Genomic DNA, 72089 nt, shown 5'->3' with positions numbered 1-72089 from the left:
ATCTGGATGAAGTTTGAAAGCCTTTCGAGTGAAATGAGTTCGACAAGAACCATTATATTCTGAGGAATGACTTCTCTATGAAAGTTCGAATGTAAAATCTCAGCGTGTGTGGGGCCGGCACCAGCAGCTCACCGCCCTCCTCACGGTGTCTCCAGTAGCGGTGCACCAAGAGGGAAATTCTGGTGCAGAAAACGAAAATTTAGGATGCACTTGGCTGAAGACCGAAACTGAAATGGACAGTTTTTTCATTTTAATTAATGTAGCTGGCGTTTTGGGATGCGTTTTTGCATTGAAGTCAATGGAACTTGATTTTGCATTGAAGTCAATTGGGACGTGTTTTTGCATTGAAGTCAATAGAGGGCACCTTTGCATTGAAGTCAATTGGGGGCATTTTTGCATTGAAGTCAATGGGACGCAATTTTGCAGTGAAGTCAATTGGGACGTGTTTTTGCATTGAGGTCACTAGGGGGTGTTTTTGCATTGAGGTCACTAGGGGGCGTTTTTGCATTGAGGTCACTAGGGGGCGTTTTTGCATTGAGGTCACTAGGGGGTATTTTTGCATTGAAGTCACTAGGGGGTGTTTTTGCATTGAAGTCACTAGGGGGTGTTTTTGCATTGAAGTCAATGGGACCCATTTTTACATTGAAGTCAATGGGACGCGATTTTGCATTGAAGCAGCGGCGGCCCGTCCATTAGGGGCCCCCCGGGCGCCACCCCCTCTATCTACGCCACCCAATATATGAATAAATAGAGCTCATGCTATGAATGAATCTATCCACGGCCACCACCTATTCATGCGTCCGGTCCCTTTCAGGATGCCGGGTGCGTGAATTACAGCGGCAGGGGTGGTTTTGGAAGCACCCGATTAGGGCCATAGGCTCTAATAGGCTTCAAAATAGGGTGGGCTTGTGGCGCAGAGCAGTGCGCCATGAGCCCACCCACGTGTTACAACAGCGAATGAATATTCGCTATTGAAACACTGATCTTCAATCCGGCCAATCAGAAGCAGGTCTGAGACCCGTTTTCCGATTTGCCAAAAAGAGAAGAGTCCCAATTGGCCGCCGAGGAGGAGGGAGGAAACAGAAGCCACCGCGATGCCCGTGGGGAGCAGGGGATGGGAAACTCGCCGAGCAAGGGGAGCCGCCGGTGAAGCCCAGGGGGGAGTACTGATTGCCGCCCCCCAAAAAACTACCACCGGCCGCCACTGCATTGAAGTCAATGGGCTGCGATTTTGCATTGAAGTCAATAGGATGTGATTTTGCATTGAAGTCAATGGGATGCAGCATGCCGTTATCTGCACTTTTTTTTTTCTATCGGCAAAATGCTGATAACCCTATCTTTGGCCTATAATTTACGGAGCCCGATGTGCAGCCCTAGTCTCCGGCGTGTTCAGTCCGCAGTCTTCTGGCAACTCAGATACAGAACATCATCGAATTCATTCCTGCGAGTTATGAGACGATTGTCTTTTCTGTCGGAGCTCCTCGTCTCTTCAGGTTTGTAGATATTCCGGTCATTTCTGGAGCAAACCACTTCCTCTTCTCTTCTCTGTCAGATGAGGAAGTCTCAGACGTCCGTTTTCTGTAGAAAGGAAACGAAAGCCAACCAGAAACCGTTCCCTGGATGGAAGTTTCCAGAGACGTCTATTTCTGTGTAGAAGGGAAGCTGTGCAGTGAGGCAGGACAGAGGGACTCGGGGTCCAACCCCACACTCTCCACATGAAGCACACCACTGCTTTATAAACATGCTTTGTACAATGGTCCTGGCTTCACAGGGAAGTCCCAGCACAGCTGGACAGCGGCTTCTCTCAGGACCAGAGCCAGGTGTCACCGGATTGGAGGGCCCCCGACACTTTACATTAACCACCTAACACCGACAAGGGTGCTTACAATGATCAGCTTTTATTTTTTTCATGCAAAACCTTTATCCCAAAAGGGAAAAAAACTGTAAATGATTCTAAAGTGTGAGGTGGAGTTTGGCTTCAATTTGTTAGTGTATGTAAATCGGCTAATACATCTAACACTCCCCTCCCCCCAGACTGGCAATGCTGCTGTCTGTACTCCTTCATCCAGAGTGGGGGGGGGGGGTGCTATAATACAAGAGGTGTGTTACTGGTCAAATCACCAGGTGAAAACAGAGGGGAAAAAGCCTAAAAAAAAGAAAACTAGAGCAGCCGCCACATCTAATGATTGGGAAGCTGCGATATGATACGTGTTTGGTTTTGATACCACTTTAACTTTGCAATTAACCCTTTATACACGCAGGGTACCCCCCCCCCCCACCATGAGCTTTAACAGGAACACGCACCATTGTCAGCATCCGATGAAGCAAATCTGACCTTTGAGAGATTTCTGTGGCTGCCGCTCCCAGACAGGAATGTAACTGAGATCGCACAAAACCCCCCCCCACCTAATTTCTGTGGCCCCACTTGGCGATTTTCCTTTATGTCTCCCGGGGGTGAGTTTGTTAGGGGAATGGACAGAATAAGCCATGATATGTGAATATAAATTTTTTTTTTTTGTATTTGTATGAATAATTATTGATTTGGCATATGATCTTATCTTCATTAGAGCCTTATGAAAATTCATGGTTCTTAGAAAACCCCTGAAGAAGCCAATGTTGGCGAAACATGTTGGGATATAACATCCAATATTGATCATCTTCTATATATGGACACCAGTGACTACTAATGTGATATACATTATACTCTGATTTTTATTGAACCCAATGTTGTAATTTTTTATGAATAAAAACCTTTTTTTATACAAAATGTGTTCCTTCTGATTATGGGCACCGCTATAATCCCAATCATCCTGTTACTGCTATTTTCTATTCAATAGGGATGAGGTGCCGGATATCAAATTGTCACCCAATTTGCTATTCAAGCTGAGTTTACAACATGGTAGAGACCAGGGGCGTTGCTAGGGGGTGGCTTTTGGGGCTATAGCCCCGAATCTGGGGCCAATAGCCCCGAGTCTCTGCAGGGGTCCCCAAAGAGGAGGGGAGGCTCTCTGGGGACCCTTATGTAAGTGAGGGGCTCTCTGGGGACCCTGATGCAAGGGAGAGGCTCTCTGGGGACCCTGATTTTAGGGCAGAGGCTCTCTAAGGACCCAGATTTAAGGGGGAGGCTCTCAGGGGACCCTAATGTAAGGGGGGCTCTCTGGGAAACCTGATGTAAATGGGGGGGCCCTCTGGGTACCCTGATGAAAGGGGGAGGCTCTCTGAGGACTCCGATGTAAGGAGGAGGCTCTCTGGAGACCCTGATGTAAGGGGGGACTCTCTGGGGACCCTGATGTAAGGGGGGACTCTCTGGGGACCCTGATGTAAGGGGGCTCTCTGGGGACCCTGATGTAAGTGGGGGGCTCTCTAGGGATATATATACACACACACACACGTATATTACTGTATATGCATGTGTATGCCCACCCAAGCGTATGACTTTCTTTACTATGCTGCTATGGGCTCTAGCCCCAGATCTTTTGTAGACCTAGCAATGCCCCTGGTAGAGACAATGGGGTTGATCGACTAAAGGCAATATGAGTAAGCCCCCGACCTTGGTGTGAAACGTGTCAGCTGATACCTGTAGTTCACCTTTGTATCCGGCACTTGAATAAAGAAATTGCACAGGAGTGCGGCCGCCCAGCCTCCTTTTCTTCTAATGCCGCGTACACACGACCGGACTTTACGGCAGACTTTGTCCGGCGGACTTTTCGACTGAACGGACTTGCCTACACAGATCAACCAAAGTCCGTCAAATTCGTACGTGATGACGTACACCGGACTAAAACAAGGAAGTTGACAGCCAGTAGCCAATAGCTGCCCTAGCGTCGGTTTTTGTCCGTCGGACTAGCAGACGAGCAGACTCGAGTCCGTCGGACAGATTTGAAACATCATTCAAATCTAAGTCCGTCAAACTTTTGAGAAAAAAAAGTCCGCTGGAGCCCGCACACGATCGAATTGTCCGACGGACTCCGGTACGCCGGACCAAGTATGCCGGAAAGTCCGCTCGTGTGCACGCGGCATAAGTATCTGTTTGCATACAGGGCTTGTACCCTCCATGTGGGATAGAGGCCTTTTTTTTTTTTGAGCAGCAGGGTAAGAGAAACTGCCTTAGAGCGATGTACATACTAAAGGCAATATGCTATTTATTTTTTTTTGGTTAGAGCATTTTGAAATTCAGCTTAACTTTTTGTTTTTAAATATAGCAATGGCCCCCGACCCATAGAGGCCTAATGATGGCCTCCAGGGTCATAGAGAGCTGACATCCTTCCTTGTAGAGTGGGTTACCAGGCATGGTTGGTGAGGTGCAAGAAGAATGCTGGGCGCCAGTCACTTTTTGAATCCAAACAGAACTGTGGGAGAGAGGGTTAGGGCCAGGACACCCTTGAGTAGATGCAATGCTAATTGGCAGACTCCGAGACTTCTATAGGTAGACAGCTATACAGTGGAAGGCCTCCAGCCGGATAACACTTCTGTATCGGTAGGACCGCTGTCTCCTATGGCAACTAATCTTGTAACAGTCAATGAAAGGTAGTTGTAAGTAACTCTTGGTAACACAGAACTGTCCAGTACTTATCTCACAGTGTCCCACTGTAGATCTTCAATCACTGAGCTCCCGGTCTCTCACTAAACTTTCAGATCCTAGTCGTCCCCGGATCTCCTGAGCTCTTCCACAGCTATCCCGCTGTATACTCTTCAAGCGTCAACCCCGCTATCCTGCTGGGTCCCTGGCTTGGCACTCGCTGAAGCTTTCCCACTTCTTCACCGTCCCTGGCTGGTGAGAAGACTGCTCAGGTACTCGCTCAAGCTTACTCACAGTAGTCTCCCGTAATAAGGTGGATGGTCCCTTAGTGGCGACAGCTTCCCTTCTACCTCCGACCACAACTGGTTCCTCGTCCGGCTGAACCTTCTCAACTCGGTTGGACTCCAATCCTGCAGCCCCAACCCTGCGCTGCTTCTCCTGCTCCTGGATAGGCCTCAGGCTTCCGGCCTAGCAGCCAGGTGTTCCCAGGATAGGCCTCAGGCTTCCGGCCTAGCAGCCAGGTTATCCCAGGATAGGCCTCAGGCTTCCGGCCTAGCAGCCAGGTGTTCCCAGGATAGGCCTCAGGCTTCCGGCCTAGCAGCCAGGTGTTCCCAGGATAGGCCTCAGGCTTCCGGCCTAGTAGCCAGGTGTTCCCAGGATAGGCCTCAGGCTTCCGGCCTAGCAGCCGGGGGCGACATAAAACACGTCCACCCAGACAGCCAGCCAGGTGGCACAGAACCCTGATCACCTGACTCCACCCAAATAAATAGGCTCTCCCAGCAGGACAAGGGGCTTAAAGAAACCCCTGTCCATTGGCTGAGACACCCCATCTATTCATAATCTGACCTTGCGAAGCCCCCTGTCATTCTAATGTCACCAGCCACAGTGCCACCTAATGACAGAAGAGAAAAGGTTCAGCGATTCCAGAATTAGAGGGAAATCAAATGATCTTCTAACAATTAGCCAGGAAATGTACCACCTGGCAAACAAAATTTATTAGCAACCCTGCCTAAACACCAGGGTGCTACATAAATATCATTAAAAAAAATGGTGAAAGAAAATGTAGCGCGCCCCCTAAGGTGCCACAAGTAGAAAGGGATTCCTCATCCTGCACAGCCAGGCACACCGCATCTTCACAGCACACTTGAGTCAGAAGAACGGTCCAGTGCTTTGTTGTTATGTTTTTTTTATTGAGGGGGAATAATCTTGGATAGGGATAGAGATATTATGGGATGCCCACTTGATCAAGGTAGTATAACTCTTCAGTGACAGAACTATATACAGTACACTATATACAGAACTATATACAATACACTTCTCGTTCTACCTCCAGGACAAATCTTGCTTGTAGAACTACAACTCTCATGACCAGCTGGCACTGTATGGATAGTCTGACAAGAGCGCAATCAGACCATAGTAAATGCCCCTTGCAGGCAGGTACCGTGGGCCCCTTTGGTAGTGTAGCGAAAAGTCCCCGTGTTCAGCTGTGTGGCTACTGATCCCAGTACCACCTCTTCAGGCACTGCCAGCCCACCTGACTGCAGTTGCCCCTTTCACTAGCCCTCCTGGCTAAGACTCCACAGTCCTCCCAGACTGACTCTGCCTCCATCCCAGACTGCTCTCTCCCAGTCCTCTTGACTGCAACACTCACCAGCCCACCTGGCTGTCTTCCTCCGAGCAGATTTGCCTGGCAGTGTTCTCCTACTGTCCTCTCACTTTTCTCCTGTGCCTCTGATCAGGACAGCTCTGTGAGTCGTGAAAAAGGTCCATTCCGCACCTGAGCCCAGGCCCGAGCTCACGCCCCCCCCCCCCCCCAGACTAAGGGGTCTACCCTCAAGGGCCACCGACACAGCCTAACACTCCATCTCCATCTTCCACCTGAACTCCACTGCCCCAGCTGAGCTGACTCTGAGTATTTGAGGGGCCTGCCCCCTGCCAACCCATCTGATGGAGATTGGTCGGAGCCCTCAGAATTCTCCAGGCAGCTCCTCCTAACCTCTCTCCCATTCTTCTAGAATCTTCTGAAAGTTTCTAGAAGCAGAAGGAGGTCTGCCTGTGAGTCACCCAGCCCTCCCTGAGTCTCTCACCCGACCCAGATTAACAAAACACAGGCTTGGCTGCCAACCAAGCATGGCAATTTTTCTACACTAACAAAACATATTCTAGCACACTATAAGGTGCTACAAAAATATTTACAGAAAAGATAAAAAAAACAAAACAAAAAACAGACAATTAGTATCACTAAAATAGAACAGGATTCAAAGTAAAGAAGTAGAGAAGTTCGTCTGGTCTTTGGCTCACTGTCCCTCATGAGTAACCCTTAGGCATTCCTCCGTAGCTGCAATGGTGAGACCTCAGAGCTGCACAATCAGCCATCTTTTTCTGGCCCCTTCTTTTACAATCCAGGGGTCCGAAGTCTCAAATGACACTCTACAGACAGATCCTTATTGCCATTTTTCTATACAGTGCCTTAAAAAAGTATTCACACCCCTTGAAACATTCCACATGTTGTCATGTTACAACCAAAAACATAAATGTATTTTTATTGGGATTTTATGTGATAGACCAACACAAAGTGGCTCATAATTGTGAAGTGGAAGGAAAATGATAAATGATTTTCAAAATTTTCTACAAATAAACATCTGAAAAGTGTGTGTGTGTGTGTGTGTGGGGGGGGGGGGGGGCATTTGTATTTAGCCCCCTTTACTCTGATACCCCTAACTAAAATCTAATGGAACCACTTGCTTTCAGAAGTCACCTACTTAGGAAAGGCTGGCTAGCTCCGGAGCGGCGGCCATCTTGGTAACCCAGCGGCCGGTTACCACGTGATCACTCCGTCAAGTGACGGAGCGATCACTTGTAAACAAACCGGCGTCATGTTCCTCTCTCCCCTCTGTGTACTGATCTGTACAGTGGAGGGGAGAGATCGGATGGCAGCAGTGCCAATACTCTGCCATACCCTGCCAATACTCCGCAATACCCTGCCAATACTCTGCAATTATCTGCCAATACTCTGCCAATACCCTGAAATACCCTGCAATACTCTGCCAATACTCTGCCAATACTCGCCAATACTCTGCCAATACTCTGCCAATACCCTGCCAATACCCTGCAATACTCTGCACTACTCTGCAATACCTGCCAATACTCTGCAATACTCTGCAATACCCTGCCAATACTCTGCCAATACCCTGCAGTACTCTGCCAATACTCCGCAATACCCTGCCAATACTCTGCAATTCTCTGCCAATACTCTGCAATACCCTGCAATACTCTGCCAATACTCTGCCAATACCCTGCAATACTCTGCAATACTCTGCACTACTCTGCACTACTCTGCAATACTCTGCCAATACTCTGCCAATACTCTGCAATACTCTGCCAATACTCTGCCAATACTCTGCAATACTCTGCCAATACTCTGCCAATACTCTGCAATACTCTGCCAATACTCTGCCAATACTCTGCAATACTCTGCCAATACTCTGCCAATACCCTGCAATACTCTGCAATACTCTGCACTACTCTGCACTACTCTGCAATACTCTGCAATACTCTGCCAATACTCTGCCAATACTCTGCAATACTCTGCCAATACTCTGCCAATACTCTGCAATACTCTGCCAATACTCTGCCAATACTCTGCAATACTCTGCCAATACTCTGCCAATACTCTGCAATACCTGCCAATACTCTGCAATACTCTGCCAATACTCTGCCAATACTCTGCAATACCCCCCAATACCCTGCCATACCCTGCCAATACTCTGCAATACCCCCCAATACCCTGCCATACCCTGCCAATACTCTGCAATACCCCCCAATACCCTGCCATACCCTGCCAATACTCTGCCATACCCTGCCATTACTCTGCAATACTCTGCCATACCCTGCCAATACTCTGCAATACTCTGCCATACCCTGCCAATACTCTGCCATACCCTGCCAATACTCTGCCAATACCCTGCAATACTCTGCCAAACCCTGCTAATATATTATTACAGTGGGGGAGATGACGTGGATATTACAGTGGGGGAGATTTTTTTTTTTTATCCGAAAATGATCCGAACCGTGACTCCTGATCCGGGGAACGATCCGAACCATGAGCTTTTTGATCCGTTGCACCCCTAGTGAGAAGCCATGTGGGGGACACAGCAAACATGTGGAAGAAGGTGCTCTGGTCAGATGAGACCAAAATTGTACTTTTTGGCCTAAAAGCAAAACACTATGTGTGTCAGAAAACTAACACTGCACACACCATCCCCACAGTGAAATATGGTGGTGGCAGCATCATGTGGTGGGGATCAGGGCCGATCTTAGGGTCACCGATGCCTGGGTGCAGAAATATTTCTGGCGCCCCCACATGGGCGTGGTCATCTTACTAACTCCTCCCCATTACAAATGTTTCTATGTCAACGACTCAAACCCAGAGATGCTCCCCTAAGGAGTCCTTGTTACCCTGGGATCCTCCCATGATCTCTTCACAATAAACAAATTACAGGAAGAGAGTACACTAATGGGAACTAGAGGGGGGGGGGGTCTCTCTGATGGACACAGAGAGGGCTTCTGTTAGAGAATCTGGTAGAAAGAGCCCAGAGACATATTACAGACATAGTACAGGAGACGGTCAGAGACTGCAGACATACTACATGAGATGACCAGAGACTGCAAACATACTAAAGGAGATGGTCAGAGACTGCAGACATGATACAAGAGATGGTCAGAGACTGCAGACATGGTACAAGAGATGATCAGATACTGCAGACATGGTACAAGAGATGGTCAGAGACTGCGGACATAGTACAAGAGATGGTCAGAGACTGCAGACATGATACAAGAGATGGTCAGAGACTGCAGACATGATACAAGAAATGTTCAGAGACTGCAGACATGGTACAAGAGATGGTCAGATACTGCAGACATGGTACAAGAGATGGTCAGAAACTGCAGACATGGTACAAGAGATGGTCAGAAACTGCAGACATGATACAAGAGATGGTCAGAGACTGCAGACATGGTACAAGAGATGGTCAGATACTGCAGACATGGTACAAGAGATGGTCACAGACTGCGGACATGATACAAGAGATGGTCAGAGACTGCAGACATGATACAAGAGATGGTCAGAGACTGCAGACATGATACAAGAGATGGTCAGAGACTGCAAACATACTATAGGAGATGGCCAGAGACTGCAAACATACTAAAGGAGATGGTCAGAGACTGCAGACATGATACAAGAGATGGTCAGAGACTGCAGACATGGTACAAGAGATGATCAGATACTGCAGACATGGTACAAGAGATGGTCAGAGACTGCGGACATAGTACAAGAGATGGTCAGAGACTGCAGACGTGATACAAGAGATGGTCAGAGACTGCAGACATGATACAAGAAATGTTCAGAGACTGCAGACATGGTACAAGAGATGGTCAGATACTGCAGACATGGTACAAGAGATGGTCAGAAACTGCAGACATGGTACAAGAGATGGTCAGAAACTGCAGACATGATACAAGAGATGGTCAGAGACTGCAGACATGGTACAAGAGATGGTCAGATACTGCAGACATGGTACAAGAGATGGTCACAGACTGCGGACATGATACAAGAGATGGTCAGAGACTGCAGACATGATACAAGAGATGGTCAGAGACTGCAGACATGATACAAGAGATGGTCAGAGACTGCAAACATACTATAGGAGATGGCCAGAGACTGCAAACATACTACAGGAGATGATCAGATACTGCAGACATGGTACAAGAGATGGTCAGAGACTGAAGACATGGTACAAGAGATGGTCAGAGACTGCGGACATGATACAGGAGATGGTCAGAGATGGCAGACATGAAACAAGAGATGGTCAGAGACTGCAGACATGATACAAGAGATGATTAGAGACTTCAAACATACTACAGGAGATGACCAGAGACTGCAAACATACTACAGGAGATGATCAGATACTGCAGACATGGTACAAGAGATGGTCAGAGACTGCGGACATGATACAAGAGATGGTCAGAGACTGCAGACATGATACAAGAGATGGTCAGAGACTGCAGACATGATACAAGAGATGGTCAGAGACTGCAGACATGATACAAGAGATGATTAGAGACTTCAAACATACTACAGGAGATGACCAGAGACTGCAAACATACTATAGGAGATGACCAGAGACTGCAAACATACTACAGGAGATGATCAGATACTGCAGACATGGTACAAGAGATGGTCAGAGACTGCAGACATGATACAAGAGATGGTCAGAGACTGCAGACATGATACAAGAGATGGTCAGAGACTGCAGACATGATACAAGAGATGATTAGAGACTTCAAACATACTACAGGAGATGACCAGAGACTGCAAACATACTATAGGAGATGACCAGAGACTGCAAACATACTACAGGAGATGACCAGAGACTGCAGACATGGTACAGGAGATGGTCAGAGACTGCGGACATGATACAAGAGATGGTCAGAGACTGCAGACATGATACAAGAGATGGTCAGAGACTGCAGACATGATACAAGAGATGGTCAGAGACTGCACATATGAGACAGGAGATGGTCTGTGTGAAGAGATGGTATAGTATGCTGTGTGTGACTTACTTCTTACACCCCACTGTCTGTAAGGGGGGAGAGTCAGGTGGACAAGCCGAGTGACTTGCTTATGTGTCAGCCTACTGCTCACCCCTTACTGCCTTCTGCATTAATGGTAAGGGTGGCCAAGTCAGGGGGAAGTCAGTGAGGAGCTCAGGTAGGTTCACTCTCCCCCTCCCCCCTTCATTCCCGGGCTGTTCTGAGCAGCCTGCAGTGTACACAGACATTCTGTCCTGCTGCTGGCTGCTGATAACTGATAAAGTAACAGGCTCACTCACCTGCCCCTCCCCCTGCACATACCTGCAATCGCTGGGCACAGCAGTGGAAGCCTTCCTTTACACTTTACAGACTTCTTTGCAGTTCTTCCAGGACTTCATGTCCCATGATGCACTGCTAGCGTCTTCTGATTGGCCCTTCACTGTGGCCAATGGGGACGGAAGCAAATCGGGCACCAAGCTAAGCAGCCAACAAGATGAGAGCCTCACTCTGCTAACAGGAGAAGAGGGGGGGTTAGCGGGGGAGATACGCTGAAATCCCGCAGCTCGCCTCTCCCTTGTCACAGCATGGTCACTTGTGTTCACTGGCGAGGAGGAGGGCAGGGAGCACTCTGACACTTCAGTGCCCCCCTTCTGCAGCGCCCGGGTGCAGATCACCCCGTGCACCCGCCCAGGATCGGCCCTGGTGGGGATGGTTTTCTTCAGCAGGGACAGGGAAGCTGGTCAGAGTTGATGGGAAGATGGATGGAGACAAATACAGGACAATCTTAGAAGAAACCCTGTCTGCAAAAGACCTGAGACTGGGGCGGAGGTTCACCTTCCAGCAGGACAACGACCCGAAACATCCAGCCAGAGCTACAATGGAATGGTTTAGATCAAAGCATATTCATGTATTAGAATGGCCCAGTCACAGTCCAGACCTAAATCACATTGAGAATCTGTGACAAGACTTGAAAATTGCTGTTCACAGACGCTCTCCATCCAATCTGACAGAGCTTGAGATATTTTACAAAGAAGAATGGGCAGAAATGTCCTCTCTAGATGTGCAAAGCTGGTAGAGACATCCCCAAAAAGACTTGTAGAGAAAGGGGGTTCTACAAAGTACTGACTCCGGGGGGCGCCATACAAATGCCCCTCCCCCCACACTTTTCACATATTTATTTGTATCATTTTCCTTTCACTTCACAATTATGTGCCACTTTGTGTTGGTCTATCAAATAAAATCCCAATAAAATACATTTATGTTTTTAGTTGTAACATGACAAAATGTGGAAAATTTCAAGGGGTGTGAATACTTTTTCAAGGCACTGTATATACCTACAGTATATTTCCACATGACACGTTTCTATGATCTGATAACCAATCTATTAATGTTTCACGTCTGTTCCTAATACATAGTGCAACCACTTGTTATGAATATACAGTTAGGTCCATATATAATTGGACACAGGCACAATTTCCATACTTATGGCTCTGTATGCCACCAGCATAAAATTAAAATTAAACAACCCAAATGAATTTGAAGTTCAGACTTTCAGCTTTAATTCAAGGGGTTGAACATAAATATTAAGTACAAATTTTAGGAACTGCAACCATTTTTATACACAGTCCCCTCATTTTCAGGGGCTCAAATGTAATTGGACAAATGAATACAATGATAAATAAAATGTTAATTTTTAATAATTTGTTGAGAATCCTTTACTGACAATGACGGCCTGAAGTCTGAAGCCCATGGACATCACCAAAGACTGGCTTTCCTCCTTTCTAATGCTTTGTCAGGCTCTAAGTGCAGCTGTATTCAATTGTTCTTTGTATGTGGCTCTTTCTGCCTTTAGTTTTGCCTTCAGCAAGTGAAATGCTCAATTGGGTTGAGATCAGGTGATTGACTCGGCCATTGCAGAATATTCCACTTCTTTTCCTTCGAAAGCTCCTGGGTTGCTTTTGCAGTGTGTTTTGGATCATTGTCCATCTGTACTGTGAAGCGCCGCCCAATCAACTTTGCTGCATTTGGGTGAATCTGGGCTGACAGTATGTCTCTAAACATAGAATTCGGCTGCTTCTGTCTTCTGTCACATCATCAATAACCACCAATGACCCAGTGCTACTGGAAGCCATGCATGCCCATGCCATCACACTGCAAGCTCCACCATGTGACTGCAGATGATGTTGTGTGCTTTGGATCATAAACTGTTCCAAGCCTTCTCTACACTTTTTTCTTCCCGTCATTCTGGTACAGATTGATCTTAGTTTCATCCGTCCAAAGAATGCTTTTCCAGAACTGGTCTGGATTTTTTTTTTGGCAAAGTCTAATCTGGCTTTTCTATTCTTCAGACTTATGAAAGGTTTGCACCCTCTGTATTTGCTCTTGTGAAGTCTTCTCTTGATTGTAGACTTTGACCATGATACGCCCACCTCCTGGAGAGTGTCCTTCACTTGTCTGGATGTTGTGAATGGGTTTGTGAATCCTGCAATCATCCACCACTGTTGTCTTCTGTAGACGTCCAGGCCTTTTTATGTTGCTGAGCTCACCAGTGCGTTCTTCTTTCTTCAGAATGTACCAAACTGTTGATTTGGCCACTCCTAATGTTGCTGCTATCTCTCTGATGGATTTGTTTTTGAAGCCTTACAATGGCTTATTTCACTTGCATGGACAGCTCCTTTGAACGCATGATATAGGTTCACAGCAATAGATTCCAAATGCAAATACCACACTTAGGGCTCGTACACACGATACGAAAATCAGAAGTAAAATTTCGTCCGACGAACGATCTGCAGATTCTCGGATCGTTAGTATGGTACTTTCGACAGCCAATTCTGGTTTTTCATCCGACAAAAGCTGGATGTGCAGACTATAAAGTTTTTGTTGTACGTGAACACAGGTCCGATTTTCGTTTAATTAGTTTATTAACTCAACACACAGCCATTAATGTCTAAACCACTGGCAACAAAAGTAAGTACACCCCTAAGATAGGGCTGGGAAAAAAATCGATTTAAATCTTGAATTGAGTTGTGAGGTCAAATCGATTTAAAATTTAAGCAAATCGATTTTTTTAGATTTTTTTTTTCACCGCGCCGGGCCCGAGGCGCTGCGGGCATGAGTTTTTAGGCGAGGCCGCGGCTTCGGCCTAGTCCGCGGCGTCCGGCCTCGCGGACTAGGCCGAAGCCACGACCTCGCCTAAAAACTCATGCCCGCAGCGCCTCCGGACCGGCGCTGACACCGTGCCGGGCCTGAAGAGCTGCCGGCAAGGAGTTTTTAGTTGAAGCCGCGGCTTTGGCCTAGTCCGCGAGGCCGGACGCCGCAGACTAGGCCAAAGCCGCGGCCTCGCCTAAAAGCTCATGCCCGCAGCGCCTCAGGACCGGTTTACAAAGAAAAAAAAACTCAATTTGAATCGTGAATCGAGTTTTTTTTAAGAGAATCGAAGATTTTTTTTTTTAAGAAAATCTCACAGCCCTACCCTAAGATAAAATGTTCAAATTGGGCCCAATTAGCCATTTTCCCTCCCTGGTGTCATGTGACTCGTTGGTGTTACAAGGTCTCAGGTGTGAATGGGGAGCAGGTGTGTTAAATTTGGTGTTATCGCTCTCACTCTCTCATACTGGTCACTGGAAGTTCAACATGGCACCTCATGGCAAAGAACTCTCTGAGGATCTGAAAAAAAGAATTGTTGCTCTACATAAAGATGGCCTAGGCTATAAGAAGATTACCAAGACCCTGAAATTGAGCTGCAGCACGGTGGCCAAGACCATACAGAGGTATAACAGGACAGGTTCCACTCAGAACAGGCCTCGCCATGGTTCAACAAAGAAGTTGAGGTCACGTGCTCAGCGTCATATCCAGAGGTTTTCTTTGGGAAATAGACGTATGAGTGCTGCCAGCATTGCTGCAGAGGTTGAAGAAGTGGGGGGTCAACCTGTCAGTGCTCAGACCATATGCCGCACACTGCATCAAATTGGTCTGCATGGATGTCGTTCCAGAAAGAAGCCTCTTCTAAAGAGGATGCACAAGAAAGCCCGCTAACAGTTTGCTCAAGTCAAGCAGACTAAGAACATGGATTACTGGAACCATGTCCTGTGGTCCTGTGGTCTGATAAACATGTGGCAGCAACCAGGTGAGAAGTACAAAGACAAGTGTGTCTTGCCTACAGTCAAGCATGGTGGTGGGAGTGTCATGGTCTGGGGCTGCATGAGTGCTGCCGGCACTGGGGGGCTACAGTTCATTGAGGGGACCATGAATGCCAACATGTACTGTGACATACTGAAGCAGAGCATGATCCCCTCCCTTCAGAGACTGGGCCGCAGGGCAGTATTCCAACATGACAACGAAATCAAAAACGCTCCAAGATGATCACTGACTTGCTAAAGAAGCTGAGGGTAAAGGTGATGGACTGGCCAAGCATGTCTCCAGACCTAAACCCTATTGATCATCTGTGGGACATCCTCAAACGGAAGGTGGAGGAGCGCAAGGTCTCTAACATCCACCAGCTCTGTGATGTCATCATGGAGGAGGGGAAGAAGACTCCAGTGGCAACCTGTGAAGCTCTGGTGACCTCCATGCCCAAGAGGGTTAAGGCAGTGCTGGAAAATAATGGTGGCCACACAAAATATTGACACTTTGGACCCAATTTGGACATTTTCACTTAGGGGTGTACTGACTTTTGTTGCCAGCGGTTTAGACATTAATGGTTGTGTGTTGAGTTATTTTGAGGGGACAGCAAATTTACACTGTTATACAAGCTGTACACTCACTACTTTACATTGTAGCAAAGTGTCATTTCTTCAGTGTTGTCACATGAAAAGATAGAAAAAAATATTTACAGATATGTGAGGGGTGTACTTACTTTTGTCAGATACTGTATATAGTTTGGCTCTAGTCATTCAACCTCAGGCCAGAAACTAGACTCAGACTTTCTAGACTGTTTTAAGACTATTTAGGACAGGCCATTGGGAGGCTTTCCATACTCTGCTGTTTATGATACTGCTAGACGTTTACAGCATCCTGCTTTCCATCTGATTTGGGGTTTTCTGTCATTTGTGCTTTACCTGGATTTTATTTTCTTTTATCCAATGTGTGGCCTGACCTGGCTATTTTCTGGTGATGGATTGCATGAGTTGTCAACTCTCCACTACAGACAGAAGCTTTAAAGAAGTACAGGGAAAGCTGGTTTGGCTAAAGTCCGCTGTCGGCTGACATCACCGAGCCAGTCCAGGCTCGGGAAAAATCAGGACCATATGGTCAGGATCCACCCAGATGCCTGGACTGGCACCTAGCTCAGCCTCTCAGCAAGCTGCCCCCTTACCCTCCACAGTCCAGTGCTCCAGTGAGCGAGGAGGGGGTAGAGCAGAGAGCCGGTGACTGACAGTCAGCAGCTTTCTGCTAACAGAGCTGTGAGAACCGAGTGATCAGCGGTGTTTGATCGCCCGGTTCTCAGTCTTAGAGCGGGCAGGGGACAGATGCAGCATCCACCTAGGTAAGTATGAGTTAAAAAACAAAACAAAAACCTAAACTTCTCTTTTAAATCTGACCATTTTCATCACTGACTTGTGAACTTTGGAGTATTGTGGGTCCCCATTCTCCACACTCAGTTTGGGGTTCATCATTTGGTCCCAGTGGACCTTTCTTTCTAGCAGGGTATGTAGGGACAATCTCCACACCTCAGTTATACTTTCCTCCTGAATGCATCTCACTTTTCTGCACACTTTTCCCGGAGAAGCGTCTTGTATGGACTTGTCAGGTAGAACGAGGAATTCCTTCTCTATGAGTCTTGGCACAGCTTTGTCCAACATGAGATCAGCTGGCAGTCTTTACCTAAAGCCAGGTATGGGGGAGGGGTGAGGCTTACTAAAGCCAAATAGACTGTTCACTTTTGCAGGGGCAGTTCCTCCAGAGATTTGTAAATGAGGGGAAGTTCTTCCGACTTCCATCATTCAATCATCTGGAAGCAAAAGTGCAGTTTTTTATTTTCCTTGCATGTGGTTGGCTATTCTTTTCAGACTGAAACTTTACCTCATTTACTAATGTAGCGCTGGTAGATTTGCAATCTACCGCATGTTCGGTAAATTTAGTAAATTGTGTGTTAGGAAGGTTAAAAGTTCGCCTCTGTTCCAGCTTGGCTGACGTTGTGGGTGTTTCCGTGCTGACCGGTGGGTGTCGCTGTTACCACTGGTCAGGGTTGGAAAGGCAACGCGTTGAAGCGTATGGATGCTCCTCTGTCCCGGAGGCACGCTTGGTGGAGGTGGTCCCCCGAGTTGCATTCTGGGCGAGGGTATTTATGGAACAGACGCCATATTTTGGGGTTCGTTTTACAGCCACCTGCTGGCCCTCCTGGCCGACAGGTATGCGTTAAGGAGCTACCTCGTGGTCCTCCGTCTGGGAGGCCCACGATACAGAAGGCGCAGGGGTGGGTCCAGAGGCTTGTCTGGAGCCTACCACCGCGGCCGAGGAATGGTCCTGAGCTGTCGGTCCCATGTGACGAAGCTGGACAACCGAGGAGATCCCAGGGGAGGACCCATCTTGGAGAGATCACGCAGCGTGCTGGTCTATAGAGGGGCCTGGTGAATCGGTTGGAGGACGTATCCAAAAGTAACTATACAGCATAATGTTGCCGGCTCGGCTTAAAGGTTCAAGCACTGTGACTGACTTTCACTATAGCAAGTCTATACATCCTGTGGCAGAGGATCATATGGATTTTATTCCCAAACAAGTCTGTGGCAGAGACGTTGTCCCACAAGGGGAGTGCATTTCAAATAGTATTTGAATTATACCAAGACCTTTTGCCAAGGGAACCCTTTCAGAGAATATTTGAGTTTCTCCTGCGAGTTTCCATTCTACCTCTTTCCTGCTACTTCCTAAGTCGTTTGTTTAATAAAGCATTGAAAACGTACTCCAGTGTTGGTGCGTGTGTCGTTCAGAGGTAAACTCAATGGAACCCTAGACCCGGTGCCGGTGAAACAGAGGGAAGCAGAGTGAAGGTAACAGAACCGCTTAAACCAGCAGCTCCACCGTGAGTTAGTGCTACATGTGGGGGCTCGTCCGGGATTTGTTGACCGTCAGTTGCTGCAACCCAGTGGAGTGTTTTACCGGGAGTTTACAGAGCGAGCTGGACTTTGAAAGAAAATCTTTTCAGGAAGAGGAAAGGTTACACTGCAGGACTTTGCTTCTAAGTACGTAGACACTGGGCGCCAGAGAATGGCCCAGGAGTTACGTGACTGGAAGAACAAGTGTGAGGAGTTACCCTACTTGCTACCGCGTGGGACGCGTGTATGTGTTTGGCGCCAGAGGGAAAGAGAGGCCTCGTGATCGTGCCGAGAAGATCAGAGTGTGGCCATGTCTTTTTCGGCGTTGCAATCGGTTGTGGGACCCAGAGTGTTCTCTGCAAGCACCATGATGAATACTGTGTAACCTGGGACTTTTCTCATGGATACTGGAGTTCGATTGAAGCCGCAGGGGAGGTTTGTCCTGTATACCTCGGGAGATGTCGAGGGATTGGGCATGACCTGCCATCGATGCGAAGGATTGGCCGTGCATCTTCGTCCATTCGGCTGATGTCCACAGTGTGGAGAATACCTGTTTGTGGTGGAGCAACCTACCATGCCGCCCCTTGCCTATCGGATGGATTGGGTGACAGGTATCGCTACAGTGGAAGCTGCTATTGCTACAGAGAGGGAGCGACGGGCTGCCACTTTGCCTGTTGCTGCTGACAATGTTCCAGAAAAAAGACATTGTTGCTGTTGTCTCACCCGGAGACATTACTTTGGTTCCTGAGTCCAATATGCCTGCTCCTGTGGTGTCTATTCAGAAGAAGGTGGGCTATATAAAGGCTTCCCGCGGCCGTGGCCGAGGCCTACCCCAGAGGATGCCTGAGCCGGAGCTCCCAGAGTCTACGTCCGGAACGGGTAAGCCACTGTTGGGAACTGTAAATAAATATTTGCCAGCTGAAGAATTGAGAGACTCGGAAATAGAATCCATGTCGGATCTTTCCGGTGATGATGACTTATTTGAAACCATGTCGCAAGAGCTATTGTGGTCACAAGGCGAAGATGTTGCCTCCACAATGACTTTTCCTGAATGGACTGCCATGAGTTCTGGGAAGACGTCACCCTGTGTGGCTACTAATTCACTACAGACACCGGCTGGGTCTATGGTGAGAAAGTCACTAAATTCTTGTGTACCGCCTGGTATGGGGAGAGGCAGATCTTTGCCAAAACTTGCTCGCTTGCAACGGATGTTAAACAAGCGTGTTGCCGCAGAGTATGGATTGGAGTTTCCCTATGTGCCCCAGGATGTTATGCAGGAGATTGAAGCTAATCGGGAACTTTGGTACAGTGAAGCTGTTTGGGACTACTTGTCTGTGCCTAAGCCCTTCAGAAAGACTGGATGTTCCATCCGGATGGATGAACGTTTTAGCGGATGCTTTGTACATTGGAACTTCGATCGGCACATCTATGCCGATAAAGTGGTAATTTGCAGACAAGGAAAGGACAATGTTGTGTACTTTATTACCACTGTGGATAAAGAAGGGAAATCGTTAACCTTGCCAGATCCTCGGTTTTACTGGTAATTATGGACAATAGAACTTTGAAGTTACCTAGTTAGATAGTGACAGGGTAAAGAGGTCTGCGTGGTCAAGATCTATGGATCCTGTTCTGTGTTGAAATCCAAGGACTTCTTGTTTGCTAGCCGGATTCTTTTAGAGAAAAAAAAAAAAGTTCTTATGCAGGGATGGACTCCTTAAGTATATATTTTTTTCTAATGTAGATTGTGGGAAGAGAGTTTCATTTTTAATGAGACTTTGCTCCTACTGTTGTATAGGATATATGTGTGTGTGTTTAACTATGTTTCCTTTTTAGGGATCATCGGATCATATATAGAGCTGGGAGGCTTTTCAGCTAGTTAGTTAGTGAGGTTGTGTAAATCATACTGTGGTTTTGTTTACGGCAGTGAACATAATGTTTTATAGATATAAGTCTCATAGTGTCTTTAAACTGTCCTTTCTCTCCCTGCCTATCTAAAGTTATAAGAAACTCAAATGCTTACTCTCAGGCTTGAGAGTTACTGTTACTGTGTCAGGACAGACTTTGGGGACAACGTCTATTGTAGTGGGGGGAGTATGTAGCGCTGGTAGATTTGCAATCTACCGCATGTTAGGTAAATTTAGTAAATTGTGTGTTAGGAAGGTTAAAAGTTCACCTCTGTTCCAGCTTGGCTGACGTTGTGGGTGTTTCCGTGCTGACCGGTGGGTGTCGCTGTTACCACTGGTCAGGGTTGGAAAGGCAACGTGTTGAAGCGTATGGATGCTCCTCTGTCCCGGAGACAAGCTCGGTGGAGGTGGTCCTCCGAGTTGCATTCTGAGCGAGGGTATTTATGGGACAGACGCCATATTTTGGGGTTCGTTTTACAGCCACCTGCTGTAGGCACAGGGCACAGGGGTGGGTCCAGAGGCTTGTCTGGAGCCTACCACCTCAGGAATGGTCCTGAGCTGTCGGTCCCGTGTGACGAAGCTGGACAACCGAGGAGATCCCAGGGGAGGACCCGTCTTGGAGAGATCACGCAGCGTGCTGGTCTATAGAGGGGCCTGGTGACTCGGTTGGAGAATGTATCCAAAAGTAACTATACAGCATAGTGTTGCCGGCTCGGCTTAAAGGTTCAAGCACTGTGACTGAATTTCACTATAGCAAATCTATACATCCTGTGGCAGAGGATCGTACGGATTTTATTCCCAAACAAGTCTGTGGCAGAGACTTTGATTCGTGATGCGTACTGGTTGCTAGAAAGTTGAGAGAGGCCTATCCAGACGAGCAAGGAGTGTGTCCCACAAGGGGAGCGCATTTCAAATAGTATTTGAATTATACCAAGACCTTTTGCCAAGGGAACCCTTTCAGAGAATATTTGAGTTTCTCCTGCGAGTTTCCTTTCTACCTCTTTCCTGCTACTTCCAAAGTAGTTTGTTTAATAAAGCATTGAAAACGTACTCCAGTGTTGGTGCATGTGTTGTCCAGGAGTAAACTCAACGGAACCCGGTGAAACAGAGGGAAGCAGAGTGAAGGTAACAGACCCGCTTAAACCAGCAGCTCCACCGTAAGTTAGTGCTACACTAAGAACTGGAGGAACTGTCTTATGTCCCTTTAGTAAACCCTCCCCCCCCCCATAGTATACATCCGGCTGTGCATTAAACAGTATCTCACAAAAGTGAGTACACCCCTAAGTGAAAATGTCCAAATTGGGCCCAAAGTGTCAAAATTTGTGTGGCCACCAATAATATGGAGTGACCATGAACAGTGACAGGTGTATGGGGTCGCCATGAACAGTGACAGGTGTATGGGGTCACCATGAACAGTGACAGGTGTATGGAGTCACCATGAACAGTGACAGGTGTATGGAGTCACCATGAACAGTGACAGGTGTATGGGGTCACCATGAACAGTGACAGGTGTATGGGGTCACCATGAACAGTGACAGGTGTATGGAGTCACCATGAACAGTGACAGGTGTATGGGGTCACCATGAACAGTGACAGGTGTATGGGGTCATCATGAACAGTGACAGGTGTATGGGGTCACCATGAACAGTGACAGGTGTATGGGGTCATCATGAACAGTGACAGGTGTATGGGGTCACCATGAACAGTGACAGGTGTATGGAGTCATCATGAACAGTGACAAGGTGTATGGGGTCACCATGAACAGTGACAGGTGTATTGGGGTCACCATGAACAGTGATAGGTGTATGGGGTCATCATGAACAGTGACAGGTGTACGGGGTCATCATGAACAGTGACAGGTGTATTGGGGTTACCATGAACAGTGACAGGTGTATGGGGTCATCATGAACAGTGACAGGTGTATGGGGTCATCATGAACAGTGACAGGTGTATGGGGTCACCATGAACAGTGACAGGTGTATGGGGTTCCTATGAACAGTGTCAGGTGTATGGGGTGACCATGAACAGTGACAGTTGTATTGGGGTCACCATGAACAGTGACAGGTGTATGGGGTCACCATGAACAGTGACAGGTGTATGGGGTCACCATGAACAGTGACAGGTGTATGGGGTCACCATGAACAGTGACAGGTGTATGGAGTCACCATGAACAGTGACAGGTGTACGGGGTCACCATGAACAGTGACAGGTGTATGGGGTCACCATGAACAGTGACAGTTGTATTGGGGTCACCATGAACAGTGACAGGTGTATGGGGTTACCATGAACAGTGTCAGGTGTATGGGGTCACCATGAACAGTGACAGTTGTATTGGGGTCACCATGAACAGTGACAGGTGTATGGGGTCACCATGAACAGTGACAGGTGTATGGGGTCACCATGAACAGTGACAGGTGTACGGGGTCACCATGAACAGTGACAGGCGTATGGGGTCACCATGAACAGTGACAAGTGTATGGGAAAATAGGAAGGAACTAGTGTTTGAGCTACTCCTGGTGATTTCTGCCACATCCCATGTATAAGGAAGAAGACCAAAAATTGTATATGCCCCAAAAAGGGATATTATAGGTAGTGCGTCACCAGGAGAGAATTTTTAGTAGGTGCGGATAGAGTACAATAATGTTTAAAAAATTAACAAAGTTTTGATTGTTTACAAAGTATACAAAATATACAAAACATATAGTGAATATAAAATCAAATATGAAGACAGTGATTGATTGAAATACAACTGCTATAATGCTGTAGTAGACCACCCTAGAAGACCCACTATGGTCAAATACATAGAGTGGGAATACAGCAAGAGCACCCTACATGTTTCGGAATAACATAAAAAGACTCAGTTCTTTTTATAGTGTATACTTCCTTCCTCAGGGGTTTCAAAGAAGCAGACTGCTGTATTTCTAAAAAAAGAAAATATATATAGATATGTGTAAGTAAATGTATTTGGCACCTACATATACCATGAAAAAAATAGTAAAATAAATTGGGAGTTTAGAGATTTTATCTCCCAGCAAAGCACAGGGACATCACAGTCATAAATCCCAATCTGAAAATATATATATGCATGTATATACTCACAAAGCATTTGTCTCTTCATTGTAAATGCTGTACATAGAAATGTTGAGAGATGAGCTCCCACATCCTTGGGTCCAAGGAGTTAATTTAGTTTTCACAAATAGCTCCCACAAGGAGTGGTTGTTACGGGGGAGGTAAAAGGGAAGTCTTGGGTGCTGTGCAGGGTTGACTTTGGTGTCCCCAAAAGAAAAGACAGCAGGCCAGGGCTCACAAGAGCCACCACTGATAGGCAAAATTGGCGTGCATCTAAGAAGTGATAAAAGATAATAACTAGTAAAGAACGCTGCACTCTAAAAAATCCCTCCATACATCTTGAAGTGCGATATAGTATAAAGATCAGTATGTTATCAAAAGTAGAAAAGCAGAAAAAAGTATATCTCACTTCAAGAGGATAGGTATAAACTGGGCATAGTTGTCAAAAAGGGGATTTAGATTACATAACTAACCTTTGTTGTTTGGTTGCGCTGAATCACCCTGCAGGGATTGCAGGGACAGCTGCAGGGACAGCTATGTAGCAGAGATGTGTGTGTATTGTGTTGGAACTATATACCTGGTGTTTGGAGGGTGGAGGCACAGAGCCACCAATCATTAGCATTTGAGATAGATGTGAGCCCAGGAGAAGATCATCAGCTTAAATTAGAAGCGGACGAAAAGCCCTTTCAGGCGATCAGCTGTGTATACAAACAGACAGACGCCAACCAATCGTGGCTCCTCGGCCTGAGCGGCATCCAACGTCAGCGCGCCCAGGAGCGCAGTGACGTCAGACGTCTACGGAGGCCGCTGACACGGAAAGAGGTCAGCCTGGCAGGGTGGAGATGGAAAACCTCCCATTGCGTCAGCGCGAGACACTAGGTCAGGCGCATGCGCACCAGTGCTGCTGACAAAATGCCTACGTCCCCATGATGTGGAAACTGAGGCCTTTCCGTGTCGGGGAGCACCGACGAGCCATCTCAATGGGGACAGTAACAAAAAATATATAATAATAGCAGACCCAGACAGTTCAGTATAATTGTGGTGGGGGGGATATACTTGAAAGTAAATTAAAAGGAAGTTGGAAAGGCTTAGCCAAGGATGGACATCAAAATAGACCCAATTAGGAAAAATTGGATGACATGTTGAAACACAGTAATGAGCAACAGAAAACAGACACAAAGAGAAGGGGAATGGTAAGCAACACAAGAGCTTCCAATCTTTCTATAGTTCCTTATCATAACCCCCTGTGGCAAAACCTGGGAGAAACGGTTTCAAATTGAAGGCTTCATTGAGGCCCGGTGGCATTGTCGCATCAAGTCTTGATATCCAGTGGAGTTCCCGCTGTAGGAGGACCTTATTAAAATCTCCCCCATGAGAGCTTGGATGCAGACGATCCAATACTAAAACGGAAATTTTGGGACAAATGCCACCATGTACTTGAGCTACATGTCTGCCCAACGGGAGGTCAGGGTCAGCTGATTGCATGGCCCTGAGATGGCGATAAATTCTCTGCCATAATTTTTGTAGGGTTTTCCCCACATAAAAACAGTAATGCCCCGTACACACGGTCGGATTTTCCGATGGAAAATGTCCGATCGGAGCGTGTTGTCGGAAATTCCGACCGTGTGTGGGCTCCATCGGACATTTTCCATCGGATTTTCCGACACACAAAGTTGGAGAGCAGGAGATAAAATTTTCCGACAACAAAATCCGTTGTCGGAAATTCCGATCGTGTGTACACAAATCCGACGGACAAAGTGCCACGCATGCTCAGAATAAATAAAGAGATGAAAGCTATTGGCCACTGCCCCGTTTATAGTCCCGACGTACATGTTTTACGTCACCGCGTTTAAAACGATCGGATTTCCCGACAACTTTGTGTGACCGTGTGTATGCAAGACAAGTTTGAGCCAACATCCGTCGGAAAAAATCCTAGGATTTTGTTGTCGGAATGTCCGAACAAAGTCCGACCGTGTGTACGGGGCATTACAGTTACATAATAGTAGATACACTACTCCTGTTGTTTGGCAGTTTGAGAAATGTTTAGGCACAAAGTGCATGCCGTTGGGTAAATATATGTTCCTCCTTGTGTCCATGTACTTACAGTAGGAACAGGATCCACATTGGAATATGCCCACTGTAGTACATGAATCACCTCTTTCTTGTCCCCTATATTCACTCTGAACTAATAAGTCTCCCACAGAAGTAGCTCGTCTGTAGGTAACTAGGGGCCTTGGGGGTACGAAAGGGCCTATGGTCGGGTCGGAAGTCAATAGATGCCAATATTTTTGGCATATCTGTCTAACTTTGTTATGATTGTTTGTATAGGTGGTGATTATTCTAGAACTGACATCAGTAGTTGATGTTTGCTTGGGGATTAATAGTTCATGTCTATCCTTCAAGTTGGCACGTTTAAAGGCTTTTTTGAGACACTTGTGGCTGTAGCCACGCTGTAGTAACCAATTTTTGAGTTTGTTAGCCTCGTGTTTAAAGTCTGAATAATTTGAGCGATTACGTTTTATCCTCAAATATTCACCGTAGGGGATTGAGTTAATTAATGGTTTGGGGTGAAAACTAGATGAGTGTAGTACCGTATTCCCTGCAGTTGGTTTCCTGAATAGTTTAGAGGATAATACATTGGATTCATTGGTTGAAATTTCAATGTCCAAAAAGGTGATAGTGACCTTGTCAGATAACATAGTAAATTTGAGATTAAATTGATTTTTGTTCAATGCCTCCAGGCATTCATTTAGAAGAGATTGAGGGCCATCCCAGACGACGAAGATGTCGTCTATGTACCTGTGCCACATGACTACGTGGCACAGGTACACAGAGAGACCATCTTCGCCAAAAATTGTCTTTTCCCATTCCCCCAGGTACAGATTGGCGTAGATTGTTGTGCCCCTGGCTACGCCCTGTACCTGGAAGAATAATCTTCCATCAAACAAAAAGATGTTATGATTGAGTATGTAATCTAAAGAATGAAGTATGAACTCGTTGAAAGGAGCCTCATGGTGACTAGTTTGTGACAGAACCTTCTGGATGCAGGTCAGTCCTCTACAGTGGGGAATTGAGCTGTAGAGGGCCTCTACATCAATGGTTATGAGAGTACAATGATCCAAAATTTGAACATCTTGCAAAATTTGTAGAAGATGGATCGTATTGCGAATATAGTAGGGGATGGCCAAAACAAAAGGTCTAATGTGTTCATCTATGAGTCTCGACATGTTTTCTGTAATTGATCCATTCCCAGAGAGAATTGGTCTCCCTGGGGGGTCATTGATGTTTTTGTGTAGTTTGGGTAGTGCATAGAACGTTGGTACGCGTGGGTAGGGAGTTCGAATGAATTCCCATGTTTGTTTAGAGATGATATTATTTTGAAATGCCTCATCTACAAATGAATAGAACTTCTTATTGAATGCCTTCACTATATCGGTGCCCACTGGATGGTACCAGTCCCGATTTCTAAGAATTTTGAAACACATTTTTTTATAGTGTTCATTGTCCATTAGGACAATGTTTCCCCCTTTATCACTCGGTTTAATGGTAATGTTATGGTTATTGGATAGGTTCTGTAAGGCTGTTTTTTCTTTTTTTGTCAGATTTGAAGTATGGAGAGATGTAGATTTGAGTGATTTAATCTCCTGGGACGTCATTTTCAAAAAAGTGGCCACGCCATGGTTGGAACAGGGAGCCGGATACATGGAGGAGGCCTTTTTGAGAGAAGATTTTTTGGATGTGGTGGATGTGTCCCCATCCTCTTTTAGTAAAGCTTTCAGGTCTAGAGTATCAATTAGATCTTGGGACTCACTTTCTTGCAGTAAAGAATTTAGATTATCGAGGGCTTGTCGTTCACTAAATGTGCGGCAGACTTCATAGTCTTGTTTGTGTTTGTCAAACATGCTTTTTAGTAGCAACTCACGGGTATATAAATGTAAATCCTTTATAGCTGTGAATTTGTCCAGTCTGTTATTTGGGCAGAAAGTGAGACCTTTAGAAAGCACTGGGGTTTCCTCTGGGGTGAGGATGTGTGAGGACAGGTTCACCACATCCAAAGAGGGTGGTGTAACTAGAGTGGTCATGGGTTTGGTGGTGCTTGGGAGTTCCCCTGGTTTTTTGGGAAGAAGATTGATGGAATTTTACCTGGGGGCATCGATAGAGATATAGAGATATAATAAGAAGTTCTATTCATTTGTAGATGAGGCATTTCAAAATAATATCATCTCTAAACAAACATGAGAATTCATTCGAACTCCCTACCCACGCGTACCAACGTTCTATGCACTACCCAAACTACACAAAAACATCAATGACCCCCCAGGGAGACCAATTCTCTCTGGTAATTGATCAATTACGGAAAACATGTCGAGACTCATAGATGAACACATTAGACCTTTTGTTTTGGCCATCCCCTCCTATATTCGCAATACGATCCATCTTCTACAAATTTTGCAAGATGTTCAAATTCTGGATCATTGTACTCTCGTAACCATTGATGTAGAGGCCCTCTACAGCTCAATTCCCCACTGTAGAGGGCTGACCTGCATCCAGAAGGTTCTGTCACAAACTAGTCACCATGAGGCTCCTTTCAACAAGTTCATACTTCATTCTTTAGATTACATACTCAATCATAACATCTTTTTGTTTGATGGAAGATTATTCCTCCAGGTACAGGGCGTAGCCAGGGGCCCTTGTTGTGCCCCTGGCTATGCCAATCTGTACCTGGGGAAATGGGAAAAGACAATTTTTGGCGATGATGGTCTCTCTGTGTACCTGTGCCACGTAGTCATGTGGCACAGGTACATAGACGACATCTTCGTTGTCTGGGATGGCCCTCAATCTCCTCTAAATGAATGCCTGGAGGCATTGAACAAAAATCAATTTAAATTGAAATTTCAATCAATGAATCCAATGTATTATCCTCTAAACTATTCAGGAAACCAACTGCAGTGAATACGGTACTACACTCATCTAGTTTTCACCCCAAACCATTAATTAACTCAATCCCCTACGGTGAATATTTGAGAATAAAACGTAATTGCTTAAATTATTCAGACTTTAAACACGAGGCTAACAAACTCAAAAATCGGTTACTACAGCGTGGCTACAGCCACAAGTGTCTCAAAAAAGCCTTTAACTTGAAGGATAGACATGAACTATTAATCCCCAAGCAAACATCAACTACTGATGTCAGTTCTAGAACAATCACCACCTATACAAATGATTATAACAAAGTTAGACAGATATGCCAAAAATATTGGCATCTATTGACTTCCGACCCGACCATAGGCCCTTTCGTACCCCCGAGGCCCCTAGTTACCTACAGACGAGCCACTTCTGTGGGATACTTATTAGTTCAGAGTGAATATAGGGGACAAGAAAGAGGTGATCCATGTACTACAGTGGGCACGTTCCAATGTGGATCCTGTTCCTACTGTAAGTACATGGACACAAGGAGGAACATATATTTACCCAACGGCATGCACTTTGTGCCTAAACATTTCTCAAACTGCCAAACAACAGGAGTAGTGTATCTACTATTATGTAACTGTAACTGTATTTATGTGGGGAAAACCCTACAAAAATTATGGCAGAGAATTTATCGCCATCTCAGGGTCATGCAATCAGCTGACCCTAACCTCCCGTTGGGCAGACATGTAGCCCAAGTACATGGTGGCATTGTCCCAAAATTTCCGTTTTAGTATTGGATCGTCTGCATCCAAGCTCTCGTGGGGGAGATTTTAATAAGGTCCTCCTACAGCGGGAACTCCGCTGGATATCAAGACTTGAAGCGACAATGCCACCGGGCCTCAATGAAGCCTTCAATTTGAAACCGTTTCTCCCAGGTTTTGCCACAGGGGGTTATGATAAGGAACTATAGAAAGATTGGAAGCTCTTGTGTTGCTTACCATTCCCCTTCTCTTTGTGTCTGTTTTCTGTTGCTCATTACTGTGTTTCAACATGTCATCCAATTTTTCCTAATTGGGTCTATTTTGATGTCCATCCTTGGCTTATCAAATATATGAAAAATGCCTCTGGACAAAGCTCACATCAAATATTGTACAACACTATTGAATCCAAATGTATATATTGTATTGTGATATTCACAAGTTTTATTTGTCTTTCTTTTTTGCTCATACATTATTTGGTAAACAATATCCCTCAATGTTCTCCCTCCCCCTTTTTTCCCCCTTTTCAGGGATTATCACCTATATTATTATTGTACAGATGGGATTCCCACGTCCTGACAGTCTAAGGTATACCGGCTAAGCCTTTCCAACTTCCTTTTAATTTACTTTCAAGTATATCCCCCCACCACAATTATACTGAACTTTCTGGGTCTTCTATTATTATATATTTTTTGTTACTGTCCCCATTTTTGATGGCTCGTCGGTGCTCCCCGACACGGAAAGGCCTCTGTTTCCACATCATGGGGACGTAGGCATTTTGTCAGCAGCACTGGTGAGCATGCGCCTGACCTAGTGTCTCGCGCTGATGCAATGGGAGGTTTTCCATCTCCACCCTGCCAGGCTGCCCTCTTTCCGTGTCTGCGGCCTCCGTAGACATCTGACGTCACTGCGCTCCTGGGCGCGCTGACGTTGGACGCCGCTCAGGCCGAGGAGCCACGATTGGCTGGCGTCTGTCTGTTTGTATACACAGCTGATCGCCTGAAAGGGCTTTTCATCCGCTTCTAATTTAAGCTGATGATCTTCTCCTGGGCTCACATCTATCTCAAATGCTAATGATTGGTGGCTCTGTGCCTCCACCCTCCAAACACCAGGTATATCGTTCCAACACAATACACACACATCTCTGCTACATAGCTGAGAGGAGCCTATTTTCCCTGCAGGGTGATTCAGCGCAACCAAACAACAAAGGTTAGTTATGTAATCAAAATCCCCTTTTTGACAACTATGCCCAGTTTATACCTATCCTTTTGAAGTGAGATATACTTTTTTCTACTTTTGATAACATACTGATCTTTATACTATATCGCACTTCAAGATGTATGGAGGGATTTTTTTTAGAGTGCAGCGTTCTTTACTAGTTATTATCTTTTATCACTTCTTAGATGCACGCCAATTTTGCCTATCAGTGGTGGCTCTTGTGAGCCCTGGCCTGCCGTCTTTTCTTTTGGGGACACCAAAGTCAACCCTGCACAGCACCCAAGACTTCCCTTTTACCTCCCCCGTAACAACCACTCCTTGTGGGAGCTATTTGTGAAAACTAAATTAACTCCTTGGACCCAAGGATGTGGGAGCTCATCTCTCAACATTTCTATGTACAGCATTTACAATGAAGAGACAAATGCTTTGTGAGTATATACATGCATATATATATTTTCAGATTGGGATTTATGACTGTGATGTCCCTGTGCTTTGCTGGGAGATAAAATCTCTAAACTCCCAATTTATTTTACTATTTTTTTCATGGTATATGTAGGTGCCAAATACATTTACTTACACATATCTATATATATTTTCTTTTTTTTTAGAAATACACCAATCTGCTTATTTGAAACCCCTGAGGAAGGAAGTATACACTATAAAAAGAACTGAGTCTTTTTTTGTTATTCCGAAACATGTAGGGTGCTCTTGCTGTATTCCCACTCTATGTATTTGACCATAGTGGGTCTTCTAGGGTGGTCTACTACAGCATTATAGCAGTTGTATTTCAATCAATCACTGTCTTCATATTTGATTTTATATTCACTATATGTTTTGTATATTTTGTATACTTTGTAAACAATAAAAACTTTGTTAATTTTTTAAACATTATTGTACTCTATCCGCACCTACTAAAAATTCTCTCCTGGTGACGCACTGCCCATAATATCCCTTTTTGGGGCATATACAATTTTTGGTCTTCTTCCAGTGACAGGTGTATGGAGTCACCATGAACAGTGACAGGTGTATGGAGTCACCATGAACAGTGACAGGTGTATGGAGTCACCATGAACAGTGACAGGTGTATGGGGTTCCTATGAACAGTGACAGGTGTATGGATTTACCATGAACAATGACAGGTGTATGGGGTCACCATGAACAGTGAGAGGTGTATGGAGTCACCCCGAACAGTGACAGGTGTATGGGGTTCCTATGAACAGTGACAGGTGTACGGGGTCACCATGAACAGTGACAGGTGTATGGATTTACCATGAACAATGACAGGTGTATGGGGTCACCATGAACAGTGACAAATGTATGGAGTCACCATGAACAGTGACAGGTGAACGGGGTCACCATGAACAGTAACAGGTGTATGGAGTCACCATGAACAGTGACAGGTGAACGGGGTCACCATGAACAGTGACAGGTGAACGGGGTCACCATGAACAGTGACAGGTGAACGGGGTCACCATGAACAGTAACAGGTGTATGAGGTTACCATGAACAGTGACAGGTGTATGGGGTTACCATGAACAGTGACAGGTGTATGGGGTAAGCAGGAGGAGGAACTCCATTGTGTTCTCAGAACTTTTCGGTATCTCCGATCATCATTGAGCTCTTTCTCTCAGGCCGGAGCTCTCCCTCCATGCCGTCAGATAAACTCGATGGATCAAAGAATATTATACAGCTTTGTAGTACTTTATTGATTATGAAACAGTTGATTAACATTAATAGTTTCTCTAATACATTTTTTTTTATTACAAAACTCTTCATGAAGAGAACGCCAATATGTCAACCACCAACTACATGAACCAGTGCTGCCCCCTGGTGCTGAGATACGGGATTTGCAAAACTGGTGTCACCTTCACATTGTCCATCCAATAATGAAGTCAGAGATCTCCTCCCCTCCGTCCTGTGAGATGGAAATGTCCCGCTTCCCTGATGGTGGCCATTGATGAATGGAGTAATCCTCATATAGCTCTGTCCTCTCCCAGACAGGACGATCGGCAGAGATGGCTGACCCCTCACAGAGACGTGCCCTGGCCTCTGTACAAGCTTAGGCCTCGCTCCTTCTTGTTCTAGAGCTTACAATCTAATTTCCAGCAACATGGACCATCAGAGAGTCCAAACTCCATGGGGGAGATTTACTAAAAATGGTGCAGCTGTGCATGGGAGCTAATCATCTTCCAGGTTTTATTGTCAAAGCTTCATTGAGGAATTTGAAGCTAGAAGCCGATTGGCTGCCACGCACTTGAACCAGTTTCTTCACTTTTCAGTTTTTCATAAATCCCCCCTTTTGTATATCTGATAAGAAGCTGGCAGACAGTACAGATGTCGCCGTATTCCGGGATACAGTATGGCTTGTAGGAAGATAGGTGTAGTAGTAGAATAATATACAATATACTAAACCCAAAAACACCTTTGCGCTGCACTAAACGTGAAAATGTCAGCTTCTGTGATCACCAAAGTGTGGGTTCACCACCAAATATGACATTCAAATGCTGAAATGTGCTGTGCTGCTGTATAACCAAAATAAAATGTGTGCCGCTGTCTCCTGTGTGGTAATCATCACCTAATATACAAAAATCAGATATGACATCACACAATCATCCAAAATGGCTTCCCATCAATGATGTCACAGCAGGCGCCACAGTACACGTTTCATCATAACAGACGTCATGCCCGGATGGCGACGGTTATGACAAAACACATAGGGCGGAGCCTGCTGTGACGTTTTGGACTGCACTTTTTCATTTTCTTTTGCACTTGGACTTGGCTATTCATTCTAAAGTGCATATTCATTATTACATGTTTCAAAATATTCAATATTTGAATATTAGCGCAACATTTCTGTTTTTAATGATATGTGATGCAATACTGATACAACCAATAAATCAGTCGCATATAGCGAGAGAATGTCCTCATAACACTTCCAGTCCAATAAGAAAATGGTGCTCCCAAAGTACAATCTTCTAGGGGGATGGGGGGTGGGTGTGAACCCAAAATCCCAGAGCTGCAGGAAAGCTTCAATCAAATGTGCACCACCTTGATAATGAATAAAGATGATCATGTGCCATCATCTTAAACCAGGGGTAGGCAACCTGGGGCCTCCAGCTGTTGCAGAAGTCCCATCATGCCTCTGGGAGTAATTGTAACTGCCAGCCTTGCAATGCCTCATGAGAAATGTAGTTCCACAACAACTGGAGGGCCCCAGGTTGCCTACCCATGCCTTAAAGTGATGATGCAAAGAAAAATATTGGTCAGAATGCGCTTCCTCTGAGGATAGTAATGGCCTTTCCATGGTCCAGGTCTCTCCACTCGCCCACTTCCTGGCACTGGATATTTAAAACTCCACTGTGCCGCTGCATTGACTCTGTGGGGTTAAGGTAAAGAAGACCTGCATTAAAATAGGCAGGGACTATCGGATTAGAGTTGCTGGTTGCTAAGCAGTCCCTGACTATTTTAATGGAGGTCTTCTTTAAAATGGGAGCATACTCCCATGCAGGGGCGTTGCTAGGGGGTGGCTTTTGGGGCTATAACCCCGAATCCAATAGCCCCGAGTCTCTGCATGGGTCCCCAAGGGGAGGGGAGGCTCTCTGGGGACCCTGATGTAAGGGAGAGGCTCTCTGGGGACCCTGATTTTAAGGCCTAGGCTCTCTAGGGACCAAGATTTAAGGGGGAGGCTCTCTGGGAACCCTGATGTAAGTAGGGGGGCCCTCTGGGTACCCTGATGGAAGGGGGAGGCTCTCTGAGGACTCTGATGTAAGGAGGAGGCTCTCTGGGGACCCTGATGTAAGTGGGGGGCTCTCTGGGGATATATATACACCCACACGTATATTACTGTATATACATGTGTATGCCCGCCCAAGCGTATGACTTTCTTTACTACGCTGCTATGGGCTCTAGCCCCAGATCTTTTGTAGACCTAGCAACTCCCCTGCTCCCATGTATGATTTTTACCTGTAGGGACAGTAAATATCTCCTTAATGTGCACCATTTAAGAGACCTTCACTGTAGATACAGCCTGTGACGTTACTGCTGCATGAGCTTTGGAGGAACGGCATACCCGTGCCATTCCTTCAGAGCCGAGCCGTAACCAGCGACTCCCATTCGCGGGAGTGACATCATCATTGGCTCATCCATTCGCATCTCCAAAGCCTGCAAACCTGGAAGAAGACCAGGTAAAGATGGAAGTGCCTTCAGTGATGACAGGACCCCGCTGGAGGGCTTCGTTTTTTTCAAGTAGGTCTGTCATAATGTGCAAGTATGGGATACACCTCACACATTATGACTTCAACTGCCCAGGGCCTATCTTTTGTACTACCACTTTAATTTAACCCCAAACAGCCCATGTAGCAGTGCAGTTGAGTTTTAAAGATCTGGTGAGCCAGTGCCAGGAAGTGGGCAGCCATTACTATCCCTTGAGGGAGGAGGAAGCACATTTGGACCTATTTTTTTCTGTAGGTCATCGCTTGAAGGTGAAGGTACATCCCTCTTCACCATCAAGGTGGTGCAGATTTTTTTTTTTTTTTTTAACAATTTATATTATTAGACATCAGAAAGGTACAAAATATCCAAGTTCCATTACATAGCTATGTCCATATATTCAGAATACATAACAGATTTTGGCATCCGGAGATGCGTGCTTAATACAAATGACATGAGCGCACATCAGCACAACTCATACAATGAGCCTATTCCAGGTATATGCCTCAAAGTCAAGCAAACATTTTTTAAAGTTTTAATCCATAAGAGATAAGAAACCTCTTACAAAAACAAGGTGGGTTACATTTGATTGAAGAGTCCCCCCCCCCCCTCCCCAAGAAGATTGTACTTTGGGAGCACCATTTTCTTATTGGACTACACTGAAAGTGTATGAGGACATTTTCTCACAATATGGGATGGATTCATTGGTTGTATCAGTATTGCATCACATATCATGTCTGTATTTTGGATATTAGGTGATGATTACCACACAGGAAACAGTGTACAATATACAGCAGTGCAGCACATTCCAGCATTTTAATATAGGATAAATAAGATATCAGTAAGGTCCATCCAGGAATCTACCACGTTTGCTGGAGTTTCAGCTTCTCTTTGGCCAGAGCGATGGAATAATAATGCTGAAACTTAATCATTAAAATCGGAATGGGCAACACAATGGTCAGAATTCCAGAAATGGCGGCCAGGCTGGCTACTATGCGGCCTGCCGTGGTGATGGGATAAATATCGCCGTAACCCACAGTGGTCAGTGTAATGATGGCCCACCAGCAGCAGCCATAGATATCCTCGAAGAGTTCGTGTCTATGCTGATCGCCTCCTATACTGGACCATTCTAAATGGAAGGCCAAAGCAGCAAATAAAAGACATTCCAAGGCTAGGATCAGCATGAGGATGAAGATCTCGCGGGTGATGGCTCTCAGAGTCCCAGACAGAACCCTCAGGACAAGGCTGCTCTCCATCAGACGGACAAGTCTGAACAGTTTAAGGATGTAGACAATCCGTATCAATCCCAGGACCTTCCAGACATTGTCTGTCTTCTCAATCGGGCCTCTGGCCATCAGCTCAACAAAGACAGGAAAGAGGGAAAGAAAGTCCACCCAGTTCAGAGGACTCTTCAGGAACTTCTTCCTGTTGGGGCAGAAGAATAAACGTGTACTGAGCTCCAACCCGAACCAGAACACACAAAACAGTTCCAGGTAGAAGAGGTAAGATGGGATCTCAAACACCACCTCCATATGGACTAAAGGGTCATATTCTGAAGAGTGAGACTTGTTCTGTACATGTGAGAAATGTGGCTTTGTCTCTTCAAAGTAGATGATGATGGCTCCAATGATGAAGAGGAGGGAGATGGCAGTGACACCCTGGAACAAAAAGACAAGTTCTCACACTGGGAAATGTTTTCTTACATTGACATCCTCCTGATTGTTCCTCCACCTATCAGTGCCATATTAACAGCATTATGGGCCCCTGGGCAAAGTAATGCATTGGGGCACCTACCACCCTGCATCAGGTTCCCCCGTCAGTGCTCCTTACATCAGAGTTGTACCCCCTTCCCCCTTGTACTCACAGATTACAAATGCTGTTTCCACATGCAATGAAGGCAGTTTCTCCTTCCTCTCCCGCACTGAGACTGAGGTGATGTACCAGCTCTTCTCTGCCCCCTGCAGGAGGGAAGAGAAAACTGAATCCTATACCCAGCAGAAGCCAGCTGCTGCTCCTTCTGACAGGAGTGACATTGCAGTTACTCCTGCCAAAGAAGAGAGGCACATGCAGACAAATCGCCAGTGCACCCCCCAACACAGTGCCCGTCCCCCTCTTCCTTACCCCGGACCCCCATGCACCTGGGGGGGTCCCTGGGAAGTGCCCATTCATTGGGATGGCCCTGCCACCTATACCCTCTGATGTAGGCTCTCATCAGGAAGCATACTTACCAGCCCAGCAGGTCCACTGTGGTCCTGTGTAGCACTGACTAGGTGTCAGAGCCCAAGCTGCCATTTTGGTACACTCAGCCATAAAAATATTTCTTAAGCACCTGCAATGTACTTCAGAAAGGATGCCCATACAGGCACAGCGACGTACCTGTATGTGGCTGGTCTCACCCAGGTACAGGGTGTGTGCCCCTCCCCGCTGTGATTAGACAAAGCAGGATTTTGTCAGCAGGTCCCAGACAATTATTCATGGCCAGGACCTGCTAATCGGCTGTGTCCAATCACAGCCCAGAGCCCTGTGTTGACAAACAACACAGGGCTCTGTACAGAGAGAACAATCTGTTTCTTCTCCCCGCAAAGAAGAACATTTCTTGGTCATGAAGGGTGTAAAACCTTTCGGAGCTGAAATGGTTAGGAAAACTCTACCCAGTGAGGCATGATGACCATCATACTGAATATTAGGTTTTGGGTTTACACTTTAATAAGCCCGTCAGTGATTGGACCCCACTGCTCAATGAGCCGTTGGGGGGGGGGGGGGGGGGCGGAACCTCTAATTAGAGTCACCAAACCGAAAAGTATCAGAAATGGAGCTCTTCAGGCTCCTCAGATGTGGAAGGACCTCCCCATAAGAATACAAGTTTTGTGGGTGTTAGTGCGCCCGCCCATCATCCCCATTTACCATTGCTGCCAGGGAAGAGTATGGCTTGTGGAAGAGGTTCCAGACTTTGGGCTGCCATCGTCCTCTCCAGCTGCGGTCCACTCTGTCTGTCTGCAATAGAATCGGCTCATCGCTGGGACCCATCTGATCCCAGGAGCTGACGTCTTCCATGGCTTGGGACTTGTTGTAGATGTTCAGCCAGCAGCAGTGAGACAGCTGAGCGAAGCTCACCTCCCAGAAGGCCAGTTCCTCCTTGAGCACCGCTCTACACATGTTACCAGAGCAATGGAGATGCTTCGTCCTGTAATAGTCCAATATATATCCAAACACCTCAGGGTTCCGGTCGAAGAAGAACTCATTGCGCTGAGGATCATAGTTGCCTGTTTCACTGGGACTGAGCTCAGCCAAGGTGGACAGTTTTGTACCCGGGAAGGTGAGCAGTGTGCTGGCAAAGGTTTCAAATCTGACTCCTCCGACATTAATAACCATACGCCTGGATGAGGAGTCCATATCCGAGAGTCACTGGTCCTTCTGCAATGACAAGTCACAGCTGAAATACATGATGCGGAGTACAATCATAACTCTTTTATATTCTGAACACAAACTGTTGGATCTCCTACCACAGCTAGAAATGGCGGCAGGGGTGCAATGTTATAACAAAGGGGAAAAGATATTGACTGGACAGAAGGAACCAGCTCACTCATTTAAGGCTCGTCATTTCTTAAATGTCTTAAGGGACAACTTTATGTCCCAATTGGTAGATTTCCTGACTAGAAAGAATGCATTGCTAGATCTACTGATTACAAATAATACAGATCTGGTCACAGATGTGGAAATACGGGACAACTAGGAAACTGGCAATCACAGAGTAATTACATTCAGCATAAATCATATGACGGAGTAGTACAAGAACACTAAATTTCATAAGAGCCAACTTTTCCAAACTGCGATCCATACTACACAATATCAATTGGACCAAACCCTAGAAACATTGAACACTGAGGGAAAAAATGGGAATGCTTTAGGAACATATTAAATAAAAGGTATTATCCAGTGCATTCCAATGGGCAATACATATAGGCTAAACTATCATGTAAAAAGCCATATTAAAAAAAAAAAATGTCCTTTAAAAAAAATATAAGTCTGAGGGGTCATTGTCAGCATTTCAACACTACAAGGCATGCAATAAGAAGTGTAAGAGCGCAATCAGGGCGGTTAAAAAAGACCACGAAAGGCACATAGCAAAGGAGAGCAAAAACAATCCTAAGAATTTTTAAAAATATATTAACAGTAAAAAGGTGAAATCAGCGCATATTGGCCCCATAAAGGATGATGGCGGGAGGATGGTTACAGATGAGACGTGAAGGCAACTGTACTAAATGCAATCTTCTCCTTGGTATTTACACAGTAAAAATATGGGTGTAACAACCACAACTGTATTGTTAGTAACACATTACAGGATGTAACCTTGTGGCCAATAGAAGCTGGTGTCTGAATAAGACTTCAAAAACTCAACATAAATAAATCACCAGGACCGGATGGCTTACACTTGAGAGTCCTCAAAGAACTCAGTCAGGTTATAGCCAGACCACTATTCCTAATCTTTATGGACAGCATACTGACAGGAATGGTACCAGCTGATCGGAGAAAAGCCCACTTGGTACCAATATTCAAAAAAGGGCAGAGACACATTCCTGGAACCTACAGCCCTGTCAGTCTAACATCAATAGTATGTAAACTATTGGAGGGGATGACAAGGGACTATATCCAAGAATTTGCTGATGAAAACGGTATCATTAGTAGTAATCAGCATAGATTCATGAAGAATCATTCTTGCCAGACTAATCTGTTAACATTCTATGAAGAAGTGAGCTGCAATCTCGATAAAGGAAGTCCTGTGGATGTGGTGTATCTGGATTTTGCAAAAGCATTCGATAAAGTTCCCCACAAACATTTACTTTACAAATTGAGGTCTGTAGGCATGGACCATAGAGTTTGTTCATGGATAGAAAACTTGTTACAGGGGCGTATCCAAGGTGTGGTGATAAATAACGTGTACTCAGACTGGTCTGGGGTGGTAAGTGGGGTCCCCCCAAGGCTCTGTCCTGGGACCAATTCTGTTTAATTTATTCAAAAAATATATAGAGGTCAGCATAAATAGCTCAATCTCAGTGTTTGCTGATGATACAAAGCTAAGCAGGACCATAACTTCACAGCCGGCTATAGAAACTTTATAGGAGGACCTTAATAAAATAAACGGATGGGCAAATACATGGCAAATGAGGTTTAATGGTAAAGGATCTGGGGGTCCTAGTGGATCACAGGCTTGGCAATAGCATGTAATGCCAAGCTGCTGCAAGCAAAATATCGGCATGCATAAATAAGGGGATTTACTCCAGACATAAAACTATAATCCTGCCACTCTACAAGACTCTGGTCCGGCAGCATCTTGAGTATGCTGTCCAGTTCTCAGGAAGGATGAGCTTGAACTGGAGAGAGTCCAGAGAAGGGTAACAAAGCTATTAAGGGGACTGGAGGAGCTCAGTTATGGGGGATGGAGGAGTTTAGCTATGGAGGAGCTAAGCTATGGGGGGTGGAGGACCTCAGTTATGGAGGAGCTCAGTTATGGGGGATGGAGGAGCTTAGTTATGGGTGACGGAGGAGGTTATTTATGAGGGATAGAGGAGCTCAGCTATGGTGGTTGGATGACCTCAGTTATGCGGGATGGAGGAGCTCAGTTACAGGAAATGGTGACCTCAGTTGTGGGGGATAGAGGACCTCAGTTACGGGGATGGATGACCTCTGGTACAGGAGATGGATGAGCTCATTTATGGGGGATGGAGAAGTTCAGTTATGGGGGATGGAGGATCTCAGTTATGGGGGATGGAGGATCTCAGTTATGGGGGATGGAGGATCTCAGTTATGGGGGATGGAGGATCTCAGTTATGGGGGATGGAGGATTTCAGTTATAGGGGATGGAGGAGTTCAGTTATGGTGGACGGAGGACCTCAGTTATGGGGGGATTGAGGAGTTCATTAATGGGGAATGGAGGACCTCAGTTATGGGGGATGGGTGACCTCGGGTACAGGAGATGGATGTGCTCAGTTATGGGGGATTGAGGAGCTCAGCTATGGGGGATGTAGGACCTGTTACAGGGGATGGAGGACCTGTTATGAGAGATGGATGACCTCAGTTATGGGGGATGGAGGACCTCAGTTATGGGGGATGGAGGAACTCAGTAATGAGGAATGGAGGAGCTCAAATATGGGGGCTGGAGGAGCTCAGTTATGAGGGATGGAGGAGCCCAGTTATGAGGGATGGAGGAGCTCAGTTATGGGGGATGGAGGAGCTCAGTTATGGGGGATGGAGGAGCTCAGTTATGAGGGATGGAGGAGCTCAGTTATGAGGGATGGAGGAGCCCAGTTATGAGGGATGGAGGAGCTCAGTTATGAGGGATGGAGGAGCTCAGTTATGAGGGATGGAGCTCAGTTATGGGGGATGGAGGAGCTCAGTTATGAGGGATGGAGGAGCTCAGTTATGGGGGATGGAGGAGCTCAGTTATGGGGGATGGAGGAGCTCAGTTATGGGGGATGGAGGAGCTCAGTTATGGGGGATGGAGGAGCTCAGTTATGAGGGATGGAGGAGCTCAGTTATGAGGGATGGAGGAGCCCAGTTATGAGGGATGGAGGAGCTCAGTTATGAGGGATGGAGGAGCTCAGTTATGAGGGATGGAGCTCAGTTATGGGGGATGGAGGAGCTCAGTTATGAGGGATGGAGGAGCTCAGTTATGGGGGATGGAGGAGCTCAGTTATGGGGGATGGAGGAGCTCAGTTATGGGGGATGGAGGAGCTCAGTTATGGGGGATGGAGGAACTCAGTTATGAGGGATGGAGGAGCTCAGTTATGGGGGATGGAGGAGCTCAGTTATGGGGGATGGAGGAGCTCAGTTATGAGGGATGGAGGAGCCCAGTTATGAGGGATGGAGGAGCTCAGTTATGAGGGATGGAGGAGCTCAGTTATGAGGGATGGAGGAGCTCAGTTATGAGGAATAATTACAAACATTGCATGTATTCTTCCTGGAGAAGAGATGCTGAGAGGAGATATGATAGCGATATACAAATATCTTAATGGTGATTCCAGCATAGAAAGAAAACTATTCAGTCTCAGGAAATGTAAGAAGACACCGGGCCACACAATGAGATTGAAGGAGAAGCAGTTTAGCATTAGGCTGTGTAGGGGGTTTTTACTGTCAGGGGGATAAGGATGTGGAACTCCCTTCCACAATCAGTGGTGTCATAGGGAAGTATTAATATTTTCAAAACACTCTTAGGTAGGCATCTTAGCGAACACAGTACACAGGGATATGGGAAACGATATTTGACATGAACACACACACAGGTTGAATTGGATGGACTGGTGTCGTGGATGTTCCAGGCCATGCTGTGGTGCGGTGACTGCTTCCCTCATCGGATGGCTCTGATAATCCAAGGAGTCCATATCGGGGACATGGCAAACAAGGGATATAGCATTTTGTGACCACAAAGGTGGTAGGAATGATGAGGCTGGGGGACGACTGGAGAGGAGGCCGAGGAAAGTAAAGATTAGACTCTGGGAGGAAGGAAACTAAAGTACCAAAATGAGGAAAAAGCTGAAAATCTGAGGAGCGTTTGGGAGTCAAAGAAGGCCGAGCGTCCCAGATGTGGTCAGTGATGTTTGGAGGACAGGCCAGGATCACCCCAGAATGAAGAGATCTGTAGAGGAAATGGTTTGGCTGATGGATCTCATTTCTGCTCCTCTAAATGAAGGAAATCTGTGCAGAGAAATGTTCAGGTGGCTGTGGGGATTCCTTTGGTTCCTCTGGTTCCCCGGTGAGGGGAGTGATGTGATTTGGGTTTCTCGGGTCAGAACACATTCCTCCGATAAGTATCGGACTCTCCCTCACACCGGTGTGGTCAGTTTAAGACTATTCGGACGTTTACAGAGCTGTTGGTTCATTTTAGATGAATTGCCTAATTATAATATGACCTGCGACAGTGATGGTGGATACAGAGAAGTACAACAAGGGGAAAGCGCCTCCGTGTGAAAGTAGCCTTAAAGAAATGAAGCCGGGGGATGAGCATGACAGCCAGGCACCCGGCATTTTCAGGAAGAGGCCCCCATATTTCAGCACAGGCGACCTTCTCAGCAAATCTCCGGAGCAGAAACCCTGGATCTACCGATGGGGGGTGAGATCTCACCCCGGGGTCAGGGAGACTCTCCTTCCTCTCGCTGCGTTCAGCACAAAACATCTGTTTGTCATTTCTGAATCTTGGACTCGTTTTCTGTGGATTATCTCCAAATATTTCCTTCTTGTTTTCACAGGAAAAGAAACCGCAAAGAGAAAAGTTCAGACATTGAGATTTAAAGGAGATAAAATCAATGATTCTGTAAACCCGGCCAATGGAAGAGATGTCCATAGATAGAGGATACGGGAGAGGAGTCCATAGAGGGGACAGGAGAGGAGTCCATAGAGGAGACAGGACAGGAGTCCATAGAGGGGACATGAGAGGAGTCCATAGAGGAGACGGGAGAGGAGTCCATAGGAGCAGATGGGAGAGGAGTTCATAGGAGGAGACAGGAGAGGAGTCCATAGAGGAGACGGGAGAGAAGTCCATAGGAGGAGGCGGGAGAGGAGTCCATAGGAGGAGATGGGAGAGGAGTCCATAGGAGGAGACGGGAGAGGAGTCCATAGGAGGAGACGGGAGAGGAGTCCATAGGAGGAGACGGGAGAGGAGTCCATAGGAGGAGACGGGAGAGGAGTCCATAGAAGAGACATGAGAAGATGGGAGGGAGTCCATAGAGGAGATGGGAGAGAAGAGATGGGAGAGAAGAGATGGCAGAGAAGATGGGAGAGGAGTCTATAGAGGAGTCAGGAGAAGAGATGACAGAAGAGGAGTCCATAGAGGAGTCCATAGAGGAGACAGGAGAGGAGTCCATAGAGGAGATAGGAGAGGAGTCCATAGGAGGAGACAGGAGAGGAGTTCATAGGAGGAGACAGGAGAGGAGGACATAGGAGGTGACAGGAGAGGAGTCCATAGAGGAGATAGGAGAGGAGTCCATAGGAGGAGACAGGAGAGGAGTTCATAGGAGGAGACAGGAGAGGAGTCCATAGGAGGAGACAGGAGAGGAGTCCATAGGAGGAGACAGGAGAGGAGTCCATAGGAGGAGACAGGAGAGGAGTCCATAGGAGGAGACAGGAGAGGAGGACATAGGAGAGGAGTCCATAGAGGAGATAGGAGAGGAGTCCATAGGAGGAGACAGGAGAGGAGTCCATAGAGGAGATAGGAGAGGAGTCCATAGGAGGAGACAGGAGAGGAGTTCATAGGAGGAGACAGGAGAGGAGTACATAGGAGGAGACAGGAGAGGAGTCCATAGGAGGAGACAGGAGAGGAGTACATAGGAGGAGACAGGAGAGGAGTCCATAGGAGGAGGCAGGAGAGGAGTCCATAGGAGGAGACAGGAGAGGAGTCCATAGAGGAGATAGGAGAGGAGTCCATAGGAGGAGACAGGAGAGGAGTTCATAGGAGGAGACAGGAGAGGAGGACATAGGAGGTGACAGGAGAGGAGTCCATAGAGGAGATAGGAGAGGAGTCCATAGGAGGAGACAGGAGAGGAGTTCATAGGAGGAGACAGGAGAGGAGTCCATAGGAGGAGACAGGAGAGGAGTCCATAGAGGAGATAGGAGAGGAGTCCATAGGAGGAGACAGGAGAGGAGTCCATAGGAGGAGACAGGAGAGGAGTCCATAGGAGGAGACAGGAGAGGAGTCCATAGGAGGAGACAGGAGAGGAGTCCATAGGAGGAGACAGGAGAGGAGTCCATAGGAGGAGACAGGAGAGGAGGACATAGGAGAGGAGTCCATAGAGGAGATAGGAGAGGAGTCCATAGGAGGAGACAGGAGAGGAGTCCATAGAGGAGATAGGAGAGGAGTCCATAGGAGGAGACAGGAGAGGAGTTCATAGGAGGAGACAGGAGAGGAGTACATAGGAGGAGACAGGAGAGGAGTCCATAGGAGGAGACAGGAGAGGAGTACATAGGAGGAGACAGGAGAGGAGTCCATAGGAGGAGGCAGGAGAGGAGTCCATAGGAGGAGACAGGAGAGGAGTCCATAGAGGAGACATGAGAGGAGTCCGGAGAAGAGATGATAGAGAAGACCGTAGAGGTGTTCATAGAGGAGATGGGAGGGAGTCCACAGAGAAGATGGGAAAGAAGAGTCAGGAGAAGAGATGACAGAGAAGATGGGAGAGGAGTCCATAGAGGAGTCAGGAGAAGAGATGACAGAAGACGGAAGAGGAGTCCATAGAGGAGAAGTAAGAGGAGTCCATTTAGGATACGGGAGAGGAGTCCAGAGAGTATGGAAGAGAAGTCCATAGGATGGGACTGGAGAGGAGTCCATAGAGGAGACAGGTGAGGAGTCCATAGAGGAGACAGGAGAGGAGTCCATAGAGGAGATAGGAGAGGAGTCCATAGGAGGAGACAGGAGAGGAGTCCATAGAGGAGACCGGAGAGGAGTTCATAGAGGAAACAGAAGAGGAATCTGGAGAAGAGATGACAGAGAAGATGGGAGGAGTCCATAGAGGGGACAGGAGAAGTGATGACAGAGAAGACGGGAGAGGAGTCCATAGAGGGGTTGGGAGAGGAGTTCATAGTGAAGACAGGAGAGGAATCTAGAAAAGAGATGACAGAGAAGATGGGAGAGGTGTCCATAGAGGAGACGGAAGAGAAGAGTCAGGAAAAGAAATGAAAGAGCAGATAGGAGAGGAGTCCATAGAAGAGATGGGAGAGGAGTCCGTAAAAGGAAAGGGAGAGGAGTGCGTAGAATGGATGGGAGAGGAATCTGAAAAAGGGATGGGAGAGGAGTCTGTAGAAAGGATGGGAGAGGAGTCTGTAGAAGGGATGGGAGAGAAGTTCATAGAAGGGATGGGAGGAGGACTCTGTAGAAGGGATAGGAGAGGAGTGCAGAGAAGAGTGCGTAAAATGGATGGGAGAGGAGTCTGATGAAGGGATGGGAGAGGAGTGCGTAGAATGGATGGGAGAGGAGTCTGTAGAAGGGATAGGAGAGGAGTGTGTAGAATGGATGGGAGAGGAGTCTGTAGAAGGGATAGGAGAGGAGTGTGTAGAATGGATGGGAGAGGAGTCTGATGAAGGGATGGGAGAGGAGTGCGTAGAATGGATGGGAGAGGAGTCTGTAGAAGGGATAGGAGAGGAGTGTGTAGAATGGATGGGAGAGGAGTCTGTAGAAGGGATAGGAGAGGAGTGTGTAGAATGGATGGGAGAGGAGTCTGTAGAAGGGATAGGAGAGGAGTGTGTAGAATGGATGGGAGAGGAGTCTGTAGAAGGGATAGGAGAGGAGTGTGTAGAATGGATGGGAGAGGAGTCTGTAGCAGGGATGGGTGAGGAGATTTGTAGGTTTCCTATCAGTAGGGATCTGGCTCTCCTCACCCATGGATCTATACATGTGTAGAGGAGAGTAGATTACTCGGAGATGAGAGCCTCTTACCTTCCTCGGGGGTTCAGGGTCTGTCTGAGAGGACGGAGGGTCAGGCGGGGGATGAATTCTGCTCAGGAAATGGGAGGAATGAATTGCACAACATGCTGCCAGTGAGGTCCCAGCAGCTGGATATTCCGGGACGGGGGATGGGACGGGGGCTGCAGAGACATCTGGAGACTCCAACAAATAATAAAAGTCTCATCACGGGGGACCCGATTATTGATCTGTGATTATCGGAACATTCACCTGGACATGTTACTCTTCTAGATTCTTCGGATTACACATCACTGTTAGAGATTCTCCTTTTACCGACTATCGGTACATCAAGAAGTCCGGAGGATCGATGAGATAAGATCAATTGGCCCGATAAAGCTTGTTGATGTAAAAAATACAGAAAAAAAATCTGAGCACAAAGGAGAGATAAAGAGAGAACAATATGGAGGCCGAGAGCACCTGTAGGTATATACTGTATATATATATATATATATATATATATACATATACAGAGCTCCGTCCAGTCAGTGGGGGATGTGCTGGATTTTGTTTCTTTGCATTCCCCTTAGTAAAAGTACACATAAACACTGGCTAGGCACACATTTAACCCTTTGATTGCCCCTAGACGTTTAACCCCTTCCCAGCCAGTGTCATTAGTACAGTGACAGTAGATATTTTTAGCACTGATCACTGTATTGGTGTCACTGGTCCCCAAAAAAGTGTCAGATTGTCCACCGTAATTTTGCAGTCGCTGATCACCGCCATTATTCGTATAAAAAGAAATAAAAATTCCAATATATAGCCCATAGTTTGTAGACGCTATAACCTTTGTGCAAACCAACCAATATACACTTATTGGGATTTTTTTTTAACAAAAATATGTAGAATACATTTTGTCCTAAATTTATGAAGAAATTTGTTTTTATATTTTTTTTTATTGGATGTGTTTTATAGCACAGAGTAAAAAATTATTGTTTTTTTTTTTTTCAAAATTGTCGCTCTTATTTTGTTTATAGCGCAAAACATAAAAACCCGCAGAGGGGATCAAATAACACCAAAAGAAAGCTCTATTTGTGGGGGGAAAAAGGACATCAATTTCATCTGGGTACAGCGTCGCATGACTGCGCAATTCTCAGGTAACCACTTCAATACCGGGGGGCACTGACACCCCCTTCCTGCCCAGGCCATTTTTCAGCTTTCAGCGATGTCACACTTTGGATGACAATTGCGCGGTCATGCAACACTGTAACCATGTGAAATTTCTATCATTTTCTTCACACAAATAGAGCTTTCTTTTGGTGTTATGTAATCACTCCTGGGTTTTTCCAAAAAAAAAAAAAAAAAAGACCAAAAATTTTGAAAAAATAAAAAGTTTTTCTTAGTTTCTGTCAGTAAATTTTGTAAAAAAAAGACAAACCTCGCCCAACCCCACTCCTCCTATCTCAGCGCTATGGAGTAGCAAATGACTTCAGCACAGGTAATAAAATATACACAAACCAAATAAAGATATATCTCAATCAGAGAGCGGGGTCACCAGGAGAAGATGGCCAGTGTCAAGGTACTCACCAGGGCCGAGATGCTGAGAGCGGCTCCCCTTGCAGCTGAGTGCGCTATACCCCTGGAGGTGGCACAGAGGGTATCGGGCACAGAGAGGCACGGGTCGCCAGGCACTAGTAGGAGCCTGCGTGTTGAACTTCTGTCTGGTAGTAGTCCGTGCAGGGTACACCCGGATGGTGATCAGCAGAGGAATCAGACTGGGGCTCCAACACCTTGGACCTGAAGTAGATAACTGGAACAAGTATGTAGAGAAGCCAGGGGGTCAAACACAGCAAGCCGGTAGGAAGGAAGTCCGTTTAAACAAGCCAAGGTCATACACAGGAATCAACCAATAGGAGAGTCCAAGACAGGCCGGGGGTCAAACACTGGAGCAGGCAGTAGCGAAGTCTTTAAAGAGAAGCCAGGGGTCAAACACTGGAGCAGACTGAAGAGGAATCCGTTTAAGCAAGCCGAGGTCAAGGTGCAGGAGAAGTTCAAGGATGGTCAAGGAAATCCGGGTCACAACAGGCAGGAGTCAATAGTAGAACAAGGAACAGGAACACAGAAGCTGAAATGACAAACCAGCAATAAGCCAGAGAGCTGGGCTGCCTTTTATAGGGCTAATAGGGGAACCCACGTGTGCGGCTAAGATGCGTACGTGCTTACGCCGTTTCGCCGTCCGCTAACTTGCACGTCTATGTGCGCCGTTACGCCGTGACGCGGTCTGCTGAATTGCGTACCCGCGTACGCCTATTAGCCATTCTGCCACGCAGGCGTACAGGGAAATGCCGGTACTGGCAAACAAAGTTTCTGTTATTCCTCTGACAGTGACCCCCCCCGAGGGGCAACCTCCGGATGCCCAACCTGGCTAATATCCCTGGGTGTCGTCTGTGAAAATTCTGAACCAAACGAGGTGCGTGTATATTACTGGCAGGTTCCCAGGAGTTATCTTCCGGTGGGTACCCTTTCCATTTCACCAGATACTGAGTCTGCCTACCCCTCTTTCTACAGTCCATAATTGCTTCCACCTCAAATTCTTCTTCACCCTCTACCTCCACTGGTGGAGGTGGAGGTTCCTCCCTTCCTGAAAAAGAATTGGGAACTACTGGTTTTAGTAGGGATGCATGGAACACTGGATGGATTCTAAGAGTACTGGGTAAGGTTAGTTCGAAGGCCACAGGATTAATTACCCTTTTTACTTCAAAAGGACCAATGAATTTTGGGCCAAGTTTACGTGAGGGACAGGGTAATCTAAGATTGACAGCAGATAGCCAAACCTTATCCCCAACCTTAAATTCCGGATTGTTTCTTCTCCCTCTGTTGTAATATTCCTTATAGCTGTCTTGAGCTTCCTTCATGGCCTTTTGGATCTGTAAAAAATTAGATTGGATGAGATTTACTCGATCTTGAACTGCGGGGGTTGTGACTTCTGGAATGGAGTTTGGCAGAAAAGATGGGTGGAACCCATAGTTGGCCCAAAAAGGCGTCTGATTGGTGGCAGAGTGTGTGGCATTATTATAGGCGAACTCCGCACAGGGGAGAAGGGTTGACCAATTATCCTGAGAGCTAGAGCAGAAACAACGGAGATATTGCTCCAAGGTCTGATTTGTCCTTTCTGTTTGGCCGTTGCTTTGGGGATGGTATGCTGAAGAAAAGGAGGTTTTGATTTCCAGGGATTTACAAAGGTCTTTCCAGAATTTTGAGGTAAATTGAATTCCTCTATCAGAGGTGATGTTGTGGGGAACGCCATGGAGTCTTATTATTTCTTTAATAAAAACATTTGCTGTAGCCAAAGCAGAAGGGGTACCAATCATCGGTAGAAAGTGTGCCATCTTTGAGAGGCGATCCACCACTACTAAGATGGTGGAAAAATTTTCAGAGGGAGGTAGATCAACAATGAAGTCCAAAGAAACCTCACTCCAAGGTCTTTCAGGGATAGATAGGGGTCTAAGGAGGCCCCAAGCTTTAGTGTTTGACCCTTTGCTGCGTTGGCAGGTAATGCAGGATTGAACATACTTTTTACAGTCTTGCCTCCAACCCGGCCACCAGAAAGAGCGGTGAACTAATTCAGAAGTCTTCCGTACTCCGAAATGTCCTGCCATTTTGTGATCATGGAAAGTCTGTAAAATTCTAAGCCTTACAGAGGAGGGGACAAAAACCTTGTCCTGGGCCCACAGCAAACCATCTCTTTTTTCTAAGGAGGATATCTCGGATTCCGTGCATTGCCTAGAGGCCTGTTCAATAGCAGATTGAAGGTTAGGTTGAATGAGATGAAGAAAATTGTGAGAGGATAGGATGGTTTCAGGTTCTGTTGACTCATTGGCCTCTGGAAACATACGGGAAAGTGCGTCCGCCTTCCCATTTTTTGACCCAGGTCGATAGGAGATATGGAAATTGAACCTGGAGAAGAATAATGCCCATCGGGCTTGTCGGGGCCTAAGACGTTTGGCTGTTCGGAGATACTCCAGGTTCTTGTGGTCCGTGAAGATCATGATGGGCTGGGACGCACCCTCCAGTAAGTATCTCCATTCCTCAAGGGCAGTTTTTATGGCTAATAATTCCCGGTCACCAACATTATAATTTATCTCTGGAGGACTTAGTTTGCAGGAGGCAAAGGCTACTGGATGGAGAAGTGCCTTAATACCACTTCTCTGAGACAAGATGGCTCCTGTGGCGGATTCTGAGGCATCAACTTCAAGTACATAAGGTAGAGTGGGATCCGGATGCTGAAGTATGGGAGCTGACGTGAATAGATTCTTTAGTTTGGCAAAGGCATCTTGAGCTTCCTGGGACCATCGGAATTTGATTTGTTGATGAGTTAATTGAGTGATGGGAGAGATAATTGAGGAGAACCCCCTAATAAACCTGCGATAAAAATTGGCAAAGCCGATAAATCGCTGGACTCCTTTTTTGTCTGAGGGGGCCGGCCACTCCTGGATGGCTTTAACTTTTTGTGGATCCATGGCTACCCCTTCAGTAGTGATGATGAAGCCAAGGAACTGGATGGTAGTCTTTTCAAATTCACACTTCTCTCCTTTTAGGAACAGGCCGTGTTTTCTGAGAACTGAGAGGACTTTCTTGACATGGTCTCGATGTAATTCTAAAGTGGTAGAGAAAATCAAAATATCGTCAAGATAGACAATGACAAAGTTATCTAGGAATTCCCGGAAAATATCATTGACTAGATGCTGGAATGTAGCTGGGGCATTACAGAGCCCAAACGGCATCACCAGATACTCAAAGTGACCGAATCTGGACCTGAAGGCTGTCTTCCATTCGTCCCCAGCACGTATCCGAACAAGATTGTATGCCCCTCGTAAATCCAATTTGGTAAATATTTGGGCAGATCGAAACCGCTGGAACAGTTCAGGAATGAGGGGAAGTGGGTATCGATTTTTGATGGTGATTTTATTAAGTTCTCTATAGTCTATGCATGGTCTGAGAGATCCATCCTTTTTCTCAACAAAAAAGATACCAGCCCCTGCTGGGGAGGAAGAAGGACGAATAAATCCTTTTTCAAGGTTTTCATCAATGTAGAGGCGGAGAGCTTCCAACTCGGTCTCCGACAAGGGAAAAATTCGGCCAAATGGAATCTCGGAGCCGGGCAACAGATCGATGGGGCAATCATAATGCCGATGAGGTGGTAAACTATCGGCCTTCTTTTTATCAAAAACGTCCAGGAATTCGTGATATGCTGCAGGGACATGTGTAAGCGTATCTGGTACTGGTTGTATGGTCAAACAGGGGACAGTCTTATTGGAGGTTGGCACAAAACAATGCTGGGAGCAGTATGCTGAAGAGAAGAGAATTTCTTTTTTACTCCAAAGGATCTGAGGGTCGTGTGCCATTAGCCACGGGAACCCCAAGATAATGGGAAACATGGGTGAGTTGATGATGTTGAAGCAAAGAAATTCCTGATGACCAGAGTCTGTAGAGACAAGAATGGGCTTGGTTTCTTGAGTGATGGGTCCTGAGTTGGGTAGAGACCCGTCTGCCAGGTAAATCTGAAGGAGCTGTTTTTTATCTTGAAGAGGGATGTGCAGACTTTGGGCAAGAGATGCATCCAGGAAACAGCTGCATGCTCCGGAGTCAACGATAGCCAGCAGTCGAATTCCCTCTTCCGCCACCTGTAATGAGACCGGTAGGATAAGGTGAGACTGGGTTGAGTCAGCAACTTGAAAGTTCATAGCATGCCGTAAGCGGTACTTACTGGGTCTCACAGGGCAGTTACGAAGGAAAAGGCCAGCTTCTCCGCAGTAGAGGCAAAGATTGGCTTGACGCCGTCGCAGTCTCTCATCAGGAGTGAGTGGGGACCGGACCATTCCCAGTTGCATGGGCTCACTGTCAGCAGAAGCTGAGGGACCCGCGATAGGCACAGGAACTGGAGGAACCCGGGGTAACATCCAGGTAGGCCGGGAAGACTGGAAGCGTTCAGAGCGACGCTCCCGCAGGCGTCTGTCGAGCTTAGTGGCGAGTTGGATCAGATCTTCCAAAGAGTCAGGGGTATCCACTCGTGCCAATTCGTCTTTAAGTGTTTCGGAGAGGCCCTGACGGTACTGGTATTTAAGGGCGGCCTCATTCCAGGTGGTGTCTCCAGACCATTTACGAAATTCCACGGTGTAATCCTCTACTGGTCTTTTTCCTTGGGTAAGGGTGTGCAGAATGGATTCAGCAGTAGCTGTGCGTTGCGGGTCATCATATAACTGAGCCATAGCGGCAAAGAAAGTTTCAACTGAGTCTAATAAAGGACTCTTCTGTTCAAGAAGATTATGAGCCCAAGATTGTGGTTCTTCAGATAGTAGTGAAATAACGAATCCCACTTTTATGGATTCTGCATGGAAAGTCCTGGGTTGAAGAGCTAGATACAGTAGGCAAGCATTTTTAAAAGCTCTAAATTTCTTCCGGTTTCCAGAAAAACGTTCCGGAGTGGGGACTCTGGGTTCAGGGAGAGTCGTTACAACTGAAGATGCTGGGGTGACTTGACCTTGGGGAGAGGCCACCCCGCTGGCTGAGGCTGCATCTGAAGGAGCTGGAGCAGACATCAGGTGCTGGAGATGGCCCTCAATTTGAAAGTAGCCATCTTGGAGTCTTTGGACAGCCTGAGTAAGAGCTGTCACCTGCTGACAGAGTGCCTCAAGGGGAGAACCAGCTCTGTCGGCCTCTGACATGGCTGGTTTGTACTGTCAAGGTACTCACCAGGGCCGAGATGCTGAGAGCGGCTCCCCTTGCAGCTGAGTGCGCTATACCCCTGGAGGTGGCACAGAGGGTATCGGGCACAGAGAGGCACGGGTCGCCAGGCACTAGTAGGAGCCTGCGTGTTGAACTTCTGTCTGGTAGTAGTCCGTGCAGGGTACACCCGGATGGTGATCAGCAGAGGAATCAGACTGGGGCTCCAACACCTTGGACCTGAAGTAGATAACTGGAACAAGTATGTAGAGAAGCCAGGGGGTCAAACACAGCAAGCCGGTAGGAAGGAAGTCCGTTTAAACAAGCCAAGGTCATACACAGGAATCAACCAATAGGAGAGTCCAAGACAGGCCGGGGGTCAAACACTGGAGCAGGCAGTAGCGAAGTCTTTAAAGAGAAGCCAGGGGTCAAACACTGGAGCAGACTGAAGAGGAATCCGTTTAAGCAAGCCGAGGTCAAGGTGCAGGAGAAGTTCAAGGATGGTCAAGGAAATCCGGGTCACAACAGGCAGGAGTCAATAGTAGAACAAGGAACAGGAACACAGAAGCTGAAATGACAAACCAGCAATAAGCCAGAGAGCTGGGCTGCCTTTTATAGGGCTAATAGGGGAACCCACGTGTGCGGCTAAGATGCGTACGTGCTTACGCCGTTTCGCCGTCCGCTAACTTGCACGTCTATGTGCGCCGTTACGCCGTGACGCGGTCTGCTGAATTGCGTACCCGCGTACGCCTATTAGCCATTCTGCCACGCAGGCGTACAGGGAAATGCCGGTACTGGCAAACAAAGTTTCTGTTATTCCTCTGACAGCCAGCAGATTGATGTTTCCATAAATATACCCCGATCGAGCACACTGCAGGGGATCGAGCACACACTGCAGGGGATCGAGCACACACTGCAGGGGATCGAGCACACTGCAGGGGATCGAGCACACTGCAGGGGATCGAGCACACTGCAGGGGATCGAGCACACACTGCAGGGGATCGAGCACACTGCAGGGGATCGAGCACACTGCAGGGGATCGAGCACACACTGCAGGGGATCGAGCACGCACTGCAGGGGATCGAGAACACACTGCAGGGGATCGAGCACACTGCAGGGGATCTAGCACACTGCAGGGGATCGAGCACACACTGCAGGGGATCGAGCACACACTGCAGGGGATCGAGTACACACTGCAGGATGCTGATTGAGGCTTGATAACCCTTTCGCTCTGGTGAGTTTAAACCCCCTGGGGGGGGTGTTGAGCATGCGGTGGAGGAATTTTGGTGAAAGGTGCACTCATCATTTATCAGCTACAACCTCCATCTGTGTCCACTAGAGATGGTTATCTCACCACCATCTACTTGTCTATCTGCTAGAACCATTTTTTCGTATATGGTAGTGTATATGTAGGTTACCTACACTGCAGTTTAAGAAAGCCCATCAGAGATCATCGTTCCCAAGAGCTTGGAATCTATTAACATGACATACAGTTTATCTCCGTCTACTCTTTGTTCTTTTGACAAGTGTGCTTTAGATAGAGCATGTCAAGCCGTAGCTGTGCTCCCTGGGGATATGCTGATCGCCCATCCATGCTGCTGCTGGAGAGAGCCCAGGTGACCATAAATGAGGGCCCTACAGACTTGGTCATGGTGAGTGACCAACTGGCATATCCCCCACACCATACCATGTCCGCAGCTCCTAATCACCTCCTGTACCATGTCCGCAGCCTCTAACCACCTCCTCTCTGCAATCTCTGACTATCTCTTGTCTTTTATCATGTCTGCATTCTCTGAGGGGAAGTCTGTAGAAGAAGAATCAAGATTAACAGCGCCGCCGGGATGGGGATTATGGGAGGAGTCAGATGTTTATGGACTGTGAAGAAGAGACTATAGAATAAAACCAGAGCCACCAACTTGGAGCCGTCTAACTGAGCCCTGCAAGGTGCATCTGAGAGGTCAGCGACAGCACAGCTGTGTATTCACTCTGCGAAAGGTGGTCTCTGGTCACCAGAGTCCCCCCCCACCACATTAGAGTTCCCTGCATTACCCTTTACATCAGAGTCTGCAGGATTCCCCCTTACAGTACAAGGGAACTCAGATGTAAAGGAAAAGGCTGCAGAGCATGAGCTAAGTAGGAACCCCTTACATCAGAGTTCCTCTTTAGATCATGCTCTGCATCATTTTTCTTTACATCTGAGTTCCCTTGCACTGCAAGGGGGAATCCTGCAGACTCTTATGTAAAGGGAAATGCCGGGAACTCTGATGTGGGGGTGGAGGGGAGGGGGACTCTGGTGACCAGAGACCACCTTCCGCAGAGTGAATACACTAAGGTAAGGGGGGTTACTGATATGAGGGGAAACCTTTATATCAGTGCCCCCTTACATTTTTGTATGCACTACCCCCTTAAATCAGTGACCCCCCCCCTCAGACTGGCCTGATGGCGCTGTCACTGACCTCCTCTCAGGTGCACCATACAGGGCTCAGGTAGACGGCTCCAAGTTGGTGGCTCTGGTTTTATTCTATAGTCTCTTCTCCACAGTCCATACACGTCTGACTCCCCCCGTAATCCCTATCCTGGCGTCGCTCTCAATCTTGATTCTTCTGCAGACTTCCCCTCAGAGACTGCAGACATGATAAAAGACAAGAGATAGTCAGAGATTGCAGACAGGAAGTGGTTAGAGGCTGCGGACATGGTACAGGAGGTGGTTAGAGGCTGCGGACATGGTACAGGAGGTGGTTAGAGGCTGCGGACATGGTACAGGTGGTGGTTAGAGGCTGCGGACATGGTACAGGAGGTGGTTAGAGGCTGCGGACATGATACAGGTGGTGGTTAGAGGCTGCGGACATGGTACAGGAGGTGGTTAGAGGCTGCGGACATGGTACAGGTGGTGGTTAGAGGCTGCGGACATGATACAGGTGGTGGTTAGAGGCTGCGGACATGGTACAGGAGGTGGTTAGAGGCTGCGGACATGGTACAGGTGGTGGTTAGAGGCTGGGGACATGGTACAGGTGGTGGTTAGAGGCTGCGGACATGGTACAGGTGGTGGTTAGAGGCTGCGGACATGGTACAGGAGGCAGTCAGAACATGTGCACAGCATACAGGAGGTGGTCAGAGTTTGCAGACAGGTAGGGGAAACACACAGAGGGGTTAGTCATGTAGGAGGTGCACAAAGAGGGGTCAGTCGTGTAGTGAGAGCACGACCATGTAGGGGAGCACACAGTGGGGTAAAGTCCTGATAAGAGCTGTCACTGGAGGGCCCTCACACAGGACACATCAGGCAGGGCGGTGAGGTTGGCACACTCAGGGTGATCAGGTTCCTATTCTTAGTGGAGGTGGTGTCCCAGTCCCCAGGGGAGATGGGGGTCCCTGTCCCCAGGGGAGAATGGGTACCTGCCCCCAGGGGAGATGGAGTGGGGTATGGGATGGTGTGGGGGATATGCCACTTGGTCACTCATCATGACCAAGTCTGTAGGGCCCTCATTTATGGTCACCTGGGCTCTCTCCAGCAGCAGCATGGATGGGCGATCAGCATATCCCCAGGGAGCACAGCTACGGTTTGACATGCTCTATCTAAAGCACACTTGTCAAAAGAACAAAGAGTAAACAGAGATAAACTGTATGTCATGTTAATAGATTCCAAGCTCTTGGGAACGGGGATCTCTGGGCTTTCTTAAACTGCAGTGTAGGTAACTTACACATACATAGCTATTCACGGCCCAGCCCCCCTCTCGAAGCACAGACCTTGGCCCTCCTACTGGCACTGCTGTGTCAATCCAAGCTCCCCTGACAAATACACTGCTTATGCACGGGGCTCGCCCCCTTTGTCTAGAGCAGCCTAGGGATGTGTTAGGGGCGGGGCTGGATGCAGTGCTGCCGCTGATGTTATTAAGCCAGTGGAGTTCTCCCTTACATCAGTGTTCCCTGCGGAGTTCTCCCTTACATCAAGTGTTGCCTGTGGAGTTTTCCCTTAAGTCAGTGTTGCCTGTGGAGTTTTCCCTTAAGTCAGTGTTGCCTGTGGAGTTTTCCCTTAAGTCAGTGTTGCCTGTGGAGTTCTCCCTTACGTCAGTGTTGCCTATAGAGTTCTCCCTTACGTCAGTGTTGCCTATAGAGTTCTCCCTTACGTCAGTGTTGCCTGCTGAGTTCTCCCTTACGTCAGTGTCGCCTGCGGAGTTCTCCCTTACGTCAGTGTTGCCTGTGGAGTTCTCCCTTACGTTAATGTTGCCTGCGGAGTTCTCCCTTACGTCAGTGTTGCCTGCGGAGTTCTCCCTTACGTCAGTGTTCCCTGTGGAGTTCTCCCTTATGTCAGTGTTCCCTGCGGAGTTCTCCCTTACATCAGTGTTCCCTGCTGAGTTCTCCCTAACATCAGTGTTCCCTGCAGAGTTCTCCCTTACGTCAGTGTTCCCTGCGGAGTTCTCCCTTACGTCAGTGTTGAGATGCACAGAGAGTGAGGCAGAATCTTAAATTTTCTCTCCGCGCGCTCCCCGTGGCTTGCCTCTTGTCGAAAAATGCATCCGACGAACTGCGCATGTTCAGTCGATACGTCACGCCAGCTGATCAGCTGGAGTGACTTGACATACTGCGCATTTACTACTGCATTTTTCAAAGAGAAGCAAGCCACGGGAGCACGCGGAGAGAGAATTTAAGATTCGCTCTCTGTGCATCTCAAACACTGAGGTAAGGGAGAACTCTGCAGGGAACACTGAGGTAAGGGAGAACTCTGCAGGGAACACTGAGGTAAGGGAGAACTCCGCAGGGAACACTGAGGTAAGGGAGAACTCTGCAGGGAACACTGAGGTAGAGGAGAACTCCGCAGGGAACACTGAGGTAGAGGAGAACTCCGCAGGGAACACTGAGGTAGAGGAGAACTCTGCAGGGAACACTGAGGTAGAGGAGAACTCCGCAGGGAACACTGAGGTAAGGGAGAACTCTGCAGGGAACACTGAGGTAGAGGAGAACTCCGCAGGGAACACTGAGGTAGAGGAGAACTCTGCAGGGAACACTGAGGTAGAGGAGAACTCTGCAGGGAACACTGAGGTAGAGGAGAACTCTGCAGGGAACACTGAGGTAGAGGAGAACTCCGCAGGGAACACTGAGGTAGAGGAGAACTCTGCAGGGAACACTGAGGTAGAGGAGAACTCCGCAGGGAACACTGAGGTAGAGGAGAACTCCGCAGGGAACACTGAGGTAGAGGAGAACTCTGCAGGGAACACTGAGGTAGAGGAGAACTCTGCAGGGAACACTGAGGTAGAGGAGAACTCCGCAGGGAACACTGAGGTAAGGGAGAACTCTGCAGGGAACACTGAGGTAAGGGAGAACTCTGCAGGGAACACTGAGGTAGAGGAGAACTCCGCAGGGAACACTGAGGTAGAGGAGAACTCTGCAGGGAACACTGAGGTAGAGGAGAACTCCGCAGGGAACACTGAGGTAAGGGAGAACTCTGCAGGGAACACTGAGGTAGAGGAGAACTCCGCAGGGAACACTGAGGTAGAGGAGAACTCTGCAGGGAACACTGAGGTAGAGGAGAACTCTGCAGGGAACACTGAGGTAAGGGAGAACTCCGCAGGGAACACTGAGGTAAGGGAGAACTCCGTAGGGAACACTGAGGTAAGGGAGAACTCCGCAGGCAACATTGAAGTAAGGGAGAACTCTGCAGGCAACACTGAAGTAAGGGAGAACTCTGCAGGCAACACTGAAGTAAGGGAGAACTCTGCAGGCAACACTGAAGTAAGGGAGAACTCTGCAGGCAACACTGAAGTAAGGGAGAACTCCGCTGGGAACACTGATGTAAAGGAGAACTCCTCTAAGGATCCAACTCCCTATCACTGTCCCTCTATCACGCTGTCACTTATTTTCTCACAGTGTGAGTCCCTCTCTATCAATCTCTGGGTGACAAAGTGGGAGAGAGAGTGACAGAGATAGAGACAGCGAGTCAAACTCTGCGGGTCACTTTCAGTCCCACTCTATTACAGAGAGCATGTCAGTGAAGTTTTGAAATGACACTGTACACGACGCAGAGTGCGTTTGTTTCCCATACTCATAATCTCTGTGTAACTCACACTCCATCACAATGTCTAAGCCACTCGCTCGCACACTCTGAGACACAGACATAGACACACACTCTTTGTAGGACTCTCTCAAAATCTGTGTCACTCCATCATACACCCCCCAGTAAGACACAGACACTTCTCCACTCTGTCACCCGTTCTCATCCTGTGTGTCGCTTGACCCGTCTCACACTATGTGTGGGAGAGAAAGAAACACACACTAAGTCAGACTGTGTGAGTGTCTTTCACAGAGACTGTGGGGTTGATTTACTAAAAGCAACTAGACTGTGCACTTTGCAAAGTGCAGTTGCACTCTGCAAGTGCATTTGCTCCAGAGCTTAGTAAATGAGGCTAGGCTTCACTTTGCAAAGAATGCCCAATCACATGCAAGGAAAATTAAAAAAACTGCATTTTTGCTTGCACATGATTGGATGATGGAAGTCAGCAGAGCTTTTGCTCATTTACTAAGCTCTGAAGCACCTGCTCTTGCAGAGGGTAACTGCACTTTGCAAAGTGCACAGTCAGTTTGCCTTTAGTAAATCAACCCCTGTGAGTCAGAGTGTTACTCCCTCTGTCCATTGTATGAAAGGTACTACAGGGAAAAAAAGGGACAGGAGGATCCTTTTTTGTGTGAAAAATGTATAGGTTGCCAGCGGCATTTCAGTTGCCACGGCCAGTTGTCCCAATTCCTGGTTTGAGCACCCTAACCATGGCTGGGAACCCGTACATGGACACCCCCACAGTGAGCATCTTTGAAAACAAAATAGGACACATGTTTTATTTGTAAAGGGTACACTCCAGGGTGCATTTACAATCATGTCAATTAAGTTTTTAGAAGATATTGTGTTATAAAAATATATGTTTTTATAAGCCAATCTGTGTTTCTGAACACAGTGCATCTATTGTCCTCCATGTTTGCAATTCATGAATAAAAGAATTGACACTTTATGGTCTATTTCTCATTTAAGAATGTTTTAGTTTAGTTTCTATACCTCCCCCAAATTAAATATTATTTTCTCACCCCGTAAGGCTCGGTTTACACTGGGGCAACTTGTCAGGTGACTCCCCCTTTACCAGCCTTCACCGGCCTCCTCACTTCGCCCACAGATCTCCCTTCGATAGGTTCATATACTTTGTAAACCTTCTACTTCCCGCCCCGGAGACCTCACCTTCCAGTCACATTCTTTGTATTCCCTCTACTTCCTGTATACTTCCCGCCCCGGAGACCTCACCTTCCAATCACATTCTTTGTATTCCTTCTACTTCCTGTATACTTCCCGCCCCTGGGACCTCACCTTCCAATCACATTCTTTGTATTCCTTCTACTTCCTGTATACTTCCCGCCCCTGGGACCTCACCTTCCAATCACATTCCTTGTATTCCTTCTACTTCCTGTATACTTCCCGCCCCGGAGACCTCACCTTCCAATCACATTCTTTGTATTCCCTCTACTTCCTGTATACTTCCCGCCCCGGAGACCTCACCTTCCAATCACATTCTTTGTATTCCTTCTACTTCCTGTATACTTCCTGCCCCTGGGACCTCACCTTCCAATCACATTCTTTGTATTCCTTCTACTTCCTGTATACTTCCCGCCCCTGGGACCTCACCTTCCAATCACATTCCTTGTATTCCTTCTACTTCCTGTATACTTCCCGCCCCGGAGACCTCACCTTCCAATCACATTCTTTGTATTCCCTCTACTTCCTGTATACTGCCCGCCCTGGAGACCTCACCTTCCAATCACATTCTTTGTATTCTTTATACTACCCGCTATACCCCCATCATCATTATATATTCTGTACCCTCCCCCTCATTATATATTACATTCTATACCTCCCCCACATTAAATATTATATTCTCACCCCGTAAGGCTCGGTTTACACTGGGGCAACTTGTCAGGCGACTCCCCCTCTACCAGCCTTCACCGGCCTCCTCACATCGCCCACAGATCTCCCTTCGATAGGTTCACATACTTTGTATTCCTTCTATCTCCCGCCGGAAACTTCACCTTCCAATCACATGCTTTGTATTCCTTCTACTTCCTTTATACTTGCCGCCCCGGAGACCTCACCTTCCAATCACATTCTTTGTATTCCTTCTACTTCCTGTATACTTCCCACCCCGGAGACCTCCCCTTCCAATCACATTCTTTGTATTCCTTCTACTTCCTTTATACTTGCCGCCCCGGAGACCTCACCTTCCAATCACATTCTTTGTATTCCTTCTACTTCCCTCTATATCCCCATCATCATTATATATTCTATACCCCCTCCCATTATATTCTATACCCCCCCTACATCATCATTATATATTCTGTATCCTTCCCCCATTACCCTTCCCCCATTATATATTACATTCTATACCTCCCCCACATTAAATATTATATTTTCACCCCGTGAGGCTCGGTTCACACTGGGGCCACTTGTCAGGCGACTTAGCCGCCTGACAAGTCGCGCTCCATTCTGTACAATAGAACCGTTCTAATAGGAACGACACGAGTCGCTCCGACTTAGAAAAAGATTCCTGTACTACTTTGGGGGCGACTTCAGGCGACTTGCATTGACTTCTATACAGAAGTCGGTTTGCAAGTCGCCGCTGCAGTCGTGTGCAGGTCGTGCTGCCTCAGTGTGAACCGACCCTAACTGCATGCTTCTGCGGGGTCCAAGGGGGGGTTGAAGCAGGTGGTGAGAAAGCAAAACAACGCTGCCCGCTGTAACCCCTTGTTTGCTGTACTGCACAAGGTTTCAGGGCACTTACAGAGCGGCCTCATTCACTGGAATGGGTCATACTTGGCGCCACACCCACCAATCATGTGACGTGTGCACACTTCACTACAGAGGAGGCGTCGGCTTACGCGGCTCTCGCTTCCTAACACAGCTCTAAGTTTACAAGTAGTCAGCAAGCCCAACCACCACCTACCGGCTATCCGACCGTCATCTACTGGCCCTACCCTCCCCCACCAACCTCCAACTAGGCCCCTCCCCATCACTCACACAGCAAACTACCCTCCCCTCCCCCATCACTCACACAGCAAACTACCCTCCCCTCCCCCATTACTCACATAGCAAACTACCCTCCCCCATTACTAACACGAACAATTCCTCCACACATTCCTCCTGGGTGTTGGATCGGGAGTTGACTCAGGTCTCGCAGAGCTCCAGATGTTCCCGAATCTTCACACATTTCCCCGTCTGGTCTGCTCGCAGTGCTCTCTCACCACTGTCAGTGGATCCTGTGGGGGGGAGGGGACACTGCAGTCATTGAGGGGACACCGCACCTCCCATTCTGGGGTCACCAATTCCACACAAGAAGTGATGGGAAAAATCAGACTGAACCTCCTTCACACAACACCCCAAATCCCAACATACTATAACCTAACACATTCCCCAACTCCACATCCCAACCAACCCCCCAGAAAACCCCTCCAACACCAACCCAACAACCCTCCAAAACCAATCCTACAATCCCTCGAAACCCAACACCCCCTCCCCCAACACCCCTTCAAGTTCAACCCTCTAACACCAACCCAACAAGCACCCCCCCAACACCAACCCAACAACCCTCCCCCAACACCCCTTCAAGTTCAACCCTCTAACACCAACCCAACAAGCCCCCCCCAACACCAACCCAATAACCCTCCAAAACCAATCCTCCAATCCCTCGAAACCCAACACCCCTTCAAGTTCAACCCTCTAACACCAACCCAACAAGCCGCCCCCCCAACACCAACCCAACAACCCTCCCCCAACACCCCTTCAAGTTCAACCCTCTAACACCAACCCAACAAGCCGCCCCCCCAACACCAACCCAACAACCCTCCAAAACCAATCCTCCAATCCCTCGAAACTATGGTTGCCACCTCATCCCTTTAAACCCGAACACATATTAATTACAAAGGTTCTCTGGCTGATTAAGGTGGTAATTAAATTCACTTGGTGCCTTATCAGAATTAAATTAGCCTCAGAACCCGAGTAATTCATATGTGCTCGGGTTTAAAGGGATGAGGTGGCAACTCTACTCGAAAACCCAACACCCCCTCCCCCAACACCCTTTCAAGTTCAACCCTCTAACACCAACCCAACAAGCCGCAACCCAACAGCCCTCCAAATTATCCCCCCCCCACCAACTCAACAACCCTCCAACACCAATCCTCAAATACCTCTAAACCCCCCTCCCCCAATACCAACAGCCCTCAAAATCATCCCCCCCCCAACAATCCTCCAATACCAACCCCATAAACCTCCAACTCCCCGAACACAGGAGGTGTGATGTGATTGGTAGAAAGGGTCATTACCCAGATACTTAGTTATTCTTCTCCCGGTATTGGTGGTTGGTGAATGTTTCCCCCTCTAAACCCCCCACTCCGGGACATGTTGGGATCTATGTCACAAATCTCACAGTCTGTTCCCTGTGCGGGGTTCAGTGGGGGAGGTGAGGAGATCTCTATATTGGGGGGGGGGGTCAGCGGGGTAGGTATGATCTCTATATTGGGGGGGTCAGTAGGGTTAGAGCTCTATATTGGGGGGTCAGTGGGAGAGTTGAGGAGATCCCTAAATGGGGGAGGGGGGTCGAGTTTGGAGTGGAGGAACTTGACTGTCCTGCACAGAGTCCTGACCTCAACATGATAGAACTACCTTTGGGATGAATTAGAGCGGAGACTGCGAGACAGGCCTTCTCTTCCAACATCAGTGCCTGACCTCACATATGCTCTTCTGGAAGAATGGTCAAACATTCCCATAGACACACTCCTAAACCTTGTGGACAGCCTTCCCAGAAGAGATGAAGCTGTTATAGCTGTAAAGGGCGGAGCCAATTCAATATTGAACCCTACGGACTAAGACTGGGATGTCATTAACCACTTCCCATCCAAGGGGAAGGGGGGGGTTATAATCAGGGGCGGAATGTGTTAGTGACGGGATGACGTCATCTCTGGCAGTTTTTCAGTCAGGCTCCAGGAGGGAGGTGAATGTCTGTCACCCATAAGGACATTCTCCGGGTTTAGTTGGAGGCTTGCGGTTCATCTCCTATCTCCCCCTACCTGCAGAGGACAGAACTGCCCCCCCATCTTTCCTCTATTGGAGGATTTCCTATCACTTCCTGTCTCGGTGACACCCCGGAAATCCTCCTCATAGACGGTTGTCACCGGCATGGTGTCCACAATGGAGGATTCTCCCTCACTTCCTCTCTGGGTGACCCCGGGACACATAAAGATGATAATTCTCTTCAGTGGGGTCACAATAGGATGTAATGCTCCCCCCTCGGGTATGAATGATAAGGACCCCCCTGTACTGCGCTTGCGCAGTACAAAGGACTATGGAGCTGGCGAAAATTGCCGAACATAAAGAGCTGTGAGTGAGCTCTACACCGCGCATGCGCAATTAACATGACATTGTACCTGACGATGCCGCACGCTCCCAGTGCTCGTGCTACTCTGCAAGGGGCGGGTCTATTATTACTGTTATATCGTGTAAGGGGCGGGTGCCTACAGATATAACAGTAATAATAGACCCGCCCCTTACAGAGTAGCACGAGCATCGGGAGCGTGCGGCATCGTCTGGTACAATGTCATGTTAATTGCGCATGCGCGGTGTAGAGCTCACTCACAGCTCTTTATGTTCGGCATCACTGTAGTAGTTTGTACTGCGCAAGCGCACACATGCGCAGTACAGGGGGGTCCTTATCCACCGGGGGAAATTTCTCGGCAGAACACCGGAGACAGCACAGCGGATCCTAGCAGTGTAGGAGCGGAGTCAGGTAGAGCAAAAGGCGGGGTTCGCTCAGCAGGTATCTCCGGGCTCCTCCCAGTCCAGCGGTCAGTGATGGAGTGCGGATCGGAGGATGTGCGGAGGGGAATGTTGGCGGTGCTCGGAGGTGCCGGAGCGATGTACCTCCTGGTGGGATGGATGAGGAGGAGGAACATCCGGGAGAGAATAGAAATCACCCGACAGAAGAGAGAGAGAAACCTCCTGAGGATGGAGATAGAGGCCGACCGCCGACAGGTACCGCCCCCTACCCCGCCTCCACCAACAGGTACCGCCCCCTACCCCGCCTCCACCAACAGGTACCACCCCCTACCCCGCCTCCTCCGACAGGTACCACCCCCTACCCCGCCGACAGGTACCGCCCCCTACCCCGCCTCCTCCGACAGGTACCACCCCCTACCCCGCCTCCACCAACAGGTACCACCCCCTACCCCGCCTCCTCCAACAGGTACCACCCCCTACCCCGCCTCCTCCGACAGGTACCACCCCCTACCCCGCCTCCGCTGACAGGTACCGCCCCCTACCCCGTCTCCTCCGACAGGTACCGCCCCCTACCCCGCCTCCTCCGACAGGTACCACCCCCTACCCCAATGACAGGTACCGCCCCCTACCCCGCCTCCTCCGAGGGCACTGCCCCCTACCCCGCCTCCGCTGACAGGTACTGCCCCGCCTCCTCCGACAGGTACAGCCCCCTACTCCACCTCCACTGACAGGTACTGCCCTGCCTCCCCCAACAGGTACCGCCCCTACTCCACCGACAGGTACTGCCCTGCCTCCTCCGACAGGTACTGCCCCCCTACTCCACCTCCACTGACAGGTACTGCCCCGCCTCCTCCGAAGGTACCGCCCCCTACTCCACCTCCACTGACAGGTACCGCCCCCTACTCCACTGACAGGTACTGCCCCGCCTCCACCAACAGGTACCGCCCCTGCCCCGCCCAAGATATAGAGTTCCGCCTCCACCAACAGGTACCGCCTCTACATATTCCCATCTCCACTGACAGGTACCGCCCCAATATATAGAGACCCACCCCCACAGACAGGTACCTCCCCCAGATATAGACCCGCCTCCACCAACAGGTACTGCTCCCAGATATAGACCTGCCTCCATCAACAAGTACCACCTCAAATATAGACCCACCTCCACCAACAGGCACCGCCCCCAGATATTGACCTGCATCAACCATCAGGTACCGCCCCCTACACAGCCCCGCCCCCATAGACAGGTACCGCCCCAGATGTACAGACCCGCCTCCACTGACAGGTACCACCCTCATAGTCTCCTCCCCCTCTGGGTCCCTTGCTCCTCCTCCTGTAGTGATGTGTTCAGGCCCCTCCCCTGTGTCTGTACAGAAAGTGGGTGGAGCCCTGATATTGCCCCTCCCCTATGTCTGTACATGAAGTGGGCGGAGCCTCAGTATTGCTCCTCCCCATGCCTGTTCGGGGGAAATAGGCAGAGCCCTAGTATTGCCCCTCCCCTATGTCTGTACATGAAGTAGGCGGAGCCCTAGTATTGCCCCTTCCCCTATGTCTGTACATGAAGTGGGCGGGGCCCAAGTATTGCCCTCCCCCTCACTGTCTCTCTTTATCCCCAGAAACATGTAGATGATCCATTCACCATCTTGGACCTCCCATTGGCGGATCTGACGGAGAAGTTGCGGTCGGGGGAGGTGACTCCGGAGACGGTTCTCTCCATCTACATGAAGCAGGTAAGTGATGGGGGAGCTCCGAGGCCCCCAGAATCTTCTCTATATGAGGATTCTCCCCCCGGCTCTGGAATTGGATGGTGGTCTTAGTGGGCGGGTCAGTGATTGGTGTTCTCTGTGTGCAGGCTCTGGAAGTGACCCATCAGGTGAACTGCCTCACCGACTACCTACCTGAGTGTGAGGAGCAGCTGGAGAGACTGCAACACGAGACTGTCCGAGGCCCTCTGTACGGCGTCCCCATCAGTCTGAAGGACAAATATGACTACAAGGTGAGTGGAGGTTCCGCCCCTCGGAGGGCGACCGCCATCCCCATGGTGATAACTGGAGTCTGATGGGAGGAGTCACAACTCAGACATCTGACACACAGCTCCACCCACCACAGGGCTCTGCCCCCCCGAAAGGTTCCCTGAACTCCTCCCCCACCAGAGGGCGCTGTGTACACATTGTCAGGTATGTGGAGGCACTCCGCTCCCAGCATACGGAGTCCTCCTGTAATATATTCCTCAGGACCGGCATTCGTGATCCTGTGTTGGGGGGGGGTGTTGGTAGTGGGGGTGAGAAGGGGAGTGTCCAAGGTAGGGTGGGGAGTGTTGTAGGTGGGGGGGGGGGGTATGTGTTTGGGGGGAGGGGTGTTCAATGTTGGGGTTTGGTGAGATTGGGGGGGAGGGGGTGTGTTCGGGTTGAATTGATCGGGGGAGGGGGGAGTTGATCGGGGGAGGGGGAGTTGATGAGGGCGGGATGTCTTTGAAGTAAATGTACAATGAGAACGTTCTCCAGTTGTGGGCGGAGCAGGGAAGGGTGACACCCCTCGCCCCCTCAGGTTTTCGTCACTTTCTGTCCCAGTGACACCAAACACATAGAGGGGGAATCTCCCCAGCGGGGACTCCTGAAAGGGGATCCGATAATCTTTTTTTGTTCTAATCACAATCAAAATATATTCACCCGACATTCTACATATCTACACTTAGAGATATAGAATCACATGACCCAAGATCGGAACCAGGGCCTGGGGGCCCCCGCCCTCTCCCCCCCCTCTTCCCTGGAGGAGGACCTGCTGAGGAACAAAAAAATTAAAAATTATATTCAATAATTGTGTTGTGAATTTTTGGGGTGAAGACAGTCCTTCTACACCATCTATGGTCACATTGGACTCCTGGAAATCCCTTCTCAGTCCTATATTAGGACCGTCCTCCCACCAACAATTCATAACACATTTATTAAATATACATTTTTTTTCCTCCTCCGGGGGGGGGGCTCTGGATGGTGGGGGTTGGGTGGTGGCCCCGGGCCCTGGTTCTCGGTGTGTAGTAATAAAAGTGAAAAAAGTCGCATAAATTAAGAAAAATCGCATAAAGTGCAAAAAGGTGAGAAAAAGCCGCTACATATATAAATTAAAATGCATAGTCCAACAAGTGCAATATAGTTCCAACATAAACGGAACAAGTCTATCCTCACTAAATATATATTAAAAGCATCTCATCAAAATCTGAATAATGTATTAGATGAACCTTCTGCTAAAAAATCCTGGATAAAATATATCTCAATAATCTCAATGCCACATACCAATAGGGATGAGGGATCTTTATTGTGGAATTCTGCGGAATGTCTTGACAGACTATGTTTTACAAAGCCCCTTTTTTATATTACATTCCGCAGAATTCCACAATAAAGATCATCCCTATTGGTATGTGGAATTGAGAAATACAAACCCCACTGGAGAGGAGACAATAAGGTGATCAAAATGAGCCAATTAGAGTCGAGATGGATACCTGAAATATGTACTTTGACTCCATTGGGACATAACGTTGAATTTAATCTCAACTGTTTCATTTCTAATTATTAGTTTGCTATATATTTTTTTATTTTCCTCTCCTTCTTGCTGCTATGTTTTCCCCGTTTTCTGATTCTTTATGCGGACATTACTAGGGTTAAAATGATCCGTTTATTTACGTTCACAATCCTTTATGTATGTTTTTAATCCTCTGTTTTCTCTACATACTGAGGTAACCATTTTATATTATGAAATTCATGAATGCTTATTGTTAGTTATCCACAAGATGGCAGTATATGTGAATGATATACAGAGGAGTTTATTATATGAATTGTGTTTTAGGAATGATGTAATACATTTTCACCACTAGATGTCACCTGTGCTTTTCTAGGGTTTTTAGGTCTTATGACCAACTACCACCATATGGCGCTCTCCTATAGTGATTTTATATAGGTTATTTTTAATCTTTTATTTGTATATTCATATATATTTTATCCAGGATTTTTTAGCAGAAGGTTCATCTAATACATTATTCAGATTTTGATGAGATGCTTTTAATATATATATTTAGTGAGGATAGACTAATTGCACAGCTTATTCAGCTGCTTTGTTAATGGAACGGACCATATAAATAGATACCTGACACCTGACTCCATCACCCTTTGATGAAGTCACGTGAGCAGTGACGCAACACATCAGGGAGGAGTCAGGTGTCGTCACTTCCAGTCGCGGCCAAGACCGGAAGTACTCTGTTCTGTGCTGTTTATCCAGATTTTTAACTGTAAGTTACTACGTTGTGTTTCAATAAAATTGTGTTGGACTACTACACGATGGGGGCATTCCTTTATATTGCATGCCCTCACCATACTTGCCAAGCCTGAAGCCTTCCATCAGAGACCCGCCAGTGCTATGGTAATCGGAGGAGATTGATTGATTGCTGGATTCAATCTGCTTCCAGACTGCAGGCTTGATTTGACCTGTAGGGGTCTTTAATAAAGGTGAGAGGCTTGGAGAATCGTGTGGCGCAACACGGATTGCTGATGATTGGAGGAATTTGAAACCGATCATTCTTTGCACATGCACTTTTGGTTTTTTTGCATAAACTGTTATATGAAGATTTGTTCTGTTTACGTTGGAACCATATTGCACTTGTTGGACTATGCATTTCAATTTATATATGTAGCAGCTTTTTCTCACCTTTTTGCACCTTATGCGATTTTTCTTTATTTATGCGACTTTTTTCACTTTATGCGATTTTTTTCAATTTATGTGATTGTTTTCACTTTTATTACTTTAAGAGTTTTATTGGATCTACTTATTGTATTTTTACACTATTGGGTTTTATTCATTATTATTATTTTGTTAGTTTTTTTTATGTCACATTGAAGAATTGCCACTAGTTACACGTTTCATTTACATTATTTGTGATATTTGGTGATATTATTTATACACTGTAGTTAGCGACACATACTTTTAATTTTATTGCATTTTAAAGCACATTTGAAGAGTGTATTATACTCACCAGTGCCCATCAGCGCAGCCACACCAGTGCCTATTAATGCAGCCACACCAGTGCCCATTAATGCAGCCACACCAGTGCCCATTAATGCAGCCACACCAGTGCCCATTAATGCAGCCACACCAGTGCCCATCAATGCAGCCTGACCAGTGCCCATCAATGTAGCCTGACCAGTGCCCAGAAATGCAGCCTCACCAGTGCCCAGAAATGCAGCCTCACCAGTGCCCAGAAATGCAGCCTCACAAGTGCCCATCAATTCAGCCTCACCAGTGCCCATCAATGCAGCCTCACAAGTGCCCATCAATGCAGCCACGCCAGTGCCCATCAATGTAGCCTCACCAGTGCCCATCAATGCAACCTGTTCTGTGCCCATCAGCTCAGTCTGATCAGTGCCCATCAGCTCAGCCTGTTCAGTGCCCATCAGCTCAGCCTGTTCAGTGCCCATCATAGTTACATAGGTTGAAAAAAGGCACAAGTCCATCTAGTTCAACCATAAAAAAAGAAAAAAAAATCGTACAATCCAATATACCCAATTCTATACCCACAGTTGATCCAGAGGAAGGCAAAAAAAAAACAGCAAAGGATGCTCCAATTTGCTACAGCAGGGAAAAAAATTCCTTCCTGATCCCCCAGAGAGGCAATTGGATTTTCCCTGGATCAACTTTACCTATAAATCTCACTACCCCGTTATATTCTGTACATTTAGGAAAGAATCCAGACCTTTCTTAAAGCAATCTACTGAGCTGGCCAGAACCACCTCTGGAGGGAGTCTAGTCCACATTTTCACATATCTTACTGTGAAGAAACCTTTCCGTATTTGGAGATGAAATCTCTTCCTCTAGGTGTAAAGAGTCCCCCTTGTCCTCTGTGTTAACCGTAAAGTGAATAACTCAACACCAAGTTTACTATATGGACCCCTTATATATTTGTAAATGGAGATTATATCCCCCCTTAATCTCCTTTTCTCAAGACTGAATAAATTCAGTTCCTCTAATCTTTCCTCATAGCTGAGCTCCTCCATGCCTCTTATCAGTTTGGTTGCCCTTCTCTGCACTTTCTCCAGTTCCCTGATATCCTTTTTGAGAACTGGAGCCCAAAACTGAACTGTGTATTCCAGATGAGGTCTTACTAATGATTTGTACAGATATCTCTCTCTCTCTCTGGAGTCCATACCTCTCTTATACAAGAAAGGATTTTGCTCGCTTTGGAGACCACAGTTTGGCATTGCATGCTATTATTGAGCTTATGATCTACCAAAACCCCCAGATCCTTCTCCACCACGGATCCCCCCAGTTGTGCTCCCCCTAGTATGTATGATGCATATTCTTAGCCCCCAAGTGCAGAACTTTACATTTATCAACATTAAACCTCATTTGCTACTTAGTCGCCCAATTAGACAGAGCATTGAGGTCGGCTTGTAAATTGGAGACATCCTGGAAGGACGTTATTCCCCTGCATAGCTTGGTGTCATCTGCAAAGACTGAAATTTTACTTTTGATCCCAGATCCAATATCATTTATAAAGATATTAAAAAATAAGGGTCCCAGCACTGAACCTTGGGGTACACCACTGATAACCGTAGACCATTCAGAGTAAGAATCATTAAAGCGGAGCGGCACCGAAAAAATTTTTTTTAAAAGTCAGCAGCTACAAATACTGCAGCTGCTGACTTTTAAAACATGGACACTTACCTGTCCAGGGCGCCCGCGATGTCGGCACCCGAGGCCGAAGCGTCTCTCCGTCCTCGGGTGCTGCCGCCTCCATCTTCGGTAAGGGAATCAGGAAGTGAAGCCGTGCGGCTTCACTTCCCGGTTCCCTACTGCGCATGCGCGAGTCGCGCAGCGCAATACGAATGGTCCCTGCTGCCTCTGGGACCCGTGTGTTTCCCAGCAGGCAGCGGGGGGGGGAACAGGATGTGGCGTAAATACCCGCAGATTCTGCGGCTATCTACGCCGGAAGTGGGTACAGATACCTGTAATATACAGGTATCTGTACCCCCCTCCCCCCTGAAAGGTGCCAACTGTGTCACCGGAGGGGGGGAGGAATCTAATGAGTGGAAGTTCCACTTTTGGGTGGAACTCCACTTTAACCTCTACTCTCTGAATTCTGTCTTTTAGCCAGTTTTCTATCAATTTACAAACTGATATTTCCAAGCCTGTAGACTTTACCTTACACATGAGCCGTGTGTGCGGAACTGTATTGAACGCTTTTGTAAAAATCCAAGTATACCACATCCACAGCCACCCCTCTGTCCAAGTATACCACGTCCACAGCCACCCCTCTGTCCAAGTATACCACGTCCACTGCCACCCCTCTGTCCAAGTATACCACGTCCACATCCACCCCTCTGTCCAAGTATACCACATCCACATCCACCCCTCTGTCCAAGTATACCACCGCCACCCCTCTGTCCAAATATACCACGTCCACAGCCACCTCTCTGTCCAAGTATACCATGTCCACAGTAACCCTCTGTCCAAGTATACCACATCCACATCCACCCCTCTGTCCAAGTATACCACCGCCACCCCTCTGTCCAAATATACCACGTCCACAGCCACCTCTCTGTCCAAGTATACCATGTCCACAGTAACCCTCTGTCCAAGTATACCACGTCCACATCCACCCCTCTGTCCAAGTATACCACGTCCATCGCCACCCCTCTGTCCAAGTATACCACGTCCATAGCCCACCCCTCTGTCCAAGTATACCACGTCCACAGTCACCCCTCTGTCCAAGGTTTTACTTACCTCTTCATAAAAAGAAATCTGGTTTGTCTGACAACTTCTGTCTTTCATGAACCCATGCTGTCTGTTGCTTAAAATATTTTTTTCCAGCAAGAACTCCTCTATGTGGTCTTTTATTAATCTCTCCAGTATCTTCCCGACTATAGAAGTTAAACTAACAGGTCTATAGTTACTTGGTAAAGACTTTAATACCTTTTTAAATATAGGCACCACATTGG

General features: G+C 47.4%; 1 protein-coding gene and 2 long non-coding RNA genes across 3 annotated transcripts in view; 2 read left to right on the top strand and 1 right to left on the bottom strand.

Annotated features, from left to right (window-relative positions):
• The first annotated feature begins 29886 nt into the window (after positions 1–29886).
• LOC141102594 (uncharacterized) lies at positions 29887–30726 on the top strand. The gene is made up of 3 exons (XR_012235169.1): positions 29887–29992; positions 30187–30429; positions 30610–30726. It is a non-coding gene; the product is annotated as an uncharacterized lncRNA (long non-coding RNA).
• A 4137-nt stretch (positions 30727–34863) lies between these two features.
• Positions 34864–45736, bottom strand: LOC141103881 (voltage-gated potassium channel KCNC1-like). Its single transcript, XM_073593940.1, has 3 exons — positions 45630–45736; positions 37115–37624; positions 34864–35868 (listed from the first exon to the last, which is right to left on the bottom strand). The coding sequence occupies exons 2-3, from the start codon at positions 37601–37603 to the stop codon at positions 35071–35073; spliced, it is 1287 nt and encodes a 428-aa protein (XP_073450041.1). The 5' UTR covers positions 37604–37624; positions 45630–45736; the 3' UTR covers positions 34864–35070.
• Positions 45737–65727: 19991 nt separating this feature from the next.
• Positions 65728–72089, top strand: part of LOC141102593 (uncharacterized) — a 20733-nt gene continuing 14371 nt past the window's right edge. Inside the window, exons 1-2 of the long non-coding RNA XR_012235168.1 lie at positions 65728–65837; positions 65960–66103. This is a non-coding gene — a long non-coding RNA (uncharacterized lncRNA). The remainder of the gene's footprint in view (positions 65838–65959; positions 66104–72089) is intronic.

Source organism: Aquarana catesbeiana, linkage group LG07, assembly GCF_042186555.1.
Source record: "Aquarana catesbeiana isolate 2022-GZ linkage group LG07, ASM4218655v1, whole genome shotgun sequence".
Lineage (NCBI taxonomy): Eukaryota > Metazoa > Chordata > Amphibia > Anura > Ranidae > Aquarana > Aquarana catesbeiana.
This window is presented reverse-complemented; position numbering and strand designations above follow the sequence as displayed.

What these genes read in the sequence shown, in the direction of transcription:
- LOC141103881 (XM_073593940.1), bottom strand. Translation starts at nt 37,603, where the DNA reads ATGGACTCCTCATCCAGGCGTATGGTTATTAATGTCGGAGGAGTCAGA. An exon ending in ACTCTTCCCTGGCAGCAATG is followed by an intron (nt 35,869 to 37,114) that starts GTAAATGGGGAT and finishes TTTTTGTTCCAG; the next exon opens with GGTGTCACTGCCATCTCCCT.